This window comes from Callorhinus ursinus, unplaced genomic scaffold, assembly GCF_003265705.2.
Source record: "Callorhinus ursinus isolate GAN/ISIS: 27379988/994484 unplaced genomic scaffold, GSC_fseal_2.0 scaffold57, whole genome shotgun sequence".
In the NCBI taxonomy this organism is placed as follows: Eukaryota; Metazoa; Chordata; class Mammalia; order Carnivora; family Otariidae; genus Callorhinus; species Callorhinus ursinus.
The window spans coordinates 6,673,412-6,734,359 of record NW_027397119.1 but is presented as its reverse complement, the minus strand read 5'-3'; the positions used below and the strand labels follow the sequence as shown (position 1 = coordinate 6,734,359).

General features: G+C 52.4%; 3 protein-coding genes across 5 annotated transcripts; 1 reads left to right on the top strand and 2 right to left on the bottom strand.

Annotated features, from left to right (window-relative positions):
- Window positions 1–1,056: 1,056 nt before the first annotated feature.
- OPTC (opticin) lies at window positions 1,057–10,994 on the bottom strand. Of its 2 annotated transcripts, XM_073884503.1 has the most exons (7): window positions 10,128–10,994; window positions 7,122–7,404; window positions 6,330–6,465; window positions 4,608–4,766; window positions 3,570–3,772; window positions 2,281–2,376; window positions 1,057–1,786 (listed from the first exon to the last, which is right to left on the bottom strand). In XM_073884503.1, exons 2-7 carry the CDS (start codon window positions 7,338–7,340, stop codon window positions 1,616–1,618), a joined length of 984 nt encoding a protein of 327 aa, XP_073740604.1. In that variant the 5' UTR covers window positions 7,341–7,404; window positions 10,128–10,994; the 3' UTR covers window positions 1,057–1,615. The 2 variants fall into 2 exon arrangements, with proteins under 2 accessions (XP_073740604.1, XP_025710832.1); XM_025855047.2 differs by lacking the exon at window positions 10,128–10,994 and having other exon boundaries at window positions 7,122–7,453.
- Window positions 10,995–11,390: 396 nt separating this feature from the next.
- PRELP (proline and arginine rich end leucine rich repeat protein) lies at window positions 11,391–25,359 on the bottom strand. Of its 2 annotated transcripts, none has more exons than XM_025855313.2 (3): window positions 25,206–25,359; window positions 16,326–17,299; window positions 11,391–14,068 (listed from the first exon to the last, which is right to left on the bottom strand). In XM_025855313.2, exons 2-3 carry the CDS (start codon window positions 17,281–17,283, stop codon window positions 13,893–13,895), a joined length of 1,134 nt encoding a protein of 377 aa, XP_025711098.1. In that variant the 5' UTR covers window positions 17,284–17,299; window positions 25,206–25,359; the 3' UTR covers window positions 11,391–13,892. The 2 variants fall into 2 exon arrangements, with proteins under 2 accessions (XP_025711098.1, XP_073740603.1); XM_073884502.1 differs by having other exon boundaries at window positions 25,216–25,359.
- LOC112811298 (large ribosomal subunit protein eL38) lies at window positions 22,240–22,541 on the top strand. The gene has a single exon (XM_025855314.2). The coding sequence runs from the start codon at window positions 22,269–22,271 to the stop codon at window positions 22,479–22,481; it is 213 nt and encodes a 70-aa protein (XP_025711099.1). The 5' UTR covers window positions 22,240–22,268; the 3' UTR covers window positions 22,482–22,541.
- Window positions 25,360–60,948: the final 35,589 nt, after the last annotated feature.

Genomic DNA, 60,948 nt, shown 5'->3' with positions numbered 1-60,948 from the left:
GGCTAACTCCTACTTCTCCCTCAGGTTTCAGCTTAGATGTTGTTTCCTACAGGTCTGCTGGCCTCCTAGACTGGGTCTCCCCCCGGAAGCTCCCGTAGCACATCTTACCGTCGGTGTGATGAGTTATATAGTGTGGTTGTGTGACTCTTGCCCATGTGTTTCTGTGCCAGACTCTAAGCTCCACGAGGAAAAGGAATACGTCTGTTACACGTCATCTCATCACCAGCATGGGACACGGTGCCAAGCGCATGGCAGGTAGGTGCTCAATAAAATTGCCTGCCTCAACCCTCTTCTATGCTTCAGTCAATCCCCGATGCCAAGCACCCGTCTATTAGATCCCTCTTGCCCAACATCTCCTTATAAGGAGAAGGGTGACATCTCTCCTCTCTTTATAAATTCAAGGAACAAGTCAACTAGTTCATAGCTGGCCTTCTTCCCATCTCCCATCACAGCGGACCTCGCCCAGAAGCCAAGGTTGCAGGTGAGAAATGGCTGTATTTATTTATTTCTCTGCACGAGGCTGCCCTCTGGTGGTTAACTATGGAAGAGGGCAAGGCAAGGATGGAAACCCGTGGGCTGGTGGAGCCACGCTCAGAGGCTGTCCAGTAAGCCAGGAACAGGGGAGCGCTACAAAGAGGGCATCCAAGTGAAGATTCCTGTCAGTCTCCATCCTTATGAATGGCTCCCTCTAGATCTAACAGGAAGCCCTTGGCCTAGGAAGAGCAAGAAAATAAAGTAAGTCCCATAGAAACCCCAACCTACCCCTAGTGGGTGAAATAGCTCTTCTTTCTCCTCAGTGGTGCGCTGGCAAATGCTTAACAACCATCTTTCTCTCTCAAAGGATCCAGGTGTGTAGCATTTACTGATTTCTGGGGTGTAAATATTCTCACCATGGCCAATTTCAAACGACCAACGTGATGTCACTGAGTGTCATTGGGAAGAGATGAGCTCGAGGGCTATGTCATTATATAGTATGTCATAGACACAAATAAGTTCAAGAACATGGTTACTAGTAAAATATAGTCAAATAATGGGAAAGGAATGAGTTGGAGTATTTATTACATTTTTTTCAACCTAATATATTTAAATGCGAGCTTATAATTTAATCTTTAATAAAAGCTGTGTTTAACGACTGGCTTACAAAATTCTGGAAAATGTAATAATTAGTTCTGCAAGCAAGCCTAGTAGTAAGAGCTGGCTAAAGCACGCCACTGCTTCTCCCGGTTCCTCCTTCTTTTTCTCCTCTTCCTCTTCCATGACTTCCCGGCATTCCGCGTGGGTAGGGGGATGGGGAATATGGCAATGAGCTTTGCTGTAGACGCTCCTCTTCTCTGAGTCAGGAGCCATAAGGTGTTAAGCAAAGAGGATGAGAAATGCAAATCTGGCTACTGAAGGACATTAACGCACGCATGTGTCTATGTGTCTCTGTGTGTGCATGCGTGTGTGCGTGCGTGTGTGTGTGTGCACGAGCGTGTAGAAGGTGGCGGAAGGGAGTGGGGGTGAGTTTTGCAACTGGATCCGGAGGCCGATTCCGGCCCGAGCGAAAGGCCACTGTGTGGAGGCGGTGGGCGCCTGTGGAAGGTGGTGAGGGCCCTCCCCAGCGTGGGCAGCTGAGCTAGCAGCAGCGGCCGGTGGGGAGGCGCGGCAGGCAGAAGTAGGCGCTGGGGAAGAGGCCCAGGTTGATGGGATTGCCGTCCAGGCGGATGTCTTCCAGCTGCCTCCGGCTGTGTTTGTGCTCCTCGGAGTCACAGAAGGCATCGCTCTGCATGGTCTCTATCATGTTATTCTGGAAAGAACACACTGACAGCTGCCCAGCGTCTGCCTGGAGAGTGCCCTCAGGCAGCGCCGAAGGTGCATCCATGAGCCCTCCCCAGCAGCTCCCCTCTTGAGAGTGGAGAAACCGAGGCACGTAAGGCCAAGGCCATGCAGCAAGGTGGGAGGAGAGGCGGCGTGGGGAGGCTGGTTGGAGAGCCAGCGGAGAGAGTAAGAGGGATGAGGGAGGGGAGGAGACAGAGCGGAGGGGAGGCCAGGGGAGGAACAGGCAGTCAGCTGAGATGGGAGGAAGGACATGGAAGGACAGGAAGCACTTTCAGGAGAAGGAAAGGAAGGCTGTCACACCAAGGCTGTGGACAATGGCCTGGGCAAGACCTCCGATCCCTGTCTCCGGTGAGCTCTCGGCGAAGGAGACGCCCGCCCCTGCTGCCTAAGCAGCCTCCCGGTTATCTGACCTCCACCCCTTGGGCTCTATTCAATGCTCTTGCTCTTGGGGGGGCTGCTCACCTGCAAGTGCAGCGAGCGCAGGCTCGGGGGCAGAGGCCCGGGGATGGAGTCCAGAAGGTTGTCAGCCAGATAGAGGAACTGCAGCTTCTCTAGCGCCTAGGGAGGAGGCAAAGGGCACGGGAGGCTGGCAGGTGCTGCTGGACCCAGCAGGGACGGGTGCCTGATGTGACCCCATTCGTTCCCTGAGGGTCTCTTGAGCCTCAGCCACGTGCCAGGCTTGGCACTGGGGGCTGCAGGGGACGCCCGGTCTCTCGGGAGCTCACAGGCACTAACTCCCACCGGATGCAGAAGGATCGATCATGCCTGCCACTGGGGTCTGGCAGCTGGGGGGGGTGGGGTTGTGAAGGAGCTGGTCAGCTGCAATGAGGAGCGGGTGAGGGGCGGGCAAGGGGCAGGGGTGGCGTGAAAGGGAGGACAAGGGGACAGTTCAGTCCGGCCTCAACCCTTCTGCTATCAGAAAGGGATTTTCCCAAAAGAAAAGTCTCCAAATGTTAAACCCGGGATGGCTGTGAAGAGCATGTTCAGGAGACATCCAGAGCCACCGAGTAAGAGCCACAGGCACCCAAGGCAAACTACGTCTGCTGGGGGGCAGTCGTGACCATGCAGCTCTTCATCTCCGCACCAGAGCTACTCCTGGAGCTCATCCGAGCCCTGTCGAGCGGGCAGCTGCTGGGGCCCAATTTGTGCCCGGTGTTTAGCCCTTCCCATCAGAACCGGCCAGCCAGCCATCAGTCAGATTGTCTCCCTTAAGCACTTGCTCACAGAAAGACAATGATTAGTTAGTGATGGGTTTTGGAAATAAAGGTTTCTGTAGAGTTAGGCTTTGGAGTCAGCACTATTGCAAGTCACATGCAAGCCAATGTTTTCGGGGAGCAGAAGCTGAGGGTGCAGACAGGTGAATGGAATGGATGCACGGAGAGAAGCCAAGAGGCGTGTGCCCAGTAGAGGGAGAGGGAGAGCTGCTGACCTTGGCTTCTGATGCCCCCCAACCCCCCCATTTCCAAGAACAGGCCCATGAGGCCTGAATTTCCTTCTCCTGGCGGTTCTTGGGCTGGCATGTTGTTAAGCACTTTCCTGAGTCAGAACTGGTCTCTTGCAACAACAACAAAAAAGTTTAATAAAACAATGGGAACAGATGAAGAAAATGGGGTTTGATTTTCAGACCCAGAACAGGGTTGGAGCCGGGCTGTCCCAGGAGGGCATGGTGTGTGTGTGTGTGTGTGTGTGTGTGTGTGTGGCCGTGGGCATGGGTGGATGTGGGAGATGGTGGGCTACACGCCCTGGCTCACCCTGAATGCTTCGGGCTGTATCCCCGAGCTCTGGAGCCGGTTCAGGCGGACGTCCAGGACCTCAATGCTGGCGGGCAGCATGGGCAGAGCTGCCAGTTGGTTCTCTGGGAGGATCAGATCCTGCAGGGCAGGCAACAGCCGGAGAGCATCATCATCAATGGAGAAGATGGAATTGCTGGAAAGGTCAATCCTCTTCAGTTTTGCTGTGGGGCATGGGGGAGAACACAGGGAGACACAGGACCTATCATCTTTCCTTGCCCCTGCTGGACCCCCCTGTACCCTGCTCCATCCCTTTTAAGATGGTGAAGGCCAGCCAGTTCTCCACCTGCATGAGGTCCCAGCAGGGAGAAATAACGTCATAAACCAGGACCCCCTGGGAAATCCCTCAGATTCTGCAATACACAACTCCTATACCTGGAGTTCTATCCTCTGTGGTGGCTGCCCACCTTGGATGGGTTTGGTAGAGGCAAGACCCAACAGGCCCACCGATGCCTGGACCCATTCCACCCCCACCTTTCACCGCTGGTTTACATAAAAGCATGCCGTGGCCCAGAAGGCTGTGGGAATTAGTGGCAGAGTCTGGATGAGAGCCCAGGTCTCCTAGCTGAGGCAGAGTTTAAGGCATAAAGGAGCAAAACACACAACAAACAACAAACAGGTAAACAGCATCAGGGCTATGGAGCCGATTTAGCCTGGCCTTGTCCAGAGGCCAGGAGGGTGCAGAGCTACAGTGGCTCAGAATCCTGAAAATGTAGGCTTGATCCTATCTTCCCCTTCCCAGCTTTCCAGAGCTTTGGGGAGAACAAATGAAAACAGGACATTTTTATTACCCAAAATCTTCAAGGGAAGGGATTAGAGAGACTTGGGGCTACTTCCATTTGGTACTGGGGAGACTGAAAGCTAACAGGGAAAGCCTAACTCAGGTGGGACACCGTGTCTGTGACTGTTCATGTGGCTGGCGGGGGGGGGGGGAGGGCAGGGGGCCTGGGGGTTCCCTCTGCCAGGCCTGCCCTCGTCTTCTGCCAGGGCACCACATACTCAGCCCTTGGAAGTCTCTGGCGCGGATCTGGCGGATGCGGTTGAAGCGGGCGTACAGGTAAGCAGTTGTCTTGGGAAGAGGAGGGATGTTCTCCAGGTCAGTATCGTCACAGTACACGGAGGAACCAAGGCACACGCAGACCAGACATGTGGGCAGGCCTGGCCCGGGTGGAAGACAGAACAAAGGGAGACTCTTCTCAGACCTCCTTTAGCCTCTGGGACCAATGGTGCTCACTCAGGGAGCGGCTGAGCCATGGCCTGAACAGAAGGTCACAGTGCGCTAAGGCACAGCTGTTGGCTGCTCCCAGCCTGGCACTCAGCCCCCAACCTAAGAGAGGCAGATCCATTCCCAGTTATTACCCAGTCCCGGACCCCTGGTGCTTTTATCAGGCTCCAGTCCTCTGTAGGTTTTTCTGGGCCTAGATGGGTGTTTCTAGGACATCCATCGGTCTCTTTTCTATAAGGCTCCTCTCTGGCCCCAAAAGGCACAATGACGATGAAATAAAGCCAGAATTAAGTGGACTGGCCAAGAGTTGCTCGCTCTGCCAGCTGCCTTGTGGGTGAGGAGTGAGTCATGTTCTGTATGGCTCTGAGAAGTGCAAGAAAGCCAAGGTGGAGTGGACACTGCTTGCCCAGAATTCATTTCCCCTTCTTAGGGGGTCAGCATCCCAGTTTTCTGTTGGGCAACAGCTCTCTCCTGTTCTCATTCCATGACCAGTGGTCATCAGACATGGGCCAGGCCATCCAACCCAAACTGGCTTTAGAAAGTTGGGAGGCTCTACGGGCTCATAGGCCTGAAGAGTGCAGGTGGTTTCCATCACTCGCCATTACAAGGGACAGAGATAATGGGAGACCAGCAGTCGTCCAACTCAAGGGGGAGGTCGGCTAGCAGTGACACAGCCCCACAGTGAAGAGGCAGCTCTTCTTTGCAGGCAGTGACCAGGGTAGGTGGAGCAGAGATGATCTCAGCGTCCTTCTTAGCCCAAGGCCTTGAATGACACATCCAGCTGAAGCCCTTTATGGTCTCTTTAAGCCCGAGATCCTGTAGCTCTGAGCGGTCACAGCTTCCTATTGATGCCCCAATACCCTAGATCCACCCAAGGCAAATATCTCAAGAGAATAGGAGCCAGGGACAAGCAAGTCAGGAATTAACTGCATCCCTCCTCTGCTCCAGTCCTGATGCCCAGCAGAGCGCCAACCCTTCCCTGCCAGATATGCCAGCATCCCAGTCTCCAGGAGGTCATCAGGGAGGGGGAAAGAGCTGCTAAGGGGGGAGTTTAGAGCCGAAAAGCAGTATGACTGCGTCATTTGCCCCCATGCCAAGTGACAGCCACGAAGTTATTTATTCTTCTCGACAGGCTTTTAATTGTCTCTAATCTAATTACCACTCAACCTGGTCCCCTAGTGATGCTGTTAATTAAGGTAGGGTGGCTCTGCTAGGCATAGCAGAGTGCTGACTTTTTCTTTTTTTTTTCTCCCTCCTATCCAATGTGTGCATTCGGCCAAAAGCATTAGGGATAGCCAGCCTCCCCTTTTGGGTTTTCTTTCTTTTTTTCTTTCTGTTCGTCCTGTGGCTATTTCTCCTCCTCTCCCTTACAGTGAGGGCTAGCCCCAACTTTCACTCCCTACCCTGACCACACTTCACCATGGTAGGCCCGGTGCCGGGTCATGGCTGCATGGCCTGTGACCCATGTGCATCGGGACCTGTGACCGTGAACTCACCGTGGCTGCTTGGCGAGTCCAGGACGCCCAGCATCGTAGGCCGGCTCATCGCGGGCTTTGAAGAGCGTGTCCTCGGGGTCACTGTGCTCTGTGTGGAACCAATCCTGGTTGGAGGAACCAGGCTGGTCACTATGACCTGGAGACAGAGCACACAGCATACAGTAGGCGAGTTTTTGCCTGAGAAGCACCTTATTTTGAACTCTGGGGGCCTCAGTGACCAGTTTCAAACTTGCGAAGAGTCGCTGAGGAGAAAGGGGGAGGGAGGAAGAGAACTCCCCAAAGAGCAGCATCTTCCTTATATGGAGAAGGAAATGGGCCCAGAGAGGGGCACTGACCGCCCTCACACAGCTAATGGGTGCAGGCTTTGGATCAGCCCCTGCAAAGGCCAGGAAGGGCCAAGAAAGGACTTCAGACTAGAAGACAGCCTAAGAGCAGACGGGCTCGTGGGGCTTCTTTTTCTCTCGAGAGTATGAAGACATGGCTGCCGCCCGCCCCTCCCAGTGATATATGGCTTATGGGCTGACTTAAAGGCAGGGGGACAGATAACAGGACTTCTAAGCGGGGGAGGATCCCATCAAGTTTACTACAAACCAGCTAAGAAACGGAACTTTGGTTATCCTCTCTCTTAGTATCATCTAAGTGACAAGTTCCTACGGAGCCACAAGTGTCTCCTCTTCCTGGAGAAAGAACGGAGCCTTGGAAGGCCTGCACGGTGGACAGCTGCAGAGGGGCCGGGCCCCGGACGCCCAGTGTCTTGCAGGGAATGCTGCCGGTCTGTTGTGTGCCCCTTACCTCGGGGAGCTGGTCCCCATAGTCCATGAGCCCCTCATAGTCGCTCAGGTCAATGACCTCATCGTAGTTGTCTGGGCCCAGGTCATAGTTGCCCAGGACTGCGTAAGAATCGCCTTCCCCGAGCGTCTGATCTCTCCGCTTCCTCTCCTTGGGGAGAGAAGCTGTCCCTGCCCCCAGCAGCACCAGACCCAGCAGTCTCAGGAAAGCCGGGAGTTTCATGGGGGCCCTGGGAGGAGGTGGCAGCAGAAGTGAAGATGGGGCTGAATCACCTCAGCGTCCAGTCCTGGGGAGTGGGCAGGAGGAAGGGCAGCCGTCTAAGAGACAGGGCTCTCTCGAGCTTCGGCTTCGTGGGAACCGCTCACAAACTTACCCCGCTTCCCGCCCCCACACTTGCAGACCCCCGCCATTCATGATACACTCAGTGCAGTGCGTTCATTGCATGTGCAAGCCCCCTAAAGGCTGGGGCTATCTTGGGGCGAGCATCTCCGGCCAGGCCCTCCCACTGCCAACCCCACTTTAGTGCCTACGTGCTCACAGACACACTTCTATTCACTCACACAGTCGAGTGTAGACACCTGGCAAAGGCTCGTTTACTCCTCGCATGCACACCCCCTCCTACTTGGGCACACTCTCGTGCATTTATACGGATGTCCTCTCTTGTACAACCACACACACAGAGTACAACCATTAGTCACTAAGCTAGGTTTAGAGAAACTTCATCATCAAGGAGTCTTGTGGCTTTTTAAAAGATTATTCATTCACTCACCCCTTTGCTCAACAAACATTTATGGGGTGTCTATTATGTTCCGGGCACTGGACTTTTCTCTGGGGGTGCAGAAATAAATAGGGCACACCTAGTGCATTCAGAGGACATGGGTTTAAAAGCTGACATATAGCCTAAAAAAGAATGTTGGTTTATAAAATATACTTTCTAAATGCAGCTTTTTGGAAACAAATGATGACAGAAACAAAAGTGTTCTTTGTATGTGATTGTGGGAGTATGTCCACATCTAGAGCATTCCCTAGGTGTCTGCGTGTGTGCACAGGTGATTGTGTACGTGCGCAATGAGCATGTGAGTGCGTGATGAGCGTGTGTCCATTTACGCACATATGCACGGAGAGGGGAAGGAATGTGTGTGGTGTGGGTGTGAGGGTGTGTTTGTGATAGTGCACAAAGCCAGCTGCGTAAGTGTCTAGCAGATTCTCCCCCTGTTAACTTTAGCTGGGCTAGGGGTAAGCCCTCTGCAGTAGCAAGAGTGAGCTCTTCATCAGAGCCTTCCCCCACTCCCACCCTCCGACTTCCCTTGCTTAGAGCCCTAAACTCCTTCCATCCCCCCCAATCCTGCCCACCTGCACCCCGGCCCCTCATGTGCATCCCAAAGGGGCCCAAGGGCCTCAAACCTTGAACCTTACCCCGTGGGTGCACGCACTCTTGTTTCAGAACCAAGCCTCGCAGCTTCCAGAGAAGTGGGGACGCTGGTGGAAAGGCCGTCTGTGGGCCAGGGTACAGGCAGGGGAGCTGGCTGAGACCGGCTTGTGGCCAATCAGACTTCTCTTCTTCCTGGTGTCCAGCTGTTTCCCCTCCTCTCTGCTCAGCGGGTCCCCCATCCCAGTCTTTTGTTTGGTGAGAGGGCGTTCTCTCTCTCTCTCCCTCTACCCCCTCCACTCCCACGCTCATATGTACCCCTCCCCACCTCCCACCCTGACCTCTCCTTCTCCTTCTCTGTCCGCTGCTTTTCTCTTTTCCAAGCCACTGTTGAGAGGCCTGGCAGTTTCTTCTCTCTAAGGGAGCAGGCAGCAGGTGATGGAGCACTCAGAGGGATGGGGCTTGCCTCTCTAACTTTTTTCAGATGGAATCCAAAGATTCAAAGAGGCTGAGTTAAGGCACTCTGACCACACTGCCACCCACCACCTGGAGCCCCAACACGGGACCATGACTGAACCAAAATCACCAGAGGGAGGCTCTGGTCCAAGAGAAGGGGGATGGGGGATGAGGTAGGATTTGAAGACCAATTTCAAGTTCCCAAATGATGGTGATGATGATGATGGCGGCAAGGAGGATACAAGAACTCTCCATCTGCCGAGGTTGGGCCCCAATCATGAACACCAGAAGCCACTGTGTGGGGGGGCCTAGATTTCCTGACGCCCAGGCCAGAGAGTTGTCCTTTGTTCATATGACCCTGCCCCTTTTCACCTTATCCCCCCTACCCTGCACACCCCAGTTCCGAGACCATGTGCCTTGATGTCCTCGGAACAGATGGCCTTGGCAGGACTCATCTCTGCCCTGGGCCTGCCAGGTGAAGGGGCAGATCGCACAGCCTGGCCCAAGGTGCAGTGCTTGGCCTGTGGTGTTCCTGGGCGCCAGCCGGTGAGGAGGCGGCATCCCCCAGCCCAAGGACCTGGTCACCAAAGAGACGCCTGTTCCCGTGCCCCTGGCAGCCCACCATCTGGGGAGAGGCACCAACAGGGGCTCTGCTGGGTGGAGGGGGAGGCAGCCCAGGAGCCAGCAGGGTGCCCAGGAAGCAGATGGTACATTTGGCGCGCTGTCCTCCCCGACTTTCTCTGCACAGCCTGGGCTTTGCAGGCGGAGACTAACCCTCCCCCAGGCAGGCTGGGCTCGGCTCCCCCTCCCCGTCCCATCCCACGCCTTTTATTCCCTGCGAGGAAAGCAAATGCGACTGTTCATTCATTCCCCCTGCCGCCTGCCCCCACTCTCCCTCCCCACTTTCTCAGAGACACGCACCCGCAATTGGTCCTCCCCCACGCGCTTTTTAAGCAATTCGGCCCCGCAGGCACAGCTAGTCTCCTAGGGCGCATGCGCAGGCTCCCCCCCCTCGTCCCCCCTGCACCCCAGGAAAGAGCCCCTTGGGCGCAGTAGTCTCATCTCAGACCCTCTCCCAGCTTCTACTCTCGCTTTTACAAGCTCGCCCGTCACACGCTCTCGTTCCCGCGGAGTTCAGGACTGTCCGTGGCATGCGTGTGTGACCTGCGTGGGAACGCGCTAACCTTCATGCTGTTGTGGAATGTGGCTCCGCTCCGTGGGGGCCTGCGCGAGGGGTCCAGAGGTGCGGGACCCTTCTAATCCCCGTGTCTCATTAGGAGAAGCACAAAGCATGCTGACGGAAAGGAGGTGGCAGGCTGTGGGGACAAGAGTCTGGCCAGCTGACCCTGTTGCTGCCCCTTTCATGGGCGGGCATGGAAATTTCAGGAACCCTCCTGCTTTTTGGACAACAGGGATATATTCCCTGCTGAGGACCTGTAGCCACATAACTCTGTGACCTAAACGCATTCCTCTCCCTTCCTCAGGCACTACTCCATGCCTTCCTAACTTTTGGCTCATGCTGTTTCCTCTCCTGGTTTTGTTCCCCCCGCTTCCCCCACCAGGCCAAATCTGATTCATCCCTGAAGATCCAGCTCAAATGACAGGAGCCATTCTGCTGTCCCTCCACAGGGGTAGAGGCCCTCTCCACCGTGCTCTTTGTACACTGCATCACTACAAACACTTAGGACATGGGATTACTCCATGGACGTTCCCCTTTCCCAAGCTAAGAATTCCTCACGGGCATGGACCCAGATATTACCTAGCCTTGAATTCTTGGCTGGGAACCTCAAACACAGGCGAGGTCCACTGAAAGCCTGCTGAGTTGAACTAAGCAGGTGTTAAGGAGGCAGAGTGGGAGGGGTGGGGCAGCATCTGGCAGTTTTCATTCTAAAGAAAACGGGGGAGGGGGCAGGGGGGATCACAAAATCACTTCTGAGTCAACCTTCTGTCTGAAGACAGACTTCCGGGCCCCCGGTTCACGCCCTTCGGCACGGCCTGGAGAACCTTTGTCCTTCACCCCCCGATACAGCTCTGCGGCTACTTTGTCTTCCCTATGCCGCAGCTCTGCAACTAGCCTGTAAATTGCCCTTGGTGGGAAATCGTGACTGTTTTGTGTCTTTCAGCATCTGGCTCTGGACTGAGCATTTGGGAGACGCTCAACAGTTTGATATCTGTGGTTTGAAAGAATCTGAGCCTCTGGGCTTCAAATGTAGCTATCAGATTTCTGATCTGACTTCCGGAATAATTTTTCATGACGGTTGTGAAGTTTGGCGGAAATTTGCCAAGAAAAGGCTTTGGAATTGTTTTCTTAAGAGTTTCTTAGGAGTGGGATCCTTTCTCCACCCATCTCCTTGGAGCCAGGTAAGAGGTGGGAGGTGGGGGAAGAAGGGTGGCAAGAGAACTTCAAAGTATTCTTGACTTGTTCACGCTGTCAGGTTGAAGCAGGATGTTTTTCATATTCCTTTATTTCCTCTGCTGTGAAGCGTGTTGGAGTGTAAAAGTTTGTTTCACAAAGTTAACAGGGTTTTGAAGAAGGAACAGATATATGTAGAGTAACCTACACATCTACTCACACACCTGTCTACGTAGGTGCCAATGGCACTGAAAGAATGAACTTGTGGATGGAGGAGGGGCTTCCTAAAATCCCCGGGAAGTCAGCACATTGTATGCGTGTGTGTGTGTGTGTGTGTGTGTGTGTGTGTGTGTGTGTGTGTGTTGGGAGGATGTTGCTTAAAGGCAATTTCACCTGAATCCCCTCTGGCTTACAGCTGCAGGGAGCAAGGGAGGAAGCAGACTTCATCTAGATGGGGGGATGGGATGATGGTGATTGTTTTGCTGCTGAAACAAAACAGTTTAGGTTTGGGGAGCTGAAATGCCCCCTGCCCCCAGGGAGACCCCAGGCGCTATGCTCCCCTGAGGGGCAGAGGTTGCAAGGTGTGAGGACGGTGCAGAAGCGGGGCTTATCCAGGCCTTAGCACCAGGTTGCTTATAGCCACGATAAGATATTGACTTTAAGCAGGAGCCTCGGAGAAACCAGCAGCAGCCAGGAAGGATGGGGCATTATATGGGAGCACGAGGGAAGGAGGCTAAGAGGAAATGGGCCCTGTTTTCTGTAAATGAGCAAAAGAGAAAGATGAGACAGACTGTAATGGGAATTTCTTGAAGTTAGGGACCTAGCTTAATCCAATTTCTTAAAAATCTCTGGAACTTTTCTTAGCCTAATGAGGCTGGGCATGTGTCCTGCTTACTTCTGGAACATCCACCCCCCCCCCCCGCCAACATATACAGTAGGGAGCTATAGAGGGGCAGCATCTCCTGGAGGAGTGAAGGAGAAGGGGAAGGTGAGTGAGCCCTGTGGGGCCCAGGCTCTGCTTGGAGGCCAGCCAAGCCACTCACCTGGCCCAGGCAGGGAGGGGAGAGGATTTCAAGGGGAGGGACAGTCCATATAGGGAATAAATTACTTACTGCAAGGGGCAGGGATAATAGATATTCAGAGCACGGTTTAAAGAGCATAGCTGCAGACTAGACCGTGGATGCTGGAGAGACCTGGGCGGGGCGTCTTAGCCCACCCCCTTGGTTTCCAGACGTGGGGGCTGAGGGCAGAAGGGACCTGCAAGGTCAGACAGCAAATGGGAACAAACTGCCTCCTCACCTGGGTTCCTGAGGGTTCCCACTTGTGCTCACTCATGATAGGGATCAGCCCCCCGCCTCGAGGCCTCTGTACCTTTACACCCTTTACATCCCAGAGGAGTGACTGTGCACATTGCCCAGGCCTCTTCAAATTGGAGCCTGAGGCCAGCTCCTTGGCCTTGTAAAACCATCCCAAAGAGGGGCGAGGAGGAAGACAGCAGCCAGCTGTGACCGGCACCAGCCACCAGGTGTCACTGATGTGTCTGCCTTAGAGGGGGAAAGCCCATCTGAGCTTGTGGAACAGGCTTCTGGGAGATTTCCGGAAGCTCCGCCCCTTCCAGAGCACTTTCTCATGAACTGCTTCCGGGCTTTGGACAGGATTGGGCCATCCACACTGATAGGGAACAGATGGTGGGGCGGGGCTGGTGGCTCTGTACCCTTCACTGTGGACACCGTGTGGCCCAGGGCATCAGGTCTCTTGTCCAGACTGGCAGGGAGGCTGCGGGACCCATCTGTACCCACAGGGGCCCAACCCTGGGGGCCTCTGATTCCCACCCCTCTCCCGCTGGCTGATTCCTGGTTCCTGGAGCTATTCTTCTCCTTGACTGTTCCTCCCTGCTCTTACTCTTGAGATAGAGAGGCCCGGCCAGAAGGGCGTGTGCGGAGGAGGGCCCCGGCTAGCCCAGTCAAGAGACTGCCAGATGCAGGCCCCTGCGGGAACCCTGACCCTTCACCCTCCTTCAGCCATTCCCTTGCACTTCCTTGCTGGAGAACGCGGGCTGGGAAAGAGCCAGCACAATGTCTGGTGCCAACGAACAGGGCGGTGGAGTAGCAGTTTTGGAAGGCGGGATCCGTGTCTAAGGGGCCTGTTGGGGCCAGAGCCGCCCATGACGGTGGAGTCTCCAGCAGGACTTTCCAAACCTCACCTCGGGGCTGCTCCTGACCGCCTTCTGCTTGCTTCGGCCGGGACCAAGTTCCAGACGTCAGCCCATGGCCCCGACTTACCCAGGAGTGACAGGGTAGAGGAGGAGGAGAGAAGAGGATGTCTTTAGACACACCTCTGTGCTTCTGGGGCCAGAAGCGTGGGCGTGCAGCGGGTGTCTTTGAGCTGGGTGAACCAAAGCAAGCCCTTAGAAGTCTTGCTCTAGAAGCGTCGGGTGCGGCAGGGTTATGTGGCTAGTCCCTGCCTCGGGAAGGCGGGGTAGGAAAGGCAAAGCTGGGAGCGAGAAAGGAAGATAGAGGACACGAGTGGTGGGCACAGGCACCTGGGCCACCAGCGTTCAAGTGCAGTCAGAGGAGATCCGGGGGCAGAGTGAGGCCTAAATGACCACGGACTGCAGCAGACGGAAGCACATCATGAGGTCCAGTGGGATGGGTGGCTTCAGGTGGTTCCCATCCAGCCGCAGGTAGCGGAGGTGTGGCACGTCCTCCAGATCCGAGGAGAAGTCATGGAAGGCAACTAGATTGTTGGGGCAAATCTGGGTCCCATTGATCTCTGTGGAGAAAGAAGGGAGAAGTCAGCAGGCGAGGTGGGTGGGGGGTCGGGACAGATGGGGCTGGAGGCAAAGATGAGGAAGGAGAAGGGGGGTGGACAACTGAGGGTAAGAACTCGAACTCTCTTCTCTGGAACCGACTGACCTTGGGAATGTGTGACAAAGGGTGGGTCAACCCTATCCCCCCCACCTCCCAGGCTCACTTTACTCGTCCGTAGAATGAACTGAGTCAGAACCAATCAACCATTGTTATTGGAAATTCACTCGGTGGAGTCGTGGAGGAAGTCAACTGTGAGCTGGACCTTCAGGGATGGGTGGGACCACAGCAGGTGGAGATGTGGGGGGTGGTGTTCTGCCAGAGTGACCTCCGGTTTGAAGGAAGTTGTAGAGGCCACTCAAGGCAGAATCTGGGAGTAGTAAATAGTACAGTGGGATGTCCTCGGGGAGAAAAGCTGGACAGCTAAGCGTTAGCCACGCGCGTGGTAGGCTTTCAAATGGAAAACGAGATTCCACTGTGTCCTTTGCCTCTGGTGCGATGACAGCAGGTTTGTCATCTTCGGAATGAGCTCCGTATTCCCCCTAAATCTTGCCTCTTTCATCATCTGTGGGGTCAGCGTTGTTGTTAGTGATCTTCTTCTTCGTCGTCGTCTTCATCTTCATCTTCTTCATCACTGGAGAACCCTGACATCAGTGGATTTTCTTCTCATGACCACTGTGACTTTGGACTGTCACCTTACCGCTCTGACATTTAGTTCCCAAATCTGTGAAATGGTGAGAATGGTGCCTTCCCCCCACCCCAGATGAGAGGATGTTGGCAAAGGCATTGTGCAGATTGTCAAGGATGGGGCAGGTGGCAGCATTAAGATCATTGCTGCGATCATGGCCATCACACTGACCTAGGGCTGGCTCTGCCCACTCTGTCCATCCTTGACACAGGACACAGGCTGGGCGCAAAGGATATCGGTGGATGGGGTGTGATTTTTCTGACTTCAGCCTCAAAAGGCAGGATATCCCCTTGGAGCCTGCCCTTCCCCACCCTGATAGAGACCTGCCGGCCATTAAGTAAGGTATCCTTTCTGCCTGGATTTTTGGCCTATCTAGCTTTTGGGGTAATGCGTTCCATCAGTTTGCTACCTGCAGGATAAAATTAAACAGTTTCCCCTTTTTCTGAATTTGTTTTTTTGCAAGCTTTATAAAAAGCCCTCCAACTTCCTGTAATTATCCCAGATGAATGAACAAACCTGTTCTCCCGTCCATTTGTTTCAAGATTGTAGGAATTCAACAATCTCCCTCTCATTCTTTGGCTTGGAAACTAAGGACGCCTAATAATATCTCAGGGGTGCTACCCTTTCCCCTTGGTCCCCTTCAACACTATCGCTGCTACATTCCTGGTGTGGGTGGAGCCTGGTTTTGTTCAAGGACCAGATAATATTCTCTCTCGTTTTTGAAGCTTTCTGTCGATGTTCTGCTCAGAGCTGACATTGTTGATCGAAGCAAAAGTGGGACTTCCAGCTTCTTCTTCTGGGCTGCAATCTTTACCCCAAGCCCAGGACCCTATAAATGTAGCGTAGGCAAATTCTACCTTAAATGTGCTCTTACGTGATGAAATACTCCAGCCTTCCAGCTAGACTCAGAAAGTGCCTGCGCACTGGCATATTCCTCTGGCTGCCGGGTCTTTACCGGCTGCCTACCCTGAGTACGTAGCTGCTTTGCTGTGAACATCTTTTAGAGATTCCTCAAAATCTAGGCTCAGCTTTCCTCTCATAACTGGCAGCTTGTTCAGGGGACAGGTCCAGGACGTTTCAGAGTAGTGACATTCAGAACACGTCACTGTTCTGCTTTTACGAGAATGTCTGGGACTGCATTCGTGTCTACCCAACTGTAGATTTGGAGGGCAGAGAGCCTGGGGCCAGCGAGAAGGGGCAGAGGAGGAAAAGCTCGTACCCTCCAAGCATGGTATTCTGGGCACTTTATCCATATTAGCCTATTAAATCCTCATATCAACTTTGTGACCGAAGGTATTGTTCCCCTTCTTATCTTACAGATGAGAAAACTTCCCAGAGAGGTGAGATATCTGTCCAAGGTCACACAGATAGTAAGTGACAAGGTCAAGATTTGAAGTCCAGTGCCAAACTGGGTGCTTTTTTGCTCTACCCCCCACCCCCTTCACCCCAAGCTCCTAGAAAGGATTGAGGCAATAAGAGCCTCCACTTCCCTGGCCATGGCCATGGCCGTGGCCGTGGCCCTGCCCCCACTCACTCTCTATGCTGTTGTTGTTGAGGTACAGGTGCTCCAGCTTGTTGCTGATGGCAGGCACACTGCTGATCTTGTTGTGCGACAGGTGAAGCACGAGCAGGTTGGAGATGTTGAAGGAGTTCTTGGGGAGCCCCCTGTCTGACAGCCTGTTGTAGTTAAGGCGAATGAAGGCAAGGTTGGGGAAACCCTTGAAGTAGCCATTAGGGATGGTCTCGATCCTGTTGCTGTCCAGGTAGAGCTGGTGAATGGCCGTGGGCACCTTGGGTGGCATCTTTCTCAGGATGTTGTGGGCCAGGTTGAGCTGCATGAGGTTCTTGAGGCCCTGGAAGGTGTCAGGCTTGAAGACGCCATCACTCAGCTTGTTGTGTTGGAGATCCAGGAGCAGCAGGCTGTCCAGCTTGCTGAAGACGCCGGGCGGGATTCTGGAGATCTGGTTCTGGCTCAGCCTCAGCTGCTCCAGGTTCCGGGGCAGGGCTGAGGGCACCTCTTCGAGCTGGTTCTTCTCCATGTAGAGGAATATCAGACTGGGCAGTTTCTCCAGTACCTTCTGGTCTATCTTTCGAATTCGGTTGTTATCCAGGTTGATCCACCTCAGGCCTGTGGCATTCTGGAAGGACTCCACTGGGAGCTCAGTTATGAAGTTGTTCTGCAGATAGAGGTAATGGATGCGGGGCGGGATGACAGGGACCTTCCGGAGGTTGCGGCTGTCACAGTAGAGGGCAGACGGGAAATCCGGCGGGCAGTAGCATTCCCGGGGGCAGTCAGGGAAGATTGAGGGAGGGCCTGGTGGGAGGGGAGGGGGCAGGTCTGTAGGCTCCAGTGGCTCATGGGGCTGAGAAAAGCTGGGGGTGGGCCTGGGTCTGGGCCTGAGCCTGGGTCTTGGTCGTCTTGTCAGCTGGCCTTGGGCCACTGAGGCCAAGATGAGGAGAAGTGGGAGGAGCCAGCAGAGGGATGACCTCATGATCCAGGTGACGCACCTGCAGGGAGGAGACACAGGAAGTCATTAGCCTTCTGGGCCCCGTAATTAGAGGCCCTGTCTTGGCACGAGAGTTGGCCAGGGGAGCCGTGGGAGAGACCTGTCGAAGCATCTCGTCGTCTGCCTGTATCCAGCAGGTAAGAAAATAACAAGGACTTGAGGGTCTGGACCCCTGGCTCACAGGCCTTGCCTGCTCTGGTGAGGATGAGCCATCCTGGCAGAAAGCACATTGGCTGTGAATCAGGAGCACTGGCGCTTGCTGGAGAAGACCCTTAACCTCTCTAGCGCTTGGTCTCCCCACTTGCAGCATGGGCAAATCATCCCTGTTCCTAGAAGAGGGATGTTAGGAGACATGAACCATAGAGTCCTAAGTGGTCCATCTGGATGGGTCCTTAGAGATCCCATAATTCAGTGGTTTTCAGACTGTGCCTCTGTTTCTGTAGAGTCCCCCAAGGGAGGGAGACCGAATAGGTGGCCCCAGGGCACCCCCAACTCACCCCTGTGCCAAGCTGAGCAGCTCTGTGCTTTTAAATCTGTTATATAAAGAGGTTTGGCCAAAGCATGTATTTGAAAGAAATGTCACATTGCTAAAAATGGTTTGAAATCCACCAATCGAGCCCAGATTCTACTGTTTACAGAAATTGGGTCCTGGAGGGATGAAGTGGTTTGCCCAGGCCAGAAAGCTATTGAACAGCAAGCCCAGGACAAAAACCCAGGTCTCCTGCCTTCCAGAGCAGGGCTTGCAGAGGTCCTGGAAAGGAAGGCAAGTGCTGTAGACACACTCGTGTCTTGTGTCTGCCCCTGCTCGCTCCTCACCCCTGCGCTCAGCTCAGGGAACGCTGCTCTTTGCCAGCCAGAGGCACACCAAGAATTTCTCCCCAGATGTGGAGGCTCCTGTGAAAATAAACAGGGCAGGGATCAAAAGCTGTGGGGAAATCACTTTCCTTTCTTCTGACATGTTCTCGCCGCCCCCATATCCACTGGAGCTGGCGGTGTTGAGACTGGATATGAAGAAGAATTTCCTGCTGGCCCCCTGTCATAGTGGAATAGGTCACTGAAGGCTATTTTGGAGCCGTGCTCCCCAGTGGCTCTGATCAGCCTTCAGATAGGATCATGGGGGTTGAGTTTAATTAAGCTGGAGAAATAGCAAGAGGACCAGGGCTGCCGACAGAGTGGCAGCTCCCCCCAGCTTCCTCCCCTCACTGGCCAGCCAGCCAGGAGGGGTGCAGGCAGGGGCGGCCCACACCCTCTCCTCCACAGGGCCATCAGCCCAATGACGCTCCCCTCTGGGCTACAGCCAGCGTCTCTGTCCCCACACTGCTTCCGCTGGTCCTCCTTGCTGCTTTCTTTCGAGGTGGTCTGCCCCTCCACTCCTGGGGCTCCGGGCGGGGATACAGGTTTCCTGGGGTTCTCTGACCTAGGGTGGGCCGCCCTGTGTCCCCAGGTGCATCTGGACGCTGGGATCATGCCCCTGTGCCAGGCCTCTCGCTAGCTTTCCTTTGAGCCCCCATCAGCTTGCACTCCTTCCTTGGATGCTTCTTGCTGGCCTTGCTCAAAGGAAGATGAGGTGGTCTTCCTCACCAGCTGCTTAGTTCTGGGCCAGGTGCTCAAAAGGCACCGAATGTGACAAGAAACAGCAGAGAGGGCAGACCTCAACCCGAGGGGTAGAGGGTGTGTCCCTGCACCTTTCACACGCACACCCTCCACACCTAACCTGCGCTCTCTCTCATACACACACACACACACACATGAGCAAGCCCATGTTCACATGTCCACTGTGTGTATGTGTGTGAATCCTTACACAGTACTCTGAGAATGGGAGGGACGGAGGGAAAGAGGGAGAGAGGGAGGGAAGAAGGGAGGGAGAGAGGGAGGGAAGAAGGGAAGATTGAAGAGGAGACAGGAGGGAAGAGATTGCCCTGCAGTCTCTGTGGTTCTCCATCTCCTTCTAAGGGGGTCTCTCCCCAGGCAGGCCTCTCCAAGGGGGTCCACAAGGGCCATTTCCCTGGGCCTCCTATCACGAGGAAGAACCATGCAGTTAGATTCTCAGCTTTACCTCCAGCTGAGGATCCAACAGTCCCACAAGGACTGAAAAGAGCAGACATTCATTGTAAACTTGAGTCTTGTTGCCAGGCCCTACACCACTGAGGACTGGTGAGCTATGAATTAGTATTTCATAAGTCCTGTAATTTTCTTGAAAATAGCACAGTCAAAAACGTTTTAAGGGGGTGGTTAAAGCATTAGTATGCTGAACACAAACATTTTTAAAAGCCCCCATTTTTGTGACCCTATTTGTTCTGGCATTTCTTTATTTTCCGATTACCTGGGAGCCAGAAATAAGCCAGAAATCCCTCAGGATGTGAAGCTCTGCTTCAGGGAGGCTCCCCATTTCCCTCCCTTGCCTTTGTCACCAAAAGCATCTACCAGGTATTGCGTCTTGAGTTAAGCAAGTAAAACTTGTCCAGAACTTCCAGCAAAGGCTGCTCTGTGGGGCTCGGTGACCGGGCAGCTGGCCTTGGCTCATGGGTGTCTCCAGGGGGCTCAGGGCCTGGGCAGCCCTGGTGCCCACTGTCAGGACGGACAGTGCTCCTTCCATCCACAGTGAGCACAAGTCTTTCCCATCCCCAAATCCTGCGCCAGACCCTTTGGGAACTTCTCTATCTTCCCCCACCCCCACCCCCCACTGCCCCCAAGCCCCAAGCCCCAAGCCACCTTCTGACCCTCTTACATTCCAGACCTCTGAGGCTGGCCACGCTCCTCGAAGAGCCACAAGGAGGTTTCAGAGGAAAAGTTCTCTGTGCCTGATCCATGGAGAAACACTGCATCTGTTCAGTTCCCCTTCTCTAAGCCCCAGGGCTCAACGACTCTCCACTGTGTGTGTGTGTGTGTGTGTGTGCGCGCGCGCGTGCGCGCACGTGTGCACATCCATTCTGCTTTCTTGAGAAAATAGAGTTCATTTCTAAGCCTTTTTTCACTGGGCAACGCCTCTTCCTGCTGGAGCCTGAGTGTCCAGAGGGGAGGTCCTGACCACAGCCGTTGCTCCTGGCGGTCCTCAGCGAGGTCCTAAGTCCCGAAAGCAGAATCTGTGTGACAGGGTGGAGGTCCCTGGACTCCCAGGGGAGTCATAATCCGCCCCCCTCAACAAAGCCCAAAGTCACACTTTCTTCTGTTCCTGCCTTCCAGAGCTTTCCATCCAATCATAAATTCCCTTACTTAGGGTGGGTCATGAGTGTGTGCAGATTTTTCAATTTCGTATGCCTTTGCAGGCACACCTCCCCACCCCCAGCTTTCTGCTGGGCAGTGCTCCCTGCTCCGTCAACGGACTCCCGTGGACCAGCAACCACGGTTCTGGGCACCAGCATCTGCTCAAGAGAGCTGCTGCTTCACGGGGGCAAAGCCCAACCCAACATTCACTCTCTCACTTCAGAACATTTCCTGCAAGAGTTCTCCGTGAATTTCAGTTCAAGTATTGGAGATCTGGGCTTGCATCCTGGCTCTGACCCTCCTCCTCAGGCTCTTCATTTGTGTGAGGATGGAATGAGAGCACACACATGAAGGCATGTTGTAGAGCAGAAAATCTCTACCACTGGCAAGGGGTTCGTTTATTCACCTATTTATTTATAAAAGAGCCAATTCTCCCGGGAGACTGATTTTTAAAGTGAGATAACCCTCATCCCTACGTGGCTCGTGAACTCATTCATTGAAGGCTCGAACATCCAGGACTAGTGCAATGTTGAGGCTCAGGGCAGGGCTGGGTTGAAGTTCACGTGGGTTTGTCAAGTCAGTACGAGCAAGTTTAAGGGTAATTGGCTTCGCATGAAGAGTCTGGCATCGGGGTTGGGCTGGGAGTAAGGTTGGGTGTGTCTCCCCAGGTTGAAGAAGGATTACTCCACACTACAGTTGACCCTTGAACAACACAGGTTTGAACATCGCGGGTCCACTTACACAGATATTTTTCGATAAATATATGTACAGTCTTATAAATGTGTTTCCTCTTCCTTAGGATTTCTAAATCACATTTCTTTTCTCTAGCTTACCTTATTTTAAGACTGCAGTGTATAATACGTATAACTACAAAATATGTGTTAATCCACTGTTGATGTTATTGGTGAAGCTTCTGGTCAATTGTAGGCTGTTAGTAGTTAAGTTTGGGGGGAAGCAACAGTTATGGGAGATTTTTGACTGTGTTGGGCTTGGCAACCCTAACCCCTGTGCTTTTCCAAGGGTCAGCTGTGCTCACTGGCAGTCTTGCTCTTGTCAGATTTCCTGCCTAGTTGGTCACCTCTAAGCCTCCATGGCTTAACTCAGCCGGTGGCCCTACCATGGATGATGGGGCTGCTCCCCGCCCCAGAGCCACAGCCATGGACATCGGGGTGACCCTCTTTCTTTGTCCCCTTCTTTGTGTTCTGCACCCAGACTTCTGAAAGCTGTCCTGCTCCCTTTGTCTCTTCCAGAAGCCCAGAAGGAGGTTGGAAGCCAGGAGAATCAGATGGTCATCTGTTAGCAGAGGAGTTGAGACAGCCCCCCTCCCCATCCAGGCTGCCTGAGCCCCTTTCAAGGCCTCCAAGTAGGGCTCATGTGGTCCTCAGGAAACAAAAGGGCTGATAGGGAGGCATGATGAATTCCACACACTATTGATGCAGCTGCCCCTTTCCTGGGGGGTCAATCTGTATAAGGGTGAGCCTGACTGGGGCAGTGGGGGCACTAAACAGGGGGTGAGGGTTCTCAGCGCATCTTCCGCTACCTAGTTACGTGAGCCTGTCTTCAGCCTCAGTTTCCTTACCTGTAAAACGGGGATAACAAATCTTTCCTATCCCTATATTCCTCACCCAGTTGTTGTCAGAAACAAGTGTGAGAAGCGACTTTAAAATGAACCTCAGATCAAAAAAATACTAAAAATACTTTTCCGTCCTCCTTTCTTGCTGCTTGCTGTGCCGGCCGCGCGCTCCCGTGCGCTCCCCCCCGTAGCCATGCCTCGCAAAATCGAGGAAATCAAGGACTTTTTGCTCACGGCCAGGCGAAAGGACGCCAAATCCGTCAAGATCAAGAAAAATAAGGATAATGTGAAGTTTAAAGTTCGGTGCAGCAGATACCTTTACACCTTGGTCATCACGGACAAGGAGAAGGCAGAGAAACTGAAGCAGTCCTTGCCCCCAGGTCTGGCAGTGAAGGAGCTGAAGTGAACCTGGCCCACTGATTTGAACTGTATTAAAGTTTTAAAAATTCTTAAAAAAAATACTAAAAATAAATATAACACTATTATGGAGAGACCATCTGTCTCCCCAGCGTCTACCACAAGGCAAAATGTAAACAGAATGAAGTATTTTTGGCCTGAGGCCACTAGTCCAGAAGAGCACATTTTCCAATCTGAGGCAATAGGGACAAAATGGGGTGAGATGGCCGTCCTCCTCTGGCAGCCTGGCACCTCACCATATCCTTCGTTCTGCCTCCAGCCCCTACTATCTCCAACCCCTGAAGAAAGCCTAGAAGAATCTGTCTGATGTCTCGAGCACTCGTAGATCTGGGTTCCAACCCTGCAAGTCTCCAGCTGCTTAGCTGCATATGCTTGGGCAAACCTCCTACCTCTACTGGGCTCTAGTGTCCTCATCTGTAAAATGGGCATATTAACCCCTTCTTACCAGACTGTTTTGAGGGTTAAATGAGTGAATGTGTTTAAAGTGAGTGCTCAGTGAACATTAAGCTGTTGTTGACATATTTTCAAAGTAATTGGATCTCTTTCCCTCTAGCTTGGCCAGCCAGATGCAGGGATTCTTGTAAGTGGGTACTGGCTTCTGGATTTTCCCCAGCTTTTCCACACAGAGCAACCTCCTCCCTTTGGGGCCTGTGAGACCACCATTGGGTCTTAGAACCAACGAGTCGGAGAGACTATAGGAGCCCCCAGCCACCTGGTAGAAGGCTCACTTTGTCTTTTCAATTCACTAACCCCACCTGGAAGACTTTCTGTAGCGGGTGAGGGGACGCTGGCCAGGGAAGGCCCAGTCTCACCGCCTCAGCTGGCTCTGGAGCCCCCTGTGATCCATGACTTCCCCTCCCCAACCTTTTGCACTTGGCTTTTTTGCCCCTTCCAGCCTTGACATGCTTCCCTCACCTGCCCAGTAAAAGGGGCTGCCCACCGGGGAAGGGAGGAGGATTGCAGAGCTTGGTGTTTCAGCCTGTCCTCTCTCTGACCACAAGAGGACAGAGAGCTGTGGGGCAAGGGGAGAGGAGATCCAGAAGGGATGGGGAAGGGCCCAATCCAGGGCCCAGGGCAGGCGGATTAGCAAGTGAGAGGAAACATAAGCGCTTTGGAGTTATCTTGGGGGAACTTTCTGGGATGTTCCCTATGATGTGGTTGCCGGGGCTTGCGGGGAAGAGGGGGGTGGGAACGCGCACCTGAAGGAACAGGCTGGCCCGTCTGGGACACTCTGGAGCTCCTCCACCGGACGATTCTTGTCCAGGAAACCACACAGCCCTTCTGCCCAGCTAACACTGCCCTGAGTCCTGGGCTCTTCAGTCCCAGCATGGGTGACTCTCAGGCCCCTGATTCAGGTTCTCAAACCCTGGCTGACTGTCAGGAACCCCTCAAGTGTTAAACAATAGATTCCTGGGCTCCATCTGGAAGGTCTGGAGTGAGGGGTCCGGGCATCTATATTTTTAGTAAGCTCCCCTACCCCCCGAATCAGTCAGAACGGGGGAGATTTTGAAGATCAACCACATTCGGGGACCCTGATCAGCCCACGCTACCTGCCCTGGGAGAACACTCTCTCTGCTGTTGCAGAGTTGAGTAAGTTGGGGAGAGGGAGGGGCTACTTGGAAAGGAGCCCCATTCACTGACCCACTTTAGCTCCCCTGTCCTGACTGATTCAGGAATTACTCTTTTTGCCCTCTGCCATAAGGATCCCTTGCCAACCTGGGATGATTTTGAAATTGCTTTAAAGAGAAATCTTTTCTGGCTGCCTGCAGAAAAAATAAACGAGTTGCCCTCCAGAGCTGGGAATTAGGACCTCCAAGTCTTGGAAGCTGGGTTGCTTTCTTCCCTTTCTTTCCAAAAGCCAAGTGCTTTGGACCAGAGAAGGAAATTCAGAACTACTGGGACGATACTGTGCAGGTTGGAAAGGCACTTTTTTCTCCCTCCTACCCAATTAAGTTCGGAAGAATGAAAAAAACCCTCAGTGCTTGCTCTGGTTCATCTCCTCCCTCTCAGCCTCAACTCAGGGCACATGATTTTCCGCTCTGCCATCTCAGTGGGAAGACGCACTTTCTCTTTGCTCTTCCAGCTGGGAAGCTTGTGAGAATGTGAGAGACAAGATGGAGAGAGAGAGAGAGAGAGAGAGAGAGAGAGAGAGAGAGAGAGTGTGTGTGTGTGTGTGTGTGTGTGTGCTGGCGGCCAGTCTCTGTGCTCTCGCTCTGCATGTGGGACGCAGAGTGGAGCTGAACGGACAGGACACCTTCCTATCATGTGTGTGTTTATGTGTGTGGGCAGTGAACACGCAGCCTCCCTGTGACGTGTGTGTGCCCCTGTGGCGGGGTGTGACAATATGGGAAAAGTGCAAAGAAATGGGTTCTAGAGTCGGGTTTCCATAGAAACACCTGCTGTGTAGGAATACTGCGCGCAGCCTAACTCCCTGTGCTACAGCAAACCTCTGAACCGAGAAAGTTGAACTTTTGCATCAAGCAAATACATGCGCACAGAATGAGGGAGAGAAGGTAGAGGAGGAGCGTGCAGAAGAAGTGTGGAAGACCCGCTGGAGCTCATTTGAAAGACGTCTTTCCTACATCAAAACGAGAAAAGGTGGGAGGAAGGAAGGAAGGAAGAGAAATGGATCAGTAAGGTCAGTTGGACAGAGTAGGAGGAAACCTGCTGGAGGAAGGGGTCTTCCCCCCCCCATCTCCCCCCCTGGGCTTACCTGCACACACCTGCCTCTCCTCTCAGCTGTGGGTTTAGTCCCCCGGCAAGGCTCCCCCTCTTCCTCCCCCACCCTTCGGTGGAGCTGTGGCAGCAGAGAGCCTGCTAGAAGTTCTGATCTCCCAGTGGTGCCTGCGTGCTTGTGTTTGCCTGACTTTTCCTCTACCAGATCCTAGTGGGGTGGGGAGGTTAGGTTAGGGGGAGGGACAGGCAGATTGTAGGCAGGGAGGGGAAGGAGGAGGGAAGGGAGGGAGGGAGGAGGGGGGAAGGGAGGGAGGGAGGGAGGGAGCTTGGGAAAGGAGGAATGACAACAATAAAGTCTTTATTTGGCAGCCAAAACTCCCAAAGACTTCATCCACACACCATGCCCACTAACGGACTCGTTTTTAATAACATTTCCTTCTGCTGCTGCTTCTGGGGGGGTATTGTTTGACCCGTGTTTGGAAAACAAGCCAAATTAACAGAGGAAAAAGTCATGAAAAGCAAGCTCTGTACAGGCCAGAGCTTCGTAGCTGGGTCCAGTCCCAGCCTGTTCCAGTCGTCCCCATCATTGCCCTGCTTCTGACGCCTGTCACTTTCCTGGTGTGAAATTCCCAAACCAGCAAGGGGCGTGGGATGTTTCCTCCGAACAGTGACCATCCTGCCCTTTCTCACCTTCTCTAGGAGGGTTACAACGGAGTGGACTCTTGCTGGGCAGTGAGCTGGCAGGGAGATGGCCTTGGTTTGGCTGCTGGAGGGATGCTCTGAGGACCAGAGAGGGAAGAGTCTGGCCTGGGGGTCACACAGTAAAGGCAGACAGAATTAAGATGTGATGGAAGACCTGGAGTCTCTGTCCCTAGCTCACGTGGACAATATCAGTGTCTTATTTCAACTTCTCTGTACATCTCATGCTCAGGAGAGATCTGGGGGCTGGATGGTCCTCACACAAAATACATGAGGAAATCCAAGAGCCCCCTCTCCATGTCACCGCAGAAGACCCATTCAAGTAAGACCATCACTCTCCAACAATCCCCCTTAATTAAAAAGCCACAACACATTTACAGCTAAGTAGTGCCCAGCAAAACTTCCTGCCGCCCCAGGCAACTACTTAGAAAACTCAGTGTTTACTTTTTCTATCATCCCAGATAGAGGCACAGAGGCAAGTGACGGTGAACTGCCTCCAGCCGCCTCCAATCTGGGGTAGAGAAAGGAACCCTGACGTTAGGGTCAGCGGCCCTGGGCTCCACCACTTACAAGCTGTGCTATGTTGGGCAAGTCACTGGATCACATGGAGCCTCTGTGTCCTCATCTACACAATGAGGATGATACCTGCCTCACAGGGTTGGGAGGGTTCAATGATATCATAAATGGGGGGGGCACTTTAGAAACCGGGAAGATGTTCGGGTTTAGGAGAGAGATGATGGTGCCTGGGAGTCAGCCTAAGCAATGGAGAAGGAAAAATAAAATCCACTCCTTCTCTCCCCAACCCCTTTCCACCCTAAAGCTCGTGCCTTCCACACCCTGCTGGGCAGGTCTTGCTGGAAGCCAGCCCAACTCTAGATTCATATTAGCCCTGGAGGTGCCAGGCCACTCATGAATTTTGTTTTTCATCCAGATGGGATATGTCCCCTCCTGCAGACTGAGCCCATCAGCTCCTAGACTTGCTTGTTTCCCTTGGTTTGCCAGGTGGTAAGGAGAGTTCAAGAAAGATGAGCAAGATACATGAAGCACAGGGAGAGCAGGCCCGGGGCGGGAGAGCAGAGAGGGGAGGAGCTAGACAGTGCGTGGGGGCGGGTGGGTGTGTGACTTCTATCCATTTTCGTGGGGTTCCATCCACATCCCAGAGTCTGTGCTCCTTGATGATGACCAACTCCAAGCCCTGTCAAGCCAATGTTTCTCCCTGCTCCCCCCCCGACTCCGTCCCTCCCTTCCTCCCTCCCTCCTCTGCCCAATCCTAGGTTCTGCAGAGAGAATCAGAATGAAGTATACAGATGGCCAGGGGGATATTCTGGAATGTCAAGAGAAAAGTTTGCTAATTGGTTGCCTGTGGATCTAAAATGGCTTGAGGACCCGACATGTGTTTTGATAGCTCATTAACAGAAAAACCTTTTTATTATGGCTAATTTAAAACATATACACATTTACACATTACACAAAAGTATTAATACACAGTACACATTACAGAAGAGTATTAATAACCCAATACACTCAACAACCTGCTTCCACAATCACTAACTCATGGCCCATTGTGTTCCATCCGTGCCCCCCACTGCCACAAAACCCACTGGAATATTTTTAAGCATTGACTTTTTTCAAAGATTTTATTTATTTATTCTAGAGAGATAGCATGAGCGGGAGTGGGGTGGGGGGAGCAAAGGGGAGGGAGAAGGAGGGGGAAGGAATCCCAAGCAGGGCTTGATCCCACGACCCTGAGATCCCACGACCCTGAGATCATGACCTGAGCTGAAACCAAGAGTCTGACATTCAACAGACTAAGCCACCCAGGCACCCCAAAGCATTGACATTTTCAAAAGTTGGATTTGAAGCTTTTAGGCAGAGAGAGCACTTCCCAGTTGAACACAGTCATCCTTCAGTGCTGTCTTATCTTCGAGTCCACAGCCTAGATGACCTCGCTTAATTACTCTCCTGCCTGTTCCCTGAGATGCTTGAGGTCACAAGCACTGGTCTAGGGGCAGCAACTGAGAAATGAAGTGAGTCGGGACAAATCAGGGATGCCATAAGGGAGAAAGTGGCAGGTTATCTCAACCAACCTGCCTTTCTCATCCCTTCAACAGAGGACAAAATCACCTCTAGCCTGGGAGACAGGGGGCTGGGTTCTTGAGACCTGGCTTTGCCTTTCACACGCTGTGTGACCTTGCAGATGCCCCTCTCCCTCCCTGGCCTCAGTTCATCATCTGAAAATGTGAGGTTGTACTAAGTGACCTCTGAGTTCTCTTCCAGGCATAGTGCGAAGAGAGCCTGAGATTTGGGGTCAGGACCCGGGGTTAACATCTCAGTTCTGCTACTTTAGCTAGTGGGTGAGCAGGTCTTGGCCAATTACTCTTGTCCTGTCCAGGGAGCCTCCCGGGATAACTCAAGGGTCATTGGAAGCATCAGCTGGGAGAGCATTTTGTGGTTCACTGGTTTCATAGAGCCAGACCCTGACCTGAGACTCCTCCAGAAGAGCTTCCCCTCCTCGAGTCTTGGGGACCCCAACTGGCATAGCTTTACCCCAAGGGAGGCATTTATCTCTTCCCGGATCTCAAGGACGACATGAGGACAACCCTGGGGCAACTGGGTGAAAAGTCAGGATATGCTGGCTGTTGATGCTTCCTCCTCGGAGGGGCTGGGGCAGCCTGGTCAGGGGAAGACGTGGGGCAGAAAATTTGGGGAAAGAGGCAGGGGAGACGGGCAGTGCTCCAATGGGGTGGATTGCAGCTACATTTACAGAGAACCTGGACTCACTCACTCTTCCCGCCCAGGCTGAAACTATCTCAGAGCTCCCTGCTTATTTGACCCTCACGGTAACTGCCGTCTTGTTACAAGCAGTGAATACTCGCAGCCCAAGAAGAAAGGGCACGACTGTGTCCGATCCTTTCCATCGAAACACAGAAGGGAGGCTGCTCAGGCTCCCCACCTCCCCACCGTCCCGCCCCAGCCTCTGCCAGGAAGGAGCAGTGTGGCCCGGAGGGGTTTTGGCTCAGACTGCCCCGTGGTCATCAGGCACACAGAGGCTGGCCCTGCGATGGACCCTCGGCCCTCACCTTACTGAGGCTCACAGCGTAGGGTGGCTGGGGGTCCTGGCAAGTGCGGAACAGCGAGAAGCTGTGGGAGTTCTGTGGTTGCTTATCCCCCCCACCCCACCTGGGGGGCCAGGGTTGCCTGGGGTAAGTGGGCTCCTGGTGGTTGGAGGCAGTATCCTGCCCATCATGGCATAACCCACAGCCCCCACCAGGGCCTTGGCACACCCTGGGTGCTCAGTGGGAGTCTGTTTCATCACATTTAAGAGGGTTGAATGAGGAGATTCTCTGTCACTCACTTTATAAAAAATGTTGTTTTTTGAATATGAATAGGTAATACATTCTCTTGATTCAAAATCCAAGAGATACAAAAGGTTGTACAAGGAACAGTCTTCTTCCCGTCTCCCCACCCCCTAGTCTCCTCCAGAAGACAATCAGCATAGCAGTTCCTCGGGTCTTGCTAGGTTTATTTAATGCACATACCAGCGATCTGTACAAGCAACTGTGCACTTTTATTCTTACTTAGTGGCATATCTTGACCATCATTCCATCTTGGTATACAGGCTCTCTCTCTCTTTCTCTCTCTCTGCCCAGTATTTATTTGACCAGTCCTTCTTGGGTGTCTGGTCCTCCTGCTGCATTTTTTTTTAATTTTTTTTTTTTATTACATTTTTAAGGTAGGCAATGCCGAGCTTGGAGTCTCACGAGCTTGGGTCTGGTTCTGACTCTGCCTCACCTCCATGTGAACTAGGTGGCCTTGAGCTTCTGGCTTGTCCTCTCTGAGCTTCCATTTTCTCAGCTGTAGGTGATGGGTAACCACTGCAGGCCATCAGCTCAGTAGTTCAGTCATTCTATAGTTTAACTTTCTTCAACCGTTTAACTTAATTTCCGAATCTGAGCACTCATTTCACGCATGGTGGAAAACTTCCTCTCAGTCCTTCTTGGTACCCCTCCCCCTGGGGTTCGACAGCAGTTGGGGTGAGTTTATGGGACGCCAGGGCCTGGGTGGGAGGGTGTGAGGGTGCAGGTGGGCACAAGGTTCCCTGCGAATGTCCCACCTGGCTGGCCACGCTCTTCATCCAGGGAGGCCCCTCGGCGATCAGCCTTCTGGCACTTTCTAAGACTGTGTACAGAGGACAGAAACCTTCTGCAGAACTGTCATTTCCTCCTGGAGATATGCTGGCTGCCTGGCTCTCTGCCCGGGGCTCCGTTCCCACAGAACCCCACATCCTCCCCTGACCTGGCCCTAAGCATGGGCCATTTCTTCTCTGCGTGGAGGAAGCTTCCTTGTCCCCCTTACTTCTAGCCAAGACACTGCATCTATGCTCAGAAACCCCCAAGGACTGAGGCTTGTGGAGCATGAAGCCAAAGCCACTTGTAGGCTGCTTCCATCTCTGCGTCCCCTGAGGCAGGGAACACAGAGCTGGTCCGCTTGTCCCAACCAGAGGGAAGGAGGGGCAAAGACAGGGGAGGAAGAAATGGAATATGTGTTGGCCACATGGTGAACACACGAGCACAGAAGGACCTGAGATCCCTTTCCACTCATTGTCCACGATCCTGTTTAGGGGTTGACAACTCGTGGGCCACCAGCTGAGCAGTCCCGCTACACTGTCAGCTGGTGTAAGCCGATCACACTGGCCTGGGGATGCTTCGTCAGCATGGCTTCTGGAACTCCTCGGGGGCTGGAGGAGCCAGGCTCAGGTGAGTGGTGATGGCATTCTGCCTTCCAAGGGGACATCTCCCAGGTTCCGGGATGCCTCTGCTGCCCCGAAATCATCCCGTCCTAGAACTCTGGTCAAACTTAATTTTATGTTGTGAAAATCGCTTTTCACGAGTCACAACAGCTGGCTCTAACTTTCAGGTCCCAGGTGTCACCTGAAGAGCCACCGGTGCCACCCTGCTCCAATGCAGGAGAGTGCTGAGTCATGACGCTCACAGAGGGCACACTCCCTGTGGCCAGGTGCAGTGGCCAGTGTGCAGACGTGTGTGGTCAGTTACGCCCCATATCGCAAGGTCTAGGAGGACAGGAGCTAGGCAGCCACCACATATGGCCTCGGGGGTCCTCACCTCCACATGGGCACCTAGCATCCTCATTAAACTGGCTAATAGTGACAGCAAGAGCTAAAGCTTGGTGAGGCTTACAGATGCCAGGCTTTCCTCTACGCGTACAACTCTGGTCCTCACTCAACTCCACGAGGCAGGTGCTGCTGTGATGCCCATGGCGCAGGTAGACCACAGAGGCACAGACAGCTTTAGTGGCCAAGGTCATGCATCTAGTAATGGTGGCGGTAGGACTCGAACCCCGGTTGTTCTGCCTCCCACGCTCTTGTTTGCGTACCTCTGTGCGCGTGTGATGAATAAAATGCAAATCCTTTCAGATCATCTCTAGATCCATGCAGCTGGGTATCAGCTATTTTCAACTCATGCAGGTTTACTGATCATCAAAAAAAAAAAAAAAATTTTTTTTTTTTTGATGTGGAAAAGAAATCCTCACACAGGAAACTGTTGAGAACCACTGATCCAGGACTCAGTTTCTCATTTCTGAAATAGAGAGTTAGTCTCAATTCTTCCTTACCCCTGCACAGGCTCCCCGAGATCTGTGAGGTCTATTGCCTTAATGGCTTTTGTGCCCACCATCCCTTTCCTGCCATGGCCCTGGACCACTACTGGAGCTGCTTTCCTGGCCCCCCTGCCCTGCCCCCCCCCCACTGCTCTTCACTTCCCCGGCTCCTGCTAAGGCACGGATCTGCCCAGGTCCCCCCTTGGTGGCTCCCTGTCCCCACGATGGTTCTTACCCCGTAGTGCATGTCAGAGTCATCTGAGAGCACTGAAAAATGCTGAAAGGCCCAGCCTCTGAGATACCAATTCAGGCAGATCTGGATTCTTAAAGGCTGTCACGATGAATGATTTGGACCCACACCCTTGGCTGACAACCACCGTGCACAGAACGCAGCCTAACTCCATGCTCTGACCACTGCGTACTTCCCCAACCCCATTTCTCGACCTTGAAGACGGTCTCGCAGCAACCAGAATACCCCAAGCTATTTCATATCTACACATCTTTGCTCAGGGCTCCTTCTGTTGACAAGGTCCTCCTTCCCCTAGGTGTTCTGTCTTCTAGAATGCTCTGCTGACAGTGCTCTCCTCTTCAACCGGAGGGAGAGATGACCACTCTGTCCATGTGCTGCGGCTGTCCCCTGGTGTGTGGTCATCCCAGGACCTGCGCCACATCCCTGCCCTCCTCTCTTCTCCTCTCGGCCTGGCTTACCAGCTCCCCAGGGACCTGTGAAGAAGCAGATTCCTCCTTGGAGTCCGGGACCTGGCAGGGTTCTGACACACAGTAGGTGCTCTGTGTCCTGCATCCTGGCCCCAGTGTGACCCGGCGGCTACGAGCCTAGAAGCACTGAAATAGTCTCTCCTCCTTTGTGTTTGCCGAGTCGTTGCAAAATGCTCCCGTGTATGTGTTTCTGCAACCTGCTCACTTTCTGATCTCTTTTCCAGGACCCACGAAGTGTGTTCTTTCCCAAGACACACACCTGATCATGCAATTCCCTTGCTTAGGATTTGGCAGTGTTTCTCAGCTGTTTGCAGAAAAGAATCAAACGTTTTAGCGAGACACCCATGGCTCCCACAGCCTGACTGCCCTTTCTCTCTGTTCGCATTTCCTTCCATAGCTCTTCCAGAACCCGAGAACCAGATTCATGAGATCAGGTTTCCCTGGGTTTCGTGTCTCTAGGTCTTTGCCCAACCTGGGTTCAGATGTCCTTCTTCCCTTAGTCTCCATTTGGGGAGCTCCTCTTCTCCCTGCGAGGCTTAAATCTTATATTACCTTCTGTACGACGCTCTCCCTGATTGCTCCGGGCAGAGTGCTCCTGCCTGGGCTACCGAGTCACAGCTGTGTCACTGCACCCACTGCAAGTGACTGCTCATTTCCCCTCTACCCCCTTGTGTGACTGAGGGTCTCCAAGGCAGAACACCAGATCCTAGCAAAGGACCTGGTAGATCAGTCATGAGCAGAATAGCTAACGGGTACCCAGAGCTTACCCTGTGCTGGGCGTGCACTTTGCAACAGCTCGTGTCGCCCTCATAACAACCCCCGGGGGCGGGTATTACTATCATTACGTCATTACCATTTTACAGGGTATTGTACAGTCCCCAAATGTTGAAGCCAGATTTGAACCCAGGCAGCCTGGCTCCAAGGTCCATGCGGCCTATACCAGACTGCTAGTGCTCACAGAATGAATGGTAATCCACAGGGTGTGTGTGTGTGTGTGTGTAGGTGGGATGTTAGTTAATAAAGCATGACATGACTTAGTGTCTGCTCACGCCATTCCTGGTGTCAAGCTAGGTTGGAGCCCTGGTCTCCAGAGGCCTGGTCTGTGGCTTTTACTAAAATAGCAGAGCTGTCATCTCTTCTAGCAGGTGACATGGATGCTCACCCAACCCTCCCATTACCTCACAGGTTTTGCCTCCTTTCTTCTTATTTCTCCTTTCTTCTTTTCTGTGAGGTCTGAAAAAATGGTTGGCCTGCAGCTCAAGGAGTAGTGCTCCCTCTCCCTCTTGGCTCTGTGGGCCCCCTCCTTCTACCTGTCATGCAGAGCCCTGACTTTACAAAGGGCCGGACGACAGGGCTCAGGGGCTGCCCACCCCCGGCTCCCTTCTGAGTCTGTGAGCCTCCTGACTCCGGCCCCTGCAAAGGGAAAGGACCCAGCCAGAGGCAAAGACGGAAGCCAGAATGTTCTCAGCTCCCACTTTCCTGCTTTCTCGGCCTGCTGGGTCAGAAGTGCTCCCGTAGGGTGTCTCAAGCAATGTGTGTATTTAATCCCGCCCGCTGCCTGAGGCTTCCTTCAACTCCTGGGGCTGGTGACACAGGGCAATAGACCGAAGCAAGAAGGACTAGGGAGAGCAGGCACGTCCGTGGGTAGCTGTCTGGACAGCCCCATCCTCCCAGCTTGGTTCTGCAGACGGTGGAGCCCCCATCCGGCTTGTGTGCAAACACCCCTCCTCCAGGGAAGGTGGCCTGCTGAGCAGATCCCTGGAGCCCCTCTGCTCCTACACTCAGCCTGCCTTCTGCTCACATTCACTTGTCTATGGTTTGTACTTGGGTCTCCTACTTCTGCTCTTCATATGCTGTTGCTCTGCCCTTAGACCATCAGGTTGAGTGTGTCCCCAGACAGACGCCGTGTCTCCCCCATCAGACTGGCATTTCCCAAAAGCAGCGTGAGAAGGGTTTCTCCCAGGGCATGGTGTGGGAAAGAGCTGCCATGCTCGGCTTCGTCCCTGCTCTCCCTCCCTACTCAGGGCTCTGTGAGGAGGGCAGGGGCTTGGGGCCCAGAGTGCTCTGTGGAGCGAGCAAGGAGACTTGCTTTCTCCTCCTCCAACTGCTGGCTCACAGACTAAAATGGGCAATACATACATAGACAGGACAATCGGGACACCGAGACCCATAACGACTGTCTGACCCCAAAGATACACAGTAAAAGATAAATAACTTTTTATGGCTGCGGCTCATGAAACAGTATTATGGAAGGATCCAGAGCATTGTTATGAAGTGTCTTCGCCAAGAGACACTGTGTTTCCTTCGTGGTGTTTACACTGGCCTTGGCGTCCATCGACAGAAGATTTAGCCAAGGGAGCTCCAGCCTGAAGGCTGTGAGCAGGGAAGTAATTTACTGGGCACAGATGCTGCCCCTTCAATCCAGGCACCCCTGCAGTGAGCTAATGTGGCTACCCCAGCCAGGTCGTAGACAACCATCCTGGATGCCCTATCTGGGGATGGGACCAGGGGCTGTGCAGCAAGACCCCCGAGGCTCCAAGTCACAGCCTCCTGACGCTCCTCCCCCCACTGTGGCCCGGGAAGCTGCCCCTCGTTAATCTAAGGGCCCCAGGTCTGCTGTCCCATCCCAGAAATCCGTTCTGAGGACAGAGCAGGGCTTTCAGGCTGGAAACAGTGATGTTAGCGATGCAGCGGCCCATCTTGGCCCACCTCAGGTGTGGGGAATTTTCAGGCCCCATTGAGCCAAGCCACAGAATGAAGGCAAAAAGGCAAAACATGTTTTGGAAGGTGGTTGGCAGTCCCTTCTGTCTGCTCCATGGGCCAGGGCTCAACGAGAGGCTGTGGGGTTGGCAAAATGGTGTGGGGTGGGGGTGGGGGGGACAGCTGGGACGCTGGTGGCTCTACTTTCCCTAGAGACCCCCAGAAATGAAGGCTGTCCCCCCAGCATGCTTCCTTCCCCCAGTGTTCTGTAGCCTGAAACGATCTTGTTGGGAAGTTCTTCCTTCCCTCCACCTTGCCTCTCTCATGCTGGAATTCAGCCTCCTCTCTTGCATTTAGAACCTTATTGGAGAAGAGGGAAGCCCCCTCCCGCCTTCAGTGGAACTTGGATTTGAGGGAGCTCTGGGCTCCTTGGAGACAGGTGCTGGGTAACCAGTGGGTGTTCTCCGTTGGCGGCGCTGTTAGATCATTAGCATTACTCATCTGTCGGCCTTTCTGAAGGCAGTAGCTCTCGGCAGGAAGCCTTGCTCCCGTCTCTTCTGGAGATGGGGGGGCGGTGTAGGGGCCTGGGGAGAAGGCAGCAGGCTGGGGCGGATGGGAGCCTGACCTCTGGTGGCACTGAGGCGGGGCTGAGGCAGGGCGGGTGCCCTGTGGGTGATCCGGGCTGTGAGGCTGTCACACTCAGACTCGGTGGCCAGGAGACCGGTTCCTCCTCCGTGGCCTTCCTCCCCTACTTTGTCCTGCCTTCTCTGCCCCCCCTCTGCCCCCTTCACCTGTCCTTCTGCTGCCTCTCCTCCTCCTGGGCCAGGGTGGCTGCTCGCTCCTGGCTTCCCCCTCCCTCCTGCCTCGGGCTTCCTCCTGCGGCCCAGCTCGGGAGGGGATATGAAATTCATTAGCAGCCACATTGCTGCGGGATTAAGTCATGGGCCGAGGCTCTCCAGCAAGCTCTCCTCCCCTCCCGTCGGGGCCCAACAGCCTCCGCGCCCTGCAGGCCCGCCAGGACTGCCCGGCTTCAGCTTAGTGTGGGCCGCCCACTGCCCCCAGGCCCTGGGACCCGGCTCCCATCCCCTCCCCATCCGAGCACCCCCTCCCTCCCCCACCGCGGTGGGCACAGGTGGCTCCAAGCTGCTGGCTTTCCAGCCTCCCTCCTGGGGTCTTCCCCCACCCTCCTGATCCCACTCCGCTTCCTAAGCTCAGCGCTGGGCCCTTTCTCGGGTCCCCCACCCCGCCGTCTGATTGTCCCATCTTCTGATTCCCCTCTGCCTCCCCAGCAGGACTCCTGGGCCCGTCCCCGTCATCTCCCTCCTTGGCCTTGGCCTTCTCTCTTCACTTGAGGCCCCTCGCCTGATACCTTCTGCTCGCCTCTTGAGGCTGCCTTTGGAGGAATTATTGAACTGAAATCACATGAGCTTCCCCTTTAGATCACAGCTCGAGGTGTCTCCCAGCACCCTGCACAGGCTTGGCACCGTTTACAGATGTTTATTGGGGCCTACTTTGTGGCTGGCACCGTGCAAGGCTCTGAAGATGTCAATAGAGACATGGTCTCTGTCCTCTGGGAGAGCTCGTCTAGTGGGAGAAACAGAAAAGAAAACACCTTTAAAAAGATCACAGTGTAAAACCTAAATAGATACAATTTTTATTTGTCAGTCATACCTCAATAGAGGTGGCAAAAAAAGAAAATAAACCTATAAATATAATATCACAAATGACCAGGTCATAGGTAGTGCTTTGAAGGGCCAGGAAAGAATGCATAGGAGGTGCCTAATGCATTTATGTAATACATGAATGAAGAATTAACTCCAATTTTTAAATAATTAACTACTATTTCTTGCCCCTACTTGTTTCCAAGTACTGAAGGCTGTCTGGTCTATACCACCTAAAAATATCTTTAATTATACCTGTCCTAAATTAGCCTCTCATTTGTTTGCCTTGTATTAGTCTTGTCTCATTAATCATAATAATCTTAATTTCCATACATTAAATGGCTTCTATGTGCCAGGCAATATGTTAAGAACCTTAACAGACTGCCTTAGGTTAATTTTTATCCCCATTTTCAATATAAGGAAACTGAGACTCAGGGGTGCCTGGGTGGCTCAGTCGGTTGAACAGTTGCCTTCAGCTCAGGTCATGATCCCAGGGTCCTGAGATCGAGTCCCACATGGGTTCCCTGCTCAGCGGGGAGTCTTCTCCCTCTGTCTCCCCACCCCCTGGCTTGTGCTCGCTCTCTCTCTTTCTCTTTCTCTCTCAAATGAATAAATAAAATTTTAAAAAGAAAAGAAAACAGACTCAGATTAAATGACTTGTCAAAATCCACACAGGCAGCTCCTGTAGAAGATCTGTGTCCTACATTTCTTCATCACCCCATGGGCAGGGCCCCCAGGATTCCACACAAGTTGCTGGGGAATCAAGCTGATGGGGACAGACAGACGTGGAAGGACAGCTCTGCTCCAGGCTCCTGTTGGACCCAGCAAGAGTGGGTTGGTAGGCTTCCTACCACTTGGAGGGCTCTGCCTCGGGTGCATTCATGCACCTCTCTGCACCTGAGGAAGCACGGGAAGATCCATCCTGTTCTCCAGGCCTTGCCACCCACCTCCCAGAATGCTCCACCATCTTTACTTCTATGTCTCTCTACCAACTCTCCCTTCCATCAAGATCTGCCCATAAGCAGTAGGGGTAAGGCATTCTAGGCCCTTCTCTTCCTATAAGACATGTCTGCCTCCTTCAAGAGGCATTTCTGGGTTTATCCCACTCATCTCTAGCTCCTCAGGTGCTCCAGACCCATTTCCACTTAGCTCTGGATTTATTCTGGTAAACAGCTCAACCCCATGTGCTACCTACTGACCCATCTTAACACTACACAAACTCATTAACGCTGCATTTATAAATGGGGGAATTTCACTCCCCCTCCTCCCCAAGCCAGACTTTAAGTTCACAGATGACTGGGATGGTGAGCAGTACCTAGTCTTTACTGTCTCATAAGGATCCTGTACAGGGCCTCTTGCTACTCTATAATCCGTTCTTCATCAGGAACAAGAGATGTTTATTCTTACTTTTTAAATCAATTTTCTTTTTTAAGCTATAATTTGCATAGAGTAAAATGTACCCATTTTCAGCATACAGTTTGATGAACTTTCGCAAATGTACATACTCATTGCCGTAACCATCACCCAATCAGGTATAAAATGTTTCCAATAGCCTGAAAAATTCCACGTCATGTCACCACTACCCCCAAATCATTCGGTGAGATTTCTAATCTCCAGTAATGGTGGGCTAAGTTATCTGAACCAACCTTATCATTGAAAAAAAGAAAAAGTAAAACTGAGGGATGCCTGGGTGACGCAGTCAGTTAAGCATCTGTCTTCGGCTCAGGTCATGATCCTGGGGTCCTGGAATTGAGTCTGGCATAGGGCTCCTTGCTCAGCGGGGAGCCTGCTTCTCCCTCTGCTTGCCACTCCCCCTGCTTGTGCTCTCTCTCTCTCTCTCTTTCTGACAAATAAATAAATAGAATCCTAAAAAAAAAAAAAAGGAAAACAGATAAACAAGATATTAAATTTTTTTTCTCTAAAAAAACAAGAGCTGACAATAGAGTTAGTAATAGAGAATGAGCAACCAGGCCAAACTGAAGAGGAAATATGGAATCCCCAGAGACAGAAACTGAAGGTTTGCCCTGGGGGCATTCCTGATCCCAGTATATTTGAACCTTTGTCTCGGTTCCTGCATGGGTCAGGGGGATGCAAATCAAAGCTTGGGTCTTGAAGAAGATGGGAGGATATTCTCCTCTATAAGCAAGGACCCCAAAGGACTACACCCGGAGGGTAAAGGCAAACCAAAGTTAAACCAGCTTGGTAACAATCTCACAGAGTTCTCATCACAGTCTGGTTCGGGGAACCTCAGTAACTTGAACTTGACTTAAGGTGGTTCCAGATCAGTGCCCACAAATGCATGCGAAAAGCAAAAAACCAAAATGAAATAATAACACTTCTCTGGTGGAAGGCACTCTTATTCCCCTCCATGTCAAACTATTTCACCAGATTATTTTTCAAGTATAATGAGCAACAAACTCACAATAACCAAATACACCAGAGAATGGGCGCCATGAGTAGGAAAGTACAGGTACAAAAGACAGGAGACCCCAAACTGCAGAAATGTCGGATTTTATATTTATCAGGCACAGATTACAAAACAAGTATGATTACTATGTTTAGAAAAACAAAAGACATGCTTGAAAATACTTGCAGTTAATAAGAAACTATAACAATTTATATCAGGAAAAAGACCAAATCAAACTTCCAGAAATAATAAATTCAATTATTGAAAATAAAAGCTGAAAAGATACAGTTGGAGAGAACTAATAAACTACAAGATAGAAAATATTACCCAAAATTTAGCCCAGAGGAACAAAAAGACAGAGACTATTAAAGAAAAGTTAAGAGCTAGAGTGACAGAGGGAGAAGAACCAACACATGTCCAATTGGAGTCCTAGGAACACAAGAGAGCTACACTGTCTCAGAGGCAGCACGGTAAACATATCACAACTGTTAATGCTCCAGAACTGATGAACAACAACAAATCACAAATTCAAGAAGACAAATGCATCTCAAGCACGACAAACAGATATCCACAACCAGACACATCATTGTGAAACTTTAGTATACCAACACACAAAGAAAAATATGAAAGACACACACTCTTAAAAAATTTTTTTCAGGGATGCCTGGGTGGCTCAGTCGGTTAAGCATCTGTCTTCGGCTCGGGTCATGATCCCGGAGTCCTGGGATCAAGTCCCTCATGGGGCTCCTTGCTCAGCGGGCAGCCTGCTTCTCCCTCTGCCTGCCACTTCCCCTGATTGTGCTCTCTCTCTCTGACAAGTAAATAGATAAAAAATCTTAAAAAAATTTTTTTCAGTATGCTGAAAAACAATAGCTGCCCAACTAAAATTCTTTTTTTCAGTGAAAATACATTTCCAGAACAAAGATGAAATGCAGATCTTGCAGATGATAAAGTTAAAAAAAAGGGGGAGCCTGGGTGGCTCAGTTGGTTAAGTGTCTGCCTTCAGCTCAGGTCATGATTCTGGAGTTCTGGGATTGAGTCCTACATGGGTTCCCTGCCCAGGGTGGGGAGTCTGCTTCTCCCTCTGCCCCTCACCCAGCTTGTGTTCTCTCTCTCACCCTCCCTCCCTCTCTCTCTCTCAAAGCAATAAATAAAATCTTAAAAAAAAATAAAACAAAACAAAAAACAGGGCGTTTGCTACCAGCTGATTGTCACTAAGGGAAATCCTGACCTTAAGGCAGAAGGAAAATGAGCCCAAATGGAAAGTCTGAGAGGCGAGAAAGAATGAAGAGCAAATAAAGTGGCAAATATGTGGGTAAATCTAAATGAACACTGACTATATGTAACAGTAATCATAATGTCTTGTGAGGTTTAAAAATAAAAGATATAATGGGTTTCTCAAACTTACAATGTCCAAACAGAGATCTCTGATATTTCCCCCAAACCTGATCCCATCATATTCCTCCCCATCTAAACAAATGGCAACTCCATTTTATCAGTTGCCCAAATCTCGGAATTCTCTGTGTCTCTTTCTTTTACTTCAATGTTCAACCCATCAGCACGTGCTATTAGTTCTACCTGGCAATGTGCGGATGCTGGCCTGTGTTGGCTCACAAGAGCCAATTGTCTAATTGTTGGGAATCCTGTGAGCCAGTTGACATCCTGTTGGTGGCTTGAAATCAGCCATGTCAGGGATATTTACACTACAGAGACCAAATCCCCCCCCCCCCCCGCCCCCGCCGAGCCGGTTGTTGAGCCTTACCAGCATACCACTGGGTTCACCTACCAAGTATGTCCAGAGTTGGATCACTTCTCACTACCTTCACATCACCACCCTGGCCCCAGACATGGGATTATTGCAATAGCCTCGGAAAGCCTCTTTTTGCTTCATTGTTCTCTTCTCTTCATTCTAGTGTCAACAGAGCAGCAAGAATGATCCTGTCACTCCAATGGCTTCCAATCTCATTCAGAGTAAAACCCAAGGTCCCAGGCACTTTGGCTCCCCCCCCCATTCTTCTTACCTCTCTGAGCTCTAATACTACTAGTCACCCCTCTTCCAGCCACTCTTGCTCCCTTTCTGTCTCTCAACCACTCCAGAACTCTCGTTGGGCCTCAGGACCTTTGTACTTGCTATCCCCTCTTTCTGGACTTTCCTCGTGCAGATAGGCGCATGACTCCCTCCTCTCCTCTTATTCAGGTCTTTACCACATTGCCTCTCCTCAGTGAGGCTATCTCTGGTCACCCTGTCTGCAGTTGAAATACCGGCACAAAACTTCTTAAGTGCCTTTCCTGCTCTTTCTCCTTAGCAGTTATTATTAACACACTAAAAATTTTACACATTTATCTTCATGGTATGTCTCTCCACTTAGAATAGCATAAGCTTCATGAGAGTGCTTTTGTCAAGTTGTATCCCATACCCCCCAAAATGAAATCTGACATTCCCGTGTGACCCACCCCAGGGACACTTGAATGTTTGAATTCAGCTGAAGAAGGTGGGGGCTAATCCCAGCTTTACTGGCATCTTGGAGGCAAATGCGTGGGCCCGAGTCTGCAAACTGGCAGCCTGCAGTCAAGTCCAGCCCAAGAATGTGTTTTGTTTAGCCCACTAGATATTTTAAGCGAAATTAAATCAGTTTCCAACACTTAAAAATGGGAAATTTCACATTTAAAAAAAAATCCAGATTTTCAGCTTCTCTGGAAAAATCCAAAGATCCGCAATCCTGAGGCTGCATTCCCACCTGGCAACAATCAGCGGGCACTGAGCAGTGCCCACTAGCCTGTCCCCACCCCGGCCCGGCCTGCTTCAGGCACTCATGAGTCTGGACCTCCTGGCCTCCCGGCTTAGGTCTGTGGCCATCCAACAGCAAGGTTAGTAGCAAGACCTCTGAATTGGAGGCAGAAGCTCTGAGTCTCAGAACCTCACTGTAAATGGAGGTAGTAGCAATACCAACTCAGAAGGCGGTTGTGAGACGACATCTGTGAATGGACGGTGTGGGTGGCAAAGCCTAGAAGACTCTGAAGGGACCATCATGGCAATTCACATAAGCACTTCATAACAGGCTGCCCTCACGTCTCTGTCCAGGCTGGTCCTGTCTGAGGATCCCACTCAGATAGTCTGTGCAACAGCCTCTACCTCTCAGATGACATCTGGCTCCCAAGCGGAGCCAGTCCTTGGTCTGTCCACAGACTCTTACTCAGTCCCCTTCCGGGCACATCTGGTCTACCAGGCTGTCTCAGTGGCCAAGTCCGAGGGTCTGTGGCATCCCCAGCAGACAAGGCTCCCAGGCTCCTGCTCTGGGCAGCAGGGCCTACAAAGCCTGACAGGTTGATATGAGGAGATAATGTATAGGATTCTGTACAGCCCAGGCCCTGGGAGAGCCTGCTGAGAGCCGTGGCTCCTGCCCGCCCACAGTGCCCACCAGCACTGCCACAGGAGCCCAGTATGGCTGCTGCCTGGCTCCCTGCCCGAGACCAGAAAGGCAGGAGTGTGGTGAGGAGGACACCATTCCCCGGGGCCACGGTGGCTTTGGGGTGGGAGTGCCGACTGTTAACTGGAAGACTTGAAGAACGTGTAGGGAAGCCACAGGAATGCCAGGGGAGGGGAGACGGAGGGATGGTAGGGCTGCCAGAGCTCAGGGCGTCCATATGCCACGTCTGTGGGTCTCAGAATCCTGGCTTTGAGTAACCCCGTGCTCACTTAGGAGCCATGCTGCCTGAGGCAAGTCATCTAACTTCTTTGAGCCTGGTTTCCTCCTCTGCGAAGAGGAGGTACCTTTTCAGTTGTGACAATCACAGGAAACTAGGTGAGAACAACAGCTATCGCATTAAGGAGAGGATCACAGGAGGAACCTCTGCTGTGTGGCGGACCCTGTTCTGCGCACTCTGGACACGCTAACTCACCCGCTCCTCACACGAGCACTGTGAGGTAGGCTGAGGTAGGCGCTATTTCCACTTCAGAGAGGGACAAACCGAGACACAGCATGGCTAATGAACTCGCTTATGAATTTATATTTAGTAGGTGGCAGAGTGAGATTTGAACCCAAGCAGCCTGGGTCTAGAGTTCAGGACCCTTTTAAGATCTTGCTCTATCTCTTTTCTGGAAAATGGTGCTGCTGAAACCACCCTAAAATCTACACTGAAATGTAAGGGCAAATTGTTCAGTCTGAGAGCCGGGCCTTCTTTTACGGGGAGGGGGGCATTTCTAAGGGGAACAGACAGGCTGTCTAATCAATCCCTCGAGCCCCGTGGGGTGCCAACTCCTGCCAGGAGGTTCGGACGCAGGAGGCCCACAGCTCCCTGGGGAAACTAGGATTAAGCGACTGGGGAGAGAGAAGCATCAGCATGAGGAACAGCCCCAGTGTTGAGCTGTGTGTGGATGCCCAAGAGAGGAGACCCGTATGCAGTTTCCAGGAAGGCTCCTGAAAGAGGTGGTTGCCCAAAGGATAGGGCCTCGAAACATGGGAGGAGACTGAGGATGGTAGCCACCCAGGTGCCACAGTAGTGGTGTGATTTGGGGACCTGCTGGCTGACTCTCCTGCATTTTTTTTTTTTTTCCCTGAATCCTTCTGGCCCTTCCAAACACACCTGGGGCTTCATTCTGTGGCAAGGGGCAGGATTCTGGGGTCTCAAAGGCTTTGTTCAGCTTGCGGGTAACCGTGAATGGGCACCGTGGCCTGCCCCCTCTGCAGGCAGGGGCCTTGTCATTACTTTATGATATAAACTGTTCTCCTGGTTGCTTTCCACCCGAGAGAGCCAGCAGCAGCCAGAGGCTGGGCCTTGGGGTCAGCGGCCACGAGAAGAAGGAGATGGGAAACAGGAATGCATCCTCCCCGCCCTGGTGTCACTCCTGTATGGCGCCCTCTCGTCTTTGGGAGGAGCCTGGCTGAGCCTGGACTGTCCTGGGGCTTCATGAGTGGGTTTCTGGAAGCCCTGCTCTGCTTCTGCCACCACATGAATAGCTCTCTTTTCCAGAAAGCAATCGCATCTGTTCCTGGAGTCTCCCCTCTCCTCCCTAGACATGATCAGAACAGGGTGAGACACTTCTCGCCCCTGACAAAGCCATGTTTATGAAATGACTCACATTCAGATTTCTCGAAGCCAATCAGCTCTCTAGAAAGTATGATTCACTCATTCATTCATTCATTGAGTATTTCCTCATCTAGCAATGGGATTAATGGTGTATTTTATGGGGGAAATTATGAGGTGCTAAATGGGCCAGTACATGTAAAGCCCCAAAACAGTGCTGGGCACACAGTGAAGGACACATCCGGGTTCACTCGTGCTGTTAGGTCCTGGCACTGCTCTGTGTGCCCTGGGGACTGAACTGACCGAGACACGATGCCTGCTCTCAAGGAGTTCACGCAGCATGATGGGCAGCCGACGGAGGTGGACCGGCACTAGGGAAGGGCTGACCAGTTCTGCCGGGGTCAGGCAGGGGGTGCTTCCCAGAGAAGCTGCTGCCTGGAGGCTGCAGGCAAAGACACTAGGCAACTCCCTTCAGGTAAAAGGACCAGACGCATTACACTGATGGCATTTTAGGGGAACTGTAAGAGTCTGCCGGAGCCTGTGGAGCACAGGTTTGGGAGGTGTGCGGTTGGGATCAGGGAGGAACTGCTGGGGGATGAAGACAGGGAAACAGGCAAGGGCTAACCTCTGTAGCTCAGTGGTTATTTTCTTCTTCAGTCAGAGTCTGAAAAAGCAGAAAGAAAACGTGGATCCACACAAAATCCTGCCTGCAATTTCCAGAGGTTCGCAGGCACTCTCCCCTACCCCGAGCTCATCACAGCTGAAAACCATGGTCAAATACGACACACCGAGGTACGGAATACAAGGGAGGATCGGGTTTACAAGGGGAGTTAATGAGCTCACTTTTGGACAAGTTGATTGAGGTGTTGCAGATTTGACCTCTGCGTGGAAATGTCCAGCAGGCAGGTGGGTGTGGGGCTATGGGGTTCAGGTGAGATGGACGGGGTGGGCCGGAGACAGAGATTTGGGTCATCCGCAGCCTGGTGGTAGCTGAAGTCATGGAAGTCACTGGGGGGACCTAGAGGCGGTGAGTGGAGGGAGCAAAGCAGGGGGAACAGGGCGCATGTGGGACTTACACACATGACACTCGCCTTTGCTGCCTTCAGAACACCACACTAGGCGAAGCAAACCCTGACCATAAATGATTTGCATACAAGAAAAGTCAGGGATGCTACCACTGGGGCTAAGGGACAAGAACAAGGACAAAGCGAGTGGGGAGCGAGAGATGTCGCTGTCACTAGTCCAAGTTAGGGCACGATTGACTCGCGGGGTCATTTTGTTAGAGCCCTTGCAACAGATAGGATTCCAGAGCTCTCTGGATGAAGGGGGAGCTGCCCTGGCAGGCTCTGGGAACCAGGGGGACCCACGGTTCCTCAAGAGCTGCAAGTAGTCAGGGACACCCCCCTCCTTTCCCCGGAGGGCTTTCTGAGAAATGCCTTATTCTCATGCAGTTGGCACACAGGGGCTTGCTGGCGACACCCACTTTGCCGTGAAGCATCCCACACGCGTGAACTGAGGCTGACCTCAGGGTCCTCCCCCCCTCTCCCCACCTGCACCCTGCAATATAGATATAGGAAAAGTCCTGCCAAAGGAGGCAACTCTACGCAAATTTAGCTGCAGACTTAACAAAGGATCTCCTTTTAAAGAATAAAATTAACCGAGGGCACCTGGGTGGCTCAGTAGTTAAGCGTCTGCCTTCGGCTTGGGTCATGATCCCAGGGTCCTGGGATCGAGCCCCGCATCGGGCTCCCCGCTCTGCAGGAAGCCTGCTTCTCCCTCTCCCACTCCCCCTGCTTGTGTTCCCTCTCTCACTGTGTCTCTCACTGTCAGATAAATAAAATCTTTAAAAAAAATATTTTTTTGAAAAAAAAAAAAGAATAAAATTAACCGAAATGGCGACTGGCATAGACAACAGTGGACACGTGGTCACCATATTTAGGCTGGGCAGGAAAACTTTGGCAAATATTAACTTATGTTCCCACATTGTTTCCTTCTCTTTTGCCCCTCCCTCCAACGTCAGGCCTTTCTCCATTCATCACCTCGGGGCAGAGTTGTATCTGCAGAGCAAAATCACTCTCTGCCTGGCTTTCGTCCCCTGGACGAGATGACAGAGACTAGATAAAAAATTCGGGAGAGAAATATCCCCCTCCCCCTGTCCAGAATGACGCTTGCTAAAATTCAGAAGTATGGCACTGGGGGGAGAGGGGGCAGAGCGCAGACATCGATGAGTTTTGGAGAAGCTGACCCTACACCCATTTCTTCACTCAGTGACCAGGCTGAGCCCCAGAGAGGGGCAAACACCAGGGAGTTAAGAGGGATCTCCCAACAGGGGGGTCTAGACCTTATATCCTGGGACAGCTCCAGGCAGCGACGAGCTCAGGGAGGAGACAGGCTACGCGGGATATGTAGGCAGGTGAAGGCCTTATGGAATTTTCTCTATGTTCCACACGGGGTGGGGCTCCAGAGGCATCGCTGAGTGCAGTGAGCTAACATAGAGAGCCATCAATCTGAAGGGATCACGGGGCAGGAACAAAGGACATCTACCCACAATCTCAAAGGTCCACTGACCAAGACCAGGTGGGGGTGGTGGAGGTCCCAGAGGAGGCTTCGGCAAACAGGGGACATGGGTCTACTCTTCTCTGTCTGTTAGATACCACTCGGGGAAAGGGTTTGGTTCTTGAAGATTCTGCCATTCCAACTGAATGAAAAGCCAAAATAGAAATTAAAGAAAATAAGGCAGTCACACTTCTTGTACACATGACTTTGTGAACAACTCATAAAATTTACATCACATCTATGTGGAGATTTAACAAATTGCCTTTTAAAAAAACTGAGACTTTCTGGAAAGATGTAAGGCAGGTGACAAATGTACTATAAATCTGAAACTTTAGGTGCCTCTAAAAAAATTTTTTTTATCTGAGTATGGTTGACACACAATGTTACATTAATTTCAGGTGTACAACATAGTGATTCAACTTCTTTCTACGTTATGCATGCTCACCACAAGTGCAGCTATTTAGGTGCTTTTTAAAAGAAGAAGGAAAAATTATTCCAACTCCTCTCTCTTAAAAAAAAAAAAAGGAGAAAGAGGGTCATTGTAGTGCTAGCAGCCACTCTCCAAACATTTCACTGAAAAAAAAATCTCTTGAATCTAGTCATTCATTCATCTTAGGCAAATAGGGAAAAACAGGAAGAATTAGCAATGAACAGTGAAGTTACCAGAACAGGGGCTGGAGATGGAAAGGTTTTGCAATTTCATAGCCGTCGCCACCCCGGGTGGTGTCATGGGTCATGAACACAGTGTGTTTGGGTCCCTGCTGGTAAGGGCAGGCCGGAGGAGAGTCCAGACACAGGCTCCTTTGACCTTTATGTCTTCAATGTCCCCGCGGCCTTGATGTCTGGAACAGCTGCTAACGGCTCCTGTGGAAGGCATCGCGGCCAGCCCTGCGCTCCCCGCCCACCCCCGCCGGTTTGGGAGGGGGAGCCATGGAACCTTCTGCTTCAGTGGCTGCCTGCTGGGATGGGCTGCAAACATGCACTTGGAAGATTCTTGCTGAAGAAGAGGGGGACCCCTAAGAAGGGAGAGAAGGGCTTTGGAGGGCAGCAGGGGGAGAGGGATTTATGTTAGACATCAGGGAGTGTTTCCAGATCATCTGGACCAGAAAGCATGGGTTCATGTCCCCCCCGGGGAAACTGGGGTGGTGGGAGTCGGGTCAGATTGCCTGGAAGCAGGGGGTGACTCTGTCACTTAATGCCATCATTCAGTTTTGTGTTTTTTAAAGGGTCTTCCACTTCTATTTTTTATTTTTATTTGAGAGAGAGAGCGCCACTGAGCAAGCATGGGGGAGAGTGGGGGAGGGGCAGAAAGAGAGGGAGAGAGAGAATCCTAAGCAGGCTCCACGATCAGCACGGAGCCCAAAGTGGGGCTTGATCTCACGACCCTGAGACCATGACCTGAGCCAAAACCAAGAGTCGGATGCTTAACCAACTGAGCCACCCAGGTGCCCCTAGAAACTTCCACTTTTAAATATTCCCACAAACGCACAAGCAACAGTTTTACTTCCCAGTTCTCTCAGTGGTGCCTCAGTCCTTCAACTGGGCTTTTCTCCCTCAACCTTGCCTTGAAGAATTTTCTCTTACCCTGTGGCCTAGGAGACCGAAGCTTGAAGGATATCACTAGACCAGAGACGATAACAACCCACTCCCCAGTCCCAGAGTCTCTTGTCGAATTCAGGCATATTCCTGAATTCAGTAGCCTACCCCTCTGACCTTGCCCATAGTGGGAATGGAGAACAGAAATGCCTTGGGTCAAGGCGGTCACCCCTGTCTCCCCACCTCCCAGCATCTAGTCTTCTAGATAAAGACCAAGGGATGAAGTCGGTTGTGTAATGACTTACTCAGAGCTAACCCGGCAGTGAGAGTCTAAACATTTTTTCAGCACTTATTCTATGCCAGGCCCTTGATGTGGTCTGTCATATTTAATTCCTCCAAAAGCCCTAGGAAGTAGAGACATTTATCAGCTTCATTTCTCAGAAAAGAAAGCCAAGGGGCACCTGGATGGCTCAGTCGGTAGAGCGTCTGACTCTTGGTTTTGGCTCAGGTCATGATCTCAGGATCATGGGCTCGAGTCCTGCATCAGGCTCCATGCTTAGCACAGAGTCGGCTTGAGATTCTCTTTCTCCCTCTCCCTCTGCCCCTCCCCCTGCTCATGTCCTCCCTCTCTCTCTGAAATAAATGAATACATCTTTAAAAAAGAAGAAAGGAAAGAAAGAAAGAAAGAAAGAAAGAAAGAAAGAAAGAAAGAAAGAAAGAAAGAAAGAAAGAAAGAAAGAAAAAGAAAGGAAGGAAGGAAGGAAGAAGAAAGAAGAAAGAAAAAGAAAGAAAGAAAGAAAAAGAAAGGAAGGAAGGAAGGAAGAAGAAAGAGGAAGGGAGGGAGGAAGGAAGGAAGCCAAGGCTTACAGAGGCTAAGTAACTCACCTAAGCCTTCGTGGACATTAAGAGGCAGGTTGGGGTTTGAACCCAGGTTCCTCTGACTCCAGAGCCCAGGATCTTAACTCCTAGACTCTACCATTTCCTACAAAGGATGTGGAGGGATTCATGACATACAGAAAGCTGGGCAATAAATAGACGATTTTATGAAAAGAGAGGAGGTAGAAAATCTGTTTTAAAACGATAGATGGTGTCTTTGGGGCAAGGTTGAAAATTCCATTGTTGAAAATAGTAACCCTGTTCCTATGTTTGGCAAATACAGACGCGGAGGCCACGGCTGCAAAAAGGTTGTAGATAACGGAAGTTGGAGTAAATGAATTGGAAGTTTTGGGATGCACCAACTTCTTCCAAATACAGGTTTCCTGCACTATTGGGACATAGGGCCTTTCTCTGAAAACGTTTGCAAGAAGAAATGACATAAAGCAAAGAAGCACTTCCCATTAATTTACATGGAAAAAAATTTGAGTGTTCCCAGACCCCAAAATAACCTCTCTTAGGCTTTTCTGATACCTCAGGACACATCTTGCTAACAGATGCACAGAATAACTGGAGATAAAGCACAGATGCTCCCAGATACAGTTCAGGGATCTGGGGGCTGGGCGCTGAGGTGCTAAGTGTCATTCTGGGGCAGGAGCTTGGGGGGGGCTCGCTGCTGCTCGGGGTGCGCGCTGCCTCTCTGGGGGCTCCCTACAAAACCAACACTGCATCCCATTTTTGCTTGCCACCTTTGTTCGCGAAAGTGAAATCCTCTTCGGATTGCCCTCAGTTATGGAAAACAGGTACTAATGTAGGCCTTTCACCAATGAAGCCGCATCCCCTGAACTTTGGAGAAAAGGGAAACCTGTCAAGGCAGGTTCCTCCTTCTCCCTGTCCTAGCTCAACTCCAGGCCCCAGCTCTCTAACTCCCAGGCCTTCTGTTGAGCCACGCTCCCCACCCTGTCCAACCCCACCAAACTTCAGGCCTCACTGGAGTCCAAGGAAATGGCAGGGTGGGACAGCCAGAGATGACAGCTCCAAGGGAAACTGCCAAGTCTGCCCTGCCTCCAGAAGCCAATGGAAGGCATGATACAGAGAGGAGGAGAGCCAAGCTATTATTACTGGGTGGGAAGCTGAATTCTCTGCCCAGACCATCTGTGGGCACCTGTCCAAAGTTTTATTCCTGCGACCTCCCTGAAGACTCTGAAGGGACTGGGGTGGGGTGTGGGGGGTTGGTCAGTAGCTCTCTGAGGGGTAAAAATTTTGGGTGAAAGATTGAGCAAGGGTAACCAGCTGCCTAGGAAACAGGCCTGGCTTAAGATAGGGACTGGTTGCTGGGCTACCAAAGAGTGTTGAGAGATCTGGCAGGAAGCTGCAAGTTTTCTTATTACAAGCTTTGAAAATTTCAGAACATCACTTCTGCCACATTCTATTGGTCAAGCAAGCCACGAAGGCCAACCCAGATCTCAAAAGGGGGAGTAACCATTTTTGATGTACCACACATCCCCATTTGCCAGAAGGAATAAGTAAGACCCATAGTGGTACCTGAGTGCTTCTAGGTCATACCGTTGGTAGACACTACATTCGTTTTGTGTTGCTGCTATAACAAATTATCATAAACTTAGTGGCTTATAACAACACATTTATTCTCTTACAGTTCTGGAAATCAGAAGTCTGTAATGTGTCTTACAGGTAAAAATCCAGGTTTCAACAGAGGGTGTTTCTTCTGAAGGCTCTAGAGGAGAATTTGTTTTCTTGCCTTTGGCAGCTTCTAGGGTCTGCCTGCATTCCTTGGCCCTGCCCTTCGTCCTCGAACCTCTGCTCTGCCCTCACACCTCCCTTCAGACTTTCACCCTTGTGATTAGACTGGGCCCACCTGGATAATGCTGGATAGTTACTCCATCTCAAGATCGTTTTTTTTTTTTTATGGTGAAAAAAATATATATTTAGATTTAGCCAGCTGGACTTAGTTTATTTTATTTATTTATTTTTAAAGATTTTATTTATTTATTTGACAGAGAGAGAGTGAGAGAGCACGAGCCGGGTGAGGGGCAGAGGGAGAAGCAGGCTCCCTGCTGAGCAGGGAGCCCGATGCGGGGCTCCATCTCAGGACCCTGGGATCGTGACCTGAATCGAAGGCAGACGCTTAACTCACTGAGCCAACCAGGTGCCCCAGTTTAGATGATCCCTTTTCCTTCCCTTTTTTTTTTTTTTTTTTTAGAGAGAGGGAGACAGGAGGGGGAGGGGCAGAGGGAGAAAGAGAATCTTAAGCAGGCTCCATGCCCAGCACTGAGCCCTAGGTGGGGCTTGGTTTCACAACCCTGAGATTATGACCTGAGCTGAAATCAAGAGTTGCATCCTTAACCAACTGAGCCATCCAGATGCCCCAAGATGATCCCAATTTTGTTGGCAACAGCCACAGCATCATAGTCAAGAGCCAGGCAAACATATGCCTTCTTCTCTCCATTGGGCCTGACCAGGGTGTTGACCTTGCCCATGTCAATGTCATAGAGCTTTTTCACAGCCTGTTTGATCTGGTGCTTGTTGGTCAATCTCAAGATCCTTAATCCCATCTGTAAGGTCCCTTTTGCCACATAAGGTCACATGTCCACAGGCTCTGGGAATTAGGATGTGCACATCGAGAGGCTGTTACTCCGTCTGCTATAGATACCAAGCCTGACCTAGAACAGAGGCTCCCAGCTCACGAGGTGTTTTCCATGAGAATTAAGAGGAGAGTGCTATATGAATTACGTATTGCTTCAAAGATGCAGCTTAAAGATCAACTCACAAACTTGAGGCCTTAAAACTATACATGCTCATTTAGCTCACAAGCCCGTGGGGTATTGGGTGGCTCTTCTCATCTTCCCTGGTCTTGCCCACATATTTGTGTGTTGGTGCTCTTCAGCTGGGGCGATTGAGGCAAATCGGCTCCTTTCTGCATGTCTCATAATCTCCAACGGGCCTTATTTTCCTGTCAAAGGCCTAAGTGCGGGAAGCCCAGGAGAAACGTGCGAGTGCATTTAAAGCCTGACCTGCATGTGCTAACAACCTCTCTGTCAAGCAAGTTGTACGGTTGGGGCCGGAGTCAGGGTAGGGAAGACATGCTAAGATGTCATGGCAAGGGTGTGGCTCCCAGGAGGGGCGAAGAATTAGGACTCCGAATGTATTTTCCTCTTTATCTCAGGCTCCCTGTGATAGCTATTTCAGTTCCAGGTGCCAGTGGGTGCTAAGTTCACCAGTGAGCGTTTGTTATGGGCTCGCAAGGGCTGGAGATGTTGTGGTGTTCTGTCTTCTCCAAAGGTGGCCATGCCTGTGTATTTATGCCATCCCTTGAGCTCTTCTTACACTGTGGGTGGAGCTCCTCCCATTGAGAAGCAGGGTTTAACAGTCCCCTTGCGACAGTGGGAGCCTGGGATTGCCTTGGTCACCAATTGAGCACAGCAGAAACGATACTATGTGACTTCCAAAGTTTAGGTTATAAAACAGGATTCAGCTTCTGCCTACCTCTCTCTGTTTCAAGATGGTTTTCCTGTGGAGCCCAACAACTGCATTGTAGGGGAGCCCAGGCCACATGGAGGGTTTAGTGGGAGAGGACCCGAGACCTTCTGCCAACAATCAGCACCTACTTGGCAACCACGGGAATAGGTAACCTTTGGAAGTGGATCCTTCAGTCCCAATCAGACCTTCAGATACTGTAGCCTTCTGACCACAGCGGCATGAGAGCTGAGCCGAACTCCCCAGCCAAGCCACTCCCCAGATTCCCGATCCACAGAAACAATGAAAGATAATACATGATGACTGTTTTTAGTCACAAGTAGTTGAGATGCTTTGTTATGTAGCATTAGCTAGCTAGTACACACGTGTTCATGAGGCTTAACACAGAATGAGAATAAATACAGTCTGGGACCTTAAGGAACCTACAGTCCCCAGGTGACCAAGCAGACATTAATGGACTCAACAGCAGTATATGTGTGAGTCTGTTTGGGCTTCTCCAACAGAATACGACAGACGAGGTGGCTTATGAACAACAGAAATTTATTTCTCAGAGTTCTGGAGGCTGGGAAGTCCAACATCGAGTTACCAGCAGCTTGGGTGTCAGGAGCCACTTCCTGACTCTTCTTGCTGAGTCCTCACATGGCAGGAGGGGCAAGGGAGCTCCTTGGGGTCCCTTTCATAACACCCCTAATCCATTCATGAGGACAGAAAGGAGTGTTACTTCACCCACCAGAGGCCCCACTTCCAAATACCATCACATTGGGGGTGAGGATTTCAACATATGACTTTTCGGGGGATGCAAACAGTCAGTCCATAGCAATATTGGAAGTATTTAATCAGGGTACACAAGGGTTGCTAAGAGGAAGGGTGGGTCAGAGATCTGGTGACCATATTTTTCCCAGTTCAAAACTGGGACAATTGACTAATGGTGGCTCACGGTAGCGTGGGGTGGGAACAAAGTATTTAGATCAGGGCTGACTGGAATAGTCAGGCTGGTATGGTCGTTTTCTCCGGAAACGGTCCTGCCCTGCTGGGACTTGGCATGAACTAGAAGGGCTATCTGTGAGGACAGCTCCTGTGAGGGGGGAATAAGTGATCGCTGCATGAATGTTTCCAGACTTTGCCTTCTCTCCTGCCTAGGAAGGAGGGTCTTTACTGCGTCACCTGCTTCCCGACCCTCTCTCCAGCGTCTCTGGCTTTGCCAGACTGTGTCGTGTGGGCTCTTGTGTTGCAGGATCAGAAGGAGAAGAGAGAGAAGGAGGAGAAGGGGCGTGTGGCTACAGCTGGAAGAGGAGGTTGGGAAGCAGGAATGTGGAAGACAAGAGGTACAGGATCTGATGTGGTATGTAGAGAAATACGTGGGGAAGGAAAAACAGGACTCTGGGAAGGATTGTTCTGATCTGCTGCGTCCTCCTCATAGTATTTGAGAATTTGCACAAACAGCTCGAGTTATTTTGAAACATGTGTTGGTTGCCAGACGGCGTTTATTTGATGGCAACGGCCGCGAGAATGGACCATGTGGGTGATGGTGAAGGGCTGCACGGTGATTTCAGAGCAGAGAGGAACGGGGTGTGGTGAGTGGTTCTACGCGGAGGAGACAGTTGGGTCCGTGGCTGTGAGGGGAAGAGGCTGGAAGCCAAGGAAATGTTCATTTGTTCCAGCGTGACTTATGACCTGGAGAATGTGGGCTGCCCCGGGCCCAGCTGTGTCCAGATGTGTGAGCGGAGCTCAGAGGCCCAGGCTTTTACAGGCCTGTTCGTGGCGTCACTGACCACTCTGGCGGTGGCCCCTGGAGCAGCTCTGGCAGGGAGGGCCTTGGCCAGAGCGGCCCGACCTCTCCAAAAGGGCAGGAGGGAGATGTGGGAGGTTTGCTGGGCCCCCATGAGGAACTCAGAAGTAAAGACAGGGAGGAAGAAAACCCTCTTGGAGGGGGGGGGGATGTAAAGAGCTGTTTTGGTTTTCTGGAATTTCCCAAGGGATTGTGAGTTTTCCAGGGGCAAGGGTAGCTTCTTATACGTGTTTGTTCCTCAGCACTAGCAGGTTGTAATTGCCCAGACTGACAGGTTGTAATTGCCCAGTAAACAATGTTAGAGGAAGAGAAGGAAGGAGGAAGGGAGGTAAGGGGGGGAAAGGGGAAGGAAGGGGGAAGGGAAGAGGGGTCAGGGAGGGAAGCACGGAGATCAGAGATGGGAGATGGGTTGGTTCCTTGATGCAGATTTTAGTGCTAAGTTTCTTGAATCCTGGAGTTTAAGCCCTCTGGTTCTCTCTGATCCAGCCACGCCCCCTCTCTCAGGTGAACACTCAGATGTTAGGAACCCATCTGGGATCTGATAGACCTGGATTCAAATCTGCATTCGACCCCTTTAGCCATGGGACCACAAGCAAGGCACTTGGATGACTTATGTAAGTTTCAGGTTCCTGTAAGAGAAGGCAGGGCTTTGCAGCAACGTGGCGCCAAGGAAATAAGGGTGTGCAAGCGCCTGGCCCTGCCCCTAGCACCTGGGTCTCAGGGGTGCTGAGCTCTCCCTTTCCTCTGCTGGGTAAGCTCAGTCCCTGCCCCCGTCTGGCAGTCGATCTGACCATTCCTTACACTTTGACCTCTTCAAACTGCCCTGCTGCTCTTTCTCCTTAACCTCTGGCCCCGTTTCCTCTTGACATCGTCCAGGCTTGGTTACTGCTCCATGGCCCCTTTTCCTGTAGCGCTTCTCTCACGAGCTCTGCTTAGCTCCCTTGATAGAACTATGGCAATGACCCTCCCGGAGGCTCACACCCTGGCATATGAGGGGCCACACAGCACCCAGAGATGAGCCCTAAGAATAGGACTGTTCCCACGGTGCCTTCTGGAGGGTTAACACCCATCTTCTTCCAGCAACTGAACACAGCTTATTATTGCGGGGGGAGAGGATAAAATTAAAATTAAAAAAAAACCAACAACAACAACAACCGGATGCTCCTACATTCCAGAGCATTCCAGGGCTCTGTCTCAGCCCTAGGTCAACTCCATCCTCCATCAGCCTTCCACTGCACCCCAAACCCCCAGGCTCAATGGCTTTTCTCCATTGCCATCCCCTCTGACTTCTGCCTAGGGAGACTGTGCCCTAGGCTGACCCCCTGCAAGGGCAGGAACAGCATGCAGTGGGTCTGAACCCTCTCTGTCAGCGTCAGCGGGACACGAAGCCTCAGGAGGGAGTGAGATCAGGGCCTGCTCTCTGTCCACCGTGGGGCACCAGTGCACCGTGAGGAGGGCCCAGGAGGAGCTGCTGGTGTGGCTCTGTCCAGGGTGAGGAGTGAGTGGCTTGGAGAGGAGCCGCTCCAAGATGCCCTGGCAAGCCCTTGTCACATTCCAAAACTCAGAGGACCAAGAACCCCCGCTTGGCCTGAGGCCTCCAGGGCTGGCAGCCAGCCCAGGCGCTTCCTCCCTCCCGGGCCCTCCTTTCTCTGCTTTCTTTCTGAATCCTGGGGCCAAAGGTTCAACTGGAGCTTCCATCTTTCTTCCTTGCGGAGGAGCTGTGCTGGATCTGGGGAGACTAGGGAAAGGGGTGGGTGTCAGCTGGAACTTTCTGTTTCATTTAACGTGGCTGGAAAGCCAGACGTGTCTAAAATATAGACTGAGCACCCCCGAGTGCCCACCTCTGGGCCCACAAGCCCCAGAATAAAGACATGAAGAGGCCTGGTCTCTGCCCTGAGGAGCTGTCTGGAGGGAGGAAATTGTGCTTCTGGAAGGGTCTTTGGAAGCCTCACTGGCTGGGCACCTCAAGGAGATGGAAACAGGAACTGTCACTGAGGCTTCCAAACCACTGTACTCCCTAGGCGGCCCGAGGGTGGGGACCATAGCTGCTCGTTCTCGGCCAGCGCCCAGCACAGTGCCCACCCTGCTAGAGGAGCTCAGTGATGCACATTTCAGCGTGGAATGAATGAACGAACAAATGAATGAACGAACAAATGAAATGAGGTGGCCTAAGAAGGCTTCCTGGAGGAAAGGAAATCTAAATAGTGCCTGAGAGGGTGGGCAGGATTGGACCAGGCCAAGCAGAAGGGCATTTATCCTAGGCAGCCTTGTACAGAAAGGCAGGGAAGGGGACAGTCCACAGAAGGGAGGTTCTGGACAAGGGCAGGAGGAAGAGCTCCTCTGTTCTCTCAGGATACAGGGCAGTGTCCTCCTAAGCCCCTTTGCTAGCTTTTCGAGCCACTTCAGTACTGTCTCTGACCTCTGTCTCTGACCCGTGTTTTTGTCTCTCCCTCCCAGCTGACTCAAGTATTTATGTGTAGCCCGTGGAGCAAGCCTCTTGCTCTCTCTCCTCCAGGCCTGTCATCATTCTCATGGCCCCTGGCAGGAAGACTCTCACCCTCCACCCCCATATCAGTGGTCTCCCCCTCCCAGGGAACTCCCTTCCCAGCCAGGCCAGCCAGCCTTCCTAAGTGTGGCCTCACGGCTCCATGCTCGCCCCATGCTCACACTTGTCATGGTTCCCTGGCCATGAGCGAGTTGCCATATTCCCCCAGAGACTGCCAGCCAAAGTCAGAGACAACTGACTAGGACTCCAGCAACACAGCCTTCAATGTCAGAGGCAGCTGCGACCCGGGGACCTCACGTGCAGCTGTCCTCACAGAGACTGTGCGTCCCAGATACTCCTGACCTCGGCTCATGTGGATCTTTCCTTCTCATCTCCAAGTGACAGAGGCTGGGCTCAAGTGGCCTTGGCTTACAAAGCTTTTCCATAAAGCAGTAACGATTTCTGATCCCACTTGGCAAACAGTCTTTGTGGAGGTGGATTTCCTGTTAGCCTGTAAGCTCCTCGGTGCTGGAGGTCAAGGCTCACTCTCCCTTTAAGTGCCACGCCAGCACACAGTAGGCTTACTAGATAACTGGTTGTGTATGTGGCCAATTAACTGATCGTACCCTCTTAAAGAAGCTGTCATCATAATTTCCAAGCTCGGCCCTCAGTCTTGAATGGGCTGCAGGCAGGGTACCCGCACCTAGAGTGTGTATGCAGAATAGAACATACTACCGGAAGTAGGACTGAGAAAACTATGGCAGGGGCCCCTGGGGGGCTCAGTCAGTTGAGCGTCCGACTCTTGGTTTCAGCTCAGGCCATGATCTCAGGGTCGTGGGATCGAGCCCCACGTCAGGCTCCATGATTAGCTCCGAGTCTGCGTGAGATTCTCTCTCTCCTTCTCCCTCTGCCCCTCCCCCCCCACCCTCTGTCTTTCTAAAAATAAATAAATAAATCTTTAAAAAAATATTAAAGGAAGGCTATGGCATTCCATGGGCAGCAAGTCCCCAGCAGGATACGTTTAGCTTTGGAAAAGGCTTTAGAGAGCACCCAGCCCAAGCCCTCACCTTATAAGATTGGAAACTGAAATTAGAATATGGAAATTATTTGTCCAAGGTCACAAGACATCTTACATCCTTTGCATGTCAGACCTGCATGTTTGACCTTGGTCCTCGAGGACCAGTGGTCTCCCTGCTATAGCAGGCTGTCTAGCCCAACCACCACTAAGCCCCCTCCTGCTGCCTTTCCCAAGAAGTAGCCTGGTGGAAGGATCCTGGGCATTGGTGTATCGGCTACTTAATCGCTGTTTGGCTTTGTGCAGCTCCCTAATCGTGCTCTTCTGAAAGAGAGACCTGGCACCTAGACTGAGGCCGGTGTGTGAATGCTCGGTGAGATAATGCTGGCCGACCCAGGGGCCCTCAGGAAATGTCAGCTCTGTGTTCTTCCTCCCACTTCTCGGGAATTGTTCTTGCTTCTCTGTCCTTTCCCTGGCTCCTAGAAAATCATAAAGTCTACCCAGAAGGGCTTCTGGGAGTCTTGTGGCCCACTCTCCAAGACGGTCCATCCTCCCCCGAGCTCCTGAGGAAGGCATCTCGCCAGCAGATGCGAGCAGGCAGGACCCGCCTGTGCCTGGGACCTAACCCCACGCTTCCGGCTGCAATTTAGGGGTGAAGCCATCTTCCTCCTGTTGCTCTCCAGAAGGAAGCAAAAAGCTCCTTTTCCCCTCCTCCTTCCTTTTCCCGTTCCGTGTGTTTATTCTTTCTTCGATGTCCTAATTTATCCTCCCTTGCCCCTTTCCCAGGGCTTCAAGACCCAGCCCACCGCCCTCTCTGGCCTCCCTATCCCTGTCCTTCGTCTCTTGATGGCCCCACACGACCTGTCCCGCGCACAGCCCCCTCCCACAGCATCCCACGGGGACCCGGGCGTCTCGGCCACGCTCGGTGCCCACTGCAGGCACACAGCTTATCTCTGTCCCCAACCCACAGCTCCTGCGGCAGGCAGTGTGGGCAGAGGGACGCCGAACGACTCACGTGAGTCTGCAGACGGGGTCCCACCAGCTCTCTCACCCAGCCGCCCGCTCGGGGAGAAGGGGAATCGAGGCTGCCCTCTTGGCTCTCCTGACAAAACGCCAGAGACCCCGAGCGCCCCTGTGCTCTCTGCAAGATGGGTGCTACTCCCTCTCCCAGCCCCAGCCCTTTCTCCCTGGGCTGCCCCGGGGCCCCTTGGCCAGAAGATTCCAGCGCAGGCTGAAAGCAATCTGCCTGGAAAACAAACCGTGTGCCGAGCCACCACAGGATGGGCCAGAGGGTTTTGGTTTAATCCCAAAGCTCTGAGCACCGACTAAACCTCATCAATCGGTGGCGCGGTGGGGGGTTGGGGGGGTGGATTTCTGGTTGTTTTTTTAGAGCAGCCTGTCTTTTCTAGAGCTGACTGCCTCCCTGCTCCCCCTCCCAGAGGTGGGGAAGGTCAGGAACAGAGGGCAGGCAGAAGGGCCTGGAGGGAAGCAAGGGGTTGGTTTAGCAGGAGCCAGGTCCCCGCCAGGCTGTGCCCCTCGACTTTCAGTCTGACTAGAAGGCCTCATTGCTATTCCAGGCCTGGCCAGCATGGGGAATGGCCCGACCTTGGACTCTGGGAGCTCGTTCCACCTTTGCCAAGGTACCTTCCTCTCTACGAATCCACCTTCTCCCCCTTGCAGCCCTGGGTAGGGCGTTAAGTGAGAGACTGGCGTCAGAGGTCACAGAGGTCAGCCGTGTCCAGGCTTGACGCCCTCCCAGCACTCAGGCTCAGGAGGCCTCTGGCCTCCGCCCTTTGCCTCTGGGACCACCTCCTTGAAGAGCGTGCCTTCTGTTGATAGGGGACTTCCAGAAACTTCTACACCCTGGCCCCATATTGAGGTGCTTGAGAGCATGGGCTCTGGTTCAAAATCTGTCTGACAAAGGGGCCAGATGACTGGCCCCCTGATGACTGTGGAACCTTTGGCAAGTTATTTGGCCTCTCTGGGTCTCAGTTTCCCTGTGTGTGAAACAGTGGTAGTGCTAGCAGCCACCCCACAGGGCTGTGAGGAGGACGAATTGATCACCACGTAGACGGTGCCAGGAGCGGTGGGCGGTGCCTAGTAAGCGCCGTGTCTGTCAGCACTTGCCAAACAAGCAAATCACAATTCTGAAATACAGGATCACACGAATGACGGTCCCCTCTCAGCTCTCCAGGCCTGAAACGCTTCTTCGCCAGGCCCTTCATCTGCTCAACAAATATTTATTGCACGCTCACCATGTGCCTCTGGGTTTGGCCTTGCGTGTGCTGCGTGAACAAAACAAAATGGCCCCGTGCTCATGGACGTGACAGTAAAGGCACAGATGAGTAAATCACCGTGGACTGTGCCGCGGACTGTGCCGGGAGCTGGGGCGAGGGTGCTGGGCCAGAGAACACATGGTGAACCCCTGTGGGGGCCGGCGAGTGTGAGCCGCCCTACCAGGGCCCGGCATCGAGCCTGGACCTGAAGGATGGGCAGGAGCAGCTGCCAGAGTTGGGCGGTAGGGAAGAGTGTTCTGGACAGAGGGAACAGCACGTGTGAGGGCCCTGGAAGAGAAGGGCTGTAGAGTTAGCAGGACTGGGGCTGTATTCCACGTACAGCGTGAAGTTGGGGGGGCGGTCTGCCGTGATTGCTGGAGGTGAGACATGCTGGTGCCTTTGGCCGAGAAGTGGCTGTGGGTGGGCGAAGGGGCCAAGGGGTGGTGTGTTTTGGAGGTAGAAGGCGGGGCTGAGAAGTGGCATGGGTGGAAAGCCTTCAGGATTTCTGGGGCTGCTAAGCTTGCTGAGACTTGGGGCTGGTGCAGGAGGCTGTGGGGGATGGCTTTGAGAGTGGTATTGAGGATGACCCCCCACATTGCAGCTGGAGCACTGGGTGGATGAAGAGGGGGAATGTAATGTCCCCTTTTTTGCAACATTCCCAAACACCCTCTTCTGAACATGCTCCGTTTTGCCTCTAAGGAAGACTTGGAGTGTTGGTCTTAGAACAAAATAGAAGACTCTGGAAAATGGGTTCTTTTCAGCACAGAGCAAAAAATGACTTCGCTTCCCTGTCCTAAATTCCAGGCTTCCATCCCAGAGCATTCAGGGTCTGGATCCAGAGGACTCCTGCCTCTACCACTTAGTAGCTATGAGTTCTTGGGTAAACTACTAAAATCTCCCTGCGCCTCTACTTCCTCTTCTGCAAAATGG

Bases quoted from the DNA above. Each gene is read 5' to 3' on its own strand.
- PRELP (XM_025855313.2), bottom strand. From the start codon at position 17,283: ATGAGGTCATCCCTCTGCTGGCTCCTCCCACTTCTCCTCATCTTGGCC. The intron at 14,069-16,325 runs GTGAGTGGGGGC...CTTTCTCCACAG, and splicing joins CAACAACAACAGCATAGAGA to AGATCAATGGGACCCAGATT.
- LOC112811298 (XM_025855314.2), top strand. From the start codon at position 22,269: ATGCCTCGCAAAATCGAGGAAATCAAGGACTTTTTGCTCACGGCCAGG.
- OPTC (XM_073884503.1), bottom strand. From the start codon at position 7,340: ATGAAACTCCCGGCTTTCCTGAGACTGCTGGGTCTGGTGCTGCTGGGG. The intron at 2,377-3,569 runs GTGAGCCAGGGC...CCTCCTCCCTAG, and splicing joins TACAGCCCGAAGCATTCAGG to GCGCTAGAGAAGCTGCAGTT. The intron at 1,787-2,280 runs GTGAGCAGCCCC...TGTTCTTTCCAG, and splicing joins TGCGCTCGCTGCACTTGCAG to AATAACATGATAGAGACCAT.